Consider the following 72,089-nt stretch of genomic DNA (forward strand, 5'->3'; position numbering starts at 1 on the left):
CAGAGTCTCTACCAATGAGTTAGCACTTCACATCATGTGGCCAAAGTATTGGAGCTTCAGCTTCAGCATCAGTCCTTCCAATGAATATTCAGGGTTGCTGCTGCTGCTGCTAAGTTGCTTCGGTCGTATCCAACTCTGTGCGACCCCATAGACAGCAGCCCACCAGGTTCCCCCATCCCTGGGATTCCGGCAGCCCACCAGGCTCCCCCATCCCTGGGATTCTCCAGGCAAGAACACTGGAGTGGGTTGCCATTTCCTTCTCCAATGCAGGAAAGTGAAAAGTGAATTTAGGATTGACTGGTTGGATCTCCTTGATGTCCAAGAGACTCTCAAGAGTCTTCTCCAGCACCACAGTTCAAAAGCATCAGTTCTTCTGTGCTCAGCCTTCTTTATGGTCCAACTTGCACCAACTCTGAGTTTAGACATCCCCAGTCCTGTTATCCTTGCTGTAGACCTGCTGCGATAGGTCTGCAGTGAGCCTGCCCACAGGCCTCCACCTGGAAGGAATGGTGGTGGTGGTCCCTGCCAAGCGCTGCAGACCCGTCTGCAAGGTGCTGCTTCCGGGACGTCACCTCTTGGCCGCTGCACGCAGGTGACTTACATGCGTCCTTTTGGGCTGCCTGGCTCGAGTCCTCCACACTTTTGTTCTTGCTGAGGTGACCGATTCCTCCAACCACCTGCCATGCGGGGGCACCGGCCTCACACGTGGTGCCTCTTTCCTACTGATGCTCAGGATTTCCTAAATTAGCTGAATCAGGATGCCTCGTATCTATTATCTGGTAACCAATACATTCAGCTACGTATTTCAAACATACACCATGCTATCAGAGGATCCCTTGGCTCACCTTGGACTCCTGGGACCTTGACAAGGCTGTGGTGTTGAGTCATAAGAAGACTGTCACCCTCTAAAAGATAGATCACGCCTCAAGGCTTGTGACCTCCAGACTCTCACAACCCCTATTCCTGTAGGCTCTTCCCTCCCCTCAGTGTTCAGATACAAAAATGGCTTCACTTAACGTCTTCTTTAATATGCTAAGCTTTTCTGAATGTGTAATCTTAGGATACAGGTTTTTAATCAAGTCTCCGGCTCCCTATTTCTAAGAAGAGGAAAATAAAAATCTGGCATTATCTTGGTTATCAGATAAGAGACTATGAAAAAAAGCTTTGTAATCTGCAGCATCCACAGATGCTCCCCCGGCCTCTTTGCTTGTGCATCTCAGGGGTTATTTTTGTCCAGAATTCCTGCTCTAAGAAGAGCCACAGGATCTGATCTGTCCACCTTGCCGCTGTTACCTGGCCCAGGAGTAGGTCTGTGGACCTTCCTCGGTCTGTTGTAAAGCCTCAGCCTTCCTCCACTCCTTTGTCCCTGCCTATTTTTTTCATCCAGGTTTGATTCCCAAACAGGCAGCAGCAAGACAGTGCTCCCTGGGGATGTTTGAATATTGGGGAGAGGAGCACCCACCAGCTCACTCCATCACGAGCTGGCTGAAGGCCGGTGCACTCTCCGGGGCAGCCACGTTCATAAGACCTAAATCCCAAGGTGGAAAAACACAGGACAGCTTTCAAGTCCGCCCCCGCCCCCAAAGGCCAATTCCATCTGTGCCCTTCTAAGCAGCCCTGGGGTTCTGGAGCCAGTGTCTCCTTTGACATAAGTTGTTTGAGTTGGATAAACCCCACTTGCAAAGCAAACCTAGTGAATATAAAAATGATGAGTAAAAAAAATAAATAAATAAAGTCACAGCCCCACCCTGCCTGACAGGGGAACCAAGTGCCAACCGCATAGACTTACTCTTTCCTAAGAACCAAGAATTTGTAATCGAGTTATAGACTCTGTGGTGGTATCATTATTTTCTGTTCACACAGCTTAAGGGTGACATCACTGTCATTCCTGGACTTACACTCTTTCTGTGTGATTGCATATGTTGCAGTTCCGAGCCAAGGGAGGTGGGATTCCAAGCAGCCTTCCAGATCTTGATAACAGGGTCACTCCCTAGGTCAGGGGGGGGCTCTCTAGGCCTGAGGATTCTGTGTCAAGGGAGCATCCATCTTGGTCAGTAAGGGAATCCGTTCCTCCTAGGGGATTTTTCCCTCCCATCCTTGATTTGGGCCACCTGCCTGGGGCTTCCCAGACCATCCACTAAGGAGAAGCTAGAGAGGGTATAAAATCCACATAGTCATTGTGCTAATAAGGAATTCACAGACAATGTATTCCAGGAGAAGCAAACAGCAGAGGGCTTCGACTTATGAAGAAAAAGGCAGCTCAGCAATTCATCATAAGCCTACACAGCATTTATAAGTGACTAAATTGAGTCTTTGACTTACTCCCTGCAAATGGAACTGTCTCACAAAGCGGCACCTCTTTCATGCCAAACACGTTATCCTTCGTGACCGAACGCTTATGTTTTCAACAGCAGAACTTGGTGTCTATGGTGCTGACCATCCTGGCTCATTCCCAACCATCGCATGCAACTGAGGCTTGTGATGCTCAAACGCAACTTGTCATTTCTGTATCAAGTAGATGAAAATCATTTCTGCGTGCGTTCTGGAGCCACTCCTTGTTATTTATTCCTTTCTGGTAAGTAGATGAGCCTGCAGATTGAGACTCGGGAATGTGATCAGAAAAGCACTGTTCTGGCTCTTGGCCTTTCAGAAGTCAGAATATAAACAGTAAAATGGAGAGGATCAAATTGTTCCTTGAGAAAAAAAATATTGGATCTTAAATCAGATTATACAGAGCCAAAAGAAATAAATCATGTTGCTAGTGAGAAATAAAGGAATCTTGGGGTGGAAGTATAGGTCGGGAGTTTGGAAGACTCAAGTTGCAGCTGAGGGTGGGGTCCCTGAGATTTCTGCCACCTGGAGCTGAGGACCAGTTGGGGTCTTGTGGTCAAAGGACGCCTGGGTGACTCATGTCCTGGGGGAGCAGGCGACCCTCTCTCCTCAACGAGTGCCTGGACCCTTGGGAGTAGAAAGAGGGTTACCTTCTTAGGTCGGGCATGGAAAATTATCCTTGACAAGGTACAGAACTGTGTCCTAGAAGGAAAGAGTCCCTCCTCGCTCCTGAGCCTCGGATACTGCCTGGGTCAGGACACTGAGATCAAAAAATTCTTCCCCTGGCAGAATGGGTGCCAGGGTGGGGTCCTGAGACATTCCCATCCTAGAAGAGGGTGGAGCCCCATCTCTGCTGTTGTTCTTATTGTTCAGTCTCTCAGTCATGTCTGACTCTTTGCAACCCCATGGACTGCAGCCTGCCAGGCTTCCGTGTCCTTCACCATCTCCTGGAGCTTGCTCAGACTCATGCCCACTGAGTTGATGATGACATGCAACCATCTCATCCTCTGTCGCCCCCTTCTCCTCCTGCCCTCCGTCTTCCCCAGCAATCCTCAGAATAAAGAAATGGGGGAAGACTCAGGGACTCGGGGGAGGAATTAGGAAAGAAAAGATGGGAGAGAGGGCTGAAGGGAGAGGCGTGGGCAAGGGAGCCACTTGCATCATCCATCAGGACCTGGGAACATTCCCAGGACAACCTAGATGGGAGCTGAGCAGTGAGGGCTCCTCTGATCCAGGGAAGGAGCCCAGGAAACCATATGTTTGGGACCCGATAGGCCTCCAGGAGATTTGCCTCCAGAAAGCCATGTGGTGTGATAAGATGGAGAATTTTGGACAAGATGGAGAATTTATGCCATCTCCTTCTGACCAGGCAGAAGCAGATATTCCAATTGTCCAGCTGGAGAAACCCCAGCCTCTGTGCCCCCACTCCCTGGATATAAGGAATGAAGCCTCTGAGACCAGTCACCAGAATATACTGGGGGAACTGGACCTTACCAGTCGGACTTTTACCACCAACTAGAAACCTCAGAGGAATGTGATAACATGGACAGATCTTGGGGGAGAAGCAAATCGTAACAAAAGAACAAATTAAAACCCATCAGATAAACACACAAACACAGGCTGATTTAATGTCTCCAGAGGCCACCCAAACAGGTCCATGAAAGTGTACACAGGTAACACAGCTTTCTGCATCTAGAGTTTCACGAGCGATGGGACTGGCAGAAACAAAGAAACCAGTGTTCAACTTCTATTTCCTCTTCATCATAACTGCTTTGTGCCATTAGCCAAATTATTTTTCAGTATCCTTCCCAGTTGACTGGGAACAATAACGCGGCCTCCTGCAGACATAAAAGGCACTGTGTAAGCTACAGTTTTTTATGCTTATGATACGGTGCATTAGAACCTGAGGTTCGTTAAACCTGCCTGTGTGTTAAGTTGCTTCAGGTGTATCCAAGTCTGTGACCCCATGGACTGTCGCCCACCAGCTTCCTCTGTCCATGGGGATTCTCCAGGCAGGAATACTGGAGTGGGTTGCCGTGCCCTCCTCCAGGGGCTCTTCCCGACCCAGGGATGGAACCTGCATCTCTAATGTCTCCTGCGCTGGCAGGCAGTTCTTTACCACTAGGGTCACCTGGGAAGCCTCCATGAAATCCATTCGTACTTAACGAGCATTTACCACATAGCATGTGCTTTGCCAAACTTTTAAACGTATTTACTCACTTAATCCTTACAAAACGCCCTAGAGAAGGTTCTACCACTGTCTCTGTTTTACGGAAGATGGAACAGGCGCAGAGAGGCAGAGAACCTTAAACGAAGTCAAGCAGCACACGGAAGACATGTCCAACTTTTCAGCAAAAATAAAACTATGCTCATTTTATAGATTAGACATTCTCGACATGATTTCCGAAGGAGGAGAAGCAGCTTATGTTTCTATTAAATAATTTGTGTAAAAGGTCAGTGTACAGCATGGCTTCTCTCCTGACACAGGCAGATGGACCAATAAGACAGGGGTCCCTCAGAGTTCCACGTGTATCTCAGCATCTGTAGGTGAACAGGGGTCCCTCAGAGTTCCACGTGTATCTCAGCATCTGTAGGTGAACAAAGTGCAAACTAGGTAAATGTGAAAAGAACAGACTGCTCAGTAACCAGCCGGAGAACAGTCTGGAATAAATAAGTCCGTTTAGATCAGGGGTCCCCAAGCCCTGGGCCACAGACCGGTACTGCAGCGTTAGGGGCCAGGCCACACAGCGGCAGGTGAGTGGCGGGCTAGTGAGCAAGCGAAACTCCATCCGCCTTTCCCTGTCCCTCCCCACTGCTCGGCTCACATTACCTCCTGAGTCATCCCTCCCTCATCCCCATCTGTGGAAAAATTATCTTCCATGAAACCAGTCCCTGGGGTCAAAAAGGCTGGGGACCACTGGTTTAGATGCCTGCCTCATACCACCTGGAGAAACAAATTCCACGTGGTTTAAAGATCTAAATACAAGAAAACAAAACTACAAACTAGAAAATGTTGTTCTTAGTTGATAATCTTAGAGCAAAGTTGGCTTCTCTCGGGCACAAATAAAACAAAGAAGCCATCAAGAAGACAACTAAAATAAAGGTTAAAAATTTCAAGCCGTAGCCTAGACAAAATCATTTGCTATGATATTTTAGCAAAATCATTTGCGAAAATAAAAAGAGAGCTTGCAAACCAGAAATAGAAGATCAAAGCCCAGTAGAAAAGTAAGCCAAAGCCTGAAACTTCAAGCCACAAAGAAATGAAAGGAGCAGAGCCAGTTCACAGATAAAAAGATGCTCCTTCCTTGATATTCAGGAAGATGAAGGAGTAACAAAGAGCTGCCATTGCCCACATCCTGAACTTTTACAAGTCTGCATGCTAAACATATCCAGAGATACAAGGAAAGGCAAAACTTTTGCATAAGACTAAGTGAAAGAAAGTGAAAGTGAAAGAAAGTGAAAGTCTCACATTCCTGTCCCACTCTCTGCAACCCCATGAACTGTAAAGGCTGCCAGGCTCCTGTGTCCATGGGGTTCTCTGGGCAGGAACACTGGAGTGGGCTGCCATTTCCTTCTCTAGGGCATCTTCCCAACCCGAGATTCAAACCTAGGTCTCCTGCATTGCAGGCAGATTCTTTACCGACTGAGCCACTTGGTAGAAGTGATCACAGTCTTGGGAGAGGATTATTTGCTGTTAACTCTCAAACTTTAAATGCACTCATGGTTTTGCTAACAATTCCCCTTCAAGGAATATTTCTGAGAGTCTCATAGACAAAAGGCAATCGTATATATCATGTATTTTATCCCGATGTGTAATCACAAATAAAGGGAAGCAGTCACATGGCCATTGCAAGGCAAAGGAAGAACTGTAGCTGTTCTTGTTTAGTCTCTCAGGCATGTCTGACCTTTTGTGACCCCATGACCTAGCATGCTGGGTTTCCCTGTCCTTCACTCTCTCCCAGAGTTTGCTTAAATTCACGTCCCTTGAGTCAATGGTGCCATCCAGCCATCTCATCCTCTGTCGTCCCCTTCTCCTCCTGCCCTCAATCTCTCCCAGCATCAGGGTCCTTTCCTGTGAATCTGCTCTTCTCATCAGGTGGAACTTCAGCTTCAGCATCAGTAGAAGACGCTTGCTGTGTCCACCCTCTGAAACACTGCGACAAAGGAAAACCCGGGGAGCTGGATCCGTGGTGAGCGGTTGAGGCCACTGCCACTCAGACTGTTTTTAAACGTCTGCCAGGTGCATTTTATGCATCTGCCTGTGCAGGCTCAGAAGAAGAAATAAATATCACCAGGTGAAATGGTTGGCAACGTGCTCCATGTATGCCTCCATCAGCAAAGACAAGAGGGAGATGCAAAATCCAGCTGCTCTTGCTCTTGTTTGTATCGTTTGGACCGACCTCATGTCTCCACCGGAGAGGTCAATGGCACCCCACTCCAGTACTCTTGCCTGGAAAATCCCATGGACGCAGGAGCCTGGAAGGCTGCAGTCCATGGGGTCACTGAGGGTCGGACACGACTGAGCGACTTCACTTTCATTTTTCACTTTCATGCATTGGAGAGGAAAATGGCAACCCACTCGAGTATTCTTGCCTGGAGAATCCCAGGGACAGGGGAGCCTGGTGGGCTGCCATCCATTGGGTCACACAGAGTCGGACACGACTGAAGCAACTTAGCAGCAGCAGCAGCAGCATATCTCCACAGCTGAATCATAAGCACAATAGAGGTGGAAATCACCTTCCTTCTTCTGTCACGTTTCCATGCCTTTAGTACAGAGACTACCATTATAGCCCATAACCAACCCAAACTGTCCCCACCCTGATTCTAACAAGATACGGAGCTGCTTTTCAGAGACTGCAGATCAAAACTACAAGTCTTGCAGCTGAAGCATGCCAAGGAGGAGATTTTTACCTCAACAGTAGAACCAAAGTGTCCCCCCAGGTCACGGAACCAAGATTGCAGGTGAAGGGTCCCTTGTCCAGGAAGATCTGGTGGTTATCTTTTCCGCCTTTTCACACCTTTCAGTAAACGGACCAGTTTAAAGCCCACCAATCAGAAGCTGTCCCACCAGAGCATCTGCGTACCAACCCGTCTTCCCCAAGTCATAATCGTGTGACCACACCCCATCTGGGGAGACGGATCTGAGCCCTGCCTCCTGTCTCCTTGCTGGTCAGCTTCTCAATCAGTTCAGTTCAGTTCAGTCGCTCAGTTGTGTCCAACTCTTTGTGACCCCATGGACTGCAACATACCAGGCCTCCCTGTCCATCACCAACTCCCGGAGTCCACCCAAACCCATGTCCATCGAGTCAGTGATGCCATCCAACCATCTCTTCCTCTGTCGTCCCCTTCGCCTCCCACCGTCAATCTTTCCCAGCATCAGGGTCTTTTCAAATGAGTCAGCTCTTTGCATCAGGTGGCCAAAGTATTGGAGTTTCAGCTTCAAGATCAGTCCTTGCAATGAAAATTCAGGACTGATTTCCTTTAGGAAACCTCTCAATAAAGCTCTCTCTTTTCTCAAGTCAATGCTGTAGTATTGGCTTCTTGGTGTCAGACAACAAGCCTTTTCTTGACAGTACTTGGAGGTATTTTTGGCCGATTCCTTTATTCACAGTGACTCTTATTTGGGGGTGCACTTTCGTCATCTTGGTGAGTGAACACTTCTCCCCTCTTAGGTAGAACCTCTGAAAGGACACGGGTATACTTTGACCCCAGGGGGTCAGTTGTGTCCTGCAATTGGTCCTTAGAGCACGGAAGCCGAGTCCCCCCTACTTGGAAACAGACTCTATGAACGTTGCTGCCAGGGGCTTGGCCAGGAGCTTGGCCATGTGGTTGGCAGCCAGCCTCCAGTCGGGGTTTCTGCTCACCACTGCCATGCAGCAGTTATCTTGGATTTTCCGAATTTGGAAGCTTTGACATCTTGGGGCCCTTGATGATCCTGGGGGAATTTCTCCTCCCAGAGTTAGCCGGAGCTAGGGCTTCCCAGGTGGTGCTAGCAGTAATGAGTCCTCTTTCGTCTCCTCTTGCATGGGCAGGCGGGTTCCTTACCCTTAGCGCCGCCTGGGAAACCCCATGTGAGCTTGAGCACCAGGCCCATTGCGTTTAGAGACTGTGGACAAAGCTAACCTGCAGTGTGCCAAGAGATCCCCTAGGTGGCAGCATCTCACCAGTTGGCCAGACGGACAAACCTCATCCTTCCAGCCCGGAGTGCCCATCGTGGCCATGGCAGGAAGGTTCTCAGAACATCCCCAGGTCCATCAGGCAGGGTGGCCATCCAGGCAGCATCTCCAAAAGGGAAAGGACCCAAGGTTCCAAGGTTGACAGAAAGCTCTTCCCAAGTAAGTGTTAGTCAGTCATGCCCGACTCTGTGCGACCCCATGGACGGCAGTCCACCAGGCTCCTGTGTCCATGAGATTTTCCAGGCAAGGGTGCTGGCATGGGTTGCCATTTCCTTCTCCAGCTCTTCCTAAGAAGGATCCCTAGTCAAGGAGAGGCCGTGGTGGGGGGCGGCATTGCAGATGGATGTGGGGCTAGACGAGAGGCGTTCAGAGAGGCTGTCCTGGGAGGCCAGAGGCCAGTGATGGAGGAGGAGACATCGGGCAGGAGTCAGAGCATCCTGGTGTGGCAGCCTGGGCTCAGCTGGAGATGTGTGAGCCTGGGGGTCACAGGCCAGGGGACCAGCTGGACTGGAAAGTCTGTGAGAGATCAGAGGAAGTCAGGGTGTCACCGAGTTGCTCTGCCCATTGCAGGGTGTCTGAATCTTCCCGAAGGCAATGTCCAGACAGGCACTGGGGGCCGTTACTCACACCACGAGTCAGAAGAAGGTGTTTGAGCATGCTGGGTTTGACTCAAACTGTGATGTTGCTTTAGAAATTACTACTACTACTAAGTCCCTTCAGTCATGTCCGACTCTGTGCGACCCCATAGACGGCAGCCCACGAGGCTCCCCCATCCCTGGGATTCTCCAGGCAAGAACACTGGAGTGGGTTGCCATTTCCTTCTCCAATGTGTGAAAGTGAAAAGTGAAAGGGAAGTTGCTCAGTCGTGTCCGACTCTTACTACCGTGTGTAAAATAGATATCTATCGGGAAGACGCTCTATGACACAAGGACCCCAGAGTGCGGCTCTGTGATGACTGAGAAGTGGTGGGATGAGGGGCTTGGGGGCAGGCTCAGGAGGGAGGGAATATATACGCCTTCATATATACTCATGGCCGATTCTGTTGTACGGCAGACACCAAAACAACATTGTAAAGCAATTATCCTCCAGTTGTAAAGAAATTTAAAAGGCGCACACAACTCCATCTGTAAAGGGGCCTCACAGTTCCCCAAAGGGAACACCATTATTTGTGTTTAAACAAGTCAACCTCGACGTGTAAGGTGTGTGCCTGGTGACGTGACTGTTCAGGTCACTCCAGAGCAGAGTGGGTTTTAAAGAGAAGTGAGACAGAACGTGCTACTGCCGCCAGCTCGGGGAGACCCTGGAGTCTTTATCTCATTGGCGACGTCACCCAGAGCAGAAGACTCGCCATGGTAAGGGGTTGTGTGGGGTCTGTCCTGCCCCAGTTCAGCCGCTGTGTCCCAGGACCCACACCAGTTACACGCAGAGTGAAGTCGGTATACGCTTCTTAAATTGAGTCCAAACCGAGTATAGAAATCAATTGCTTTTCAAATACCCACGGTGACTATCAATCCAACATCTTATGGCTGAGCTTCCCTTGCCGTTCCCAGCTCTGTCTTCAGCCATTAAACAGAGGAAATTGTTGTGAGGACAGGAAGGGACCAGAGGCTGAGGGAGGTGGGAGAGGATGAGTAATCCGGGGAAGGAGGGTGGTGCGGTGAAGTTGCAGAATCAGCAGGCCCAGAGAACACGGTTTTGCAGACACCCTGTGGCTCAGGGAGCCTGGCCCCGCAGGCCGGTCACATCGCCGAGCCGCAGTTTCTGCATTTGCACAGGTCTCTTCTGTGCCAAATGGTGGGAAATTCTGCCTCAGGAGGTTCATGGTTCTTTCCCTTGATTTACATGTAACAGTATTCTTCCTTCCTCAGCTTATACCCTCCATCCGTGACCTCAAGGAGGATCGCAAGGAAATCCCACTGCTCAGTCCTAGGAAACCACGCACAGGACCCACGTGTTGTCCATTCACAGGTCTCTTCCCGGTGAGCCTGTGGACGACTAGCTTTGGAAGAGTGGAGACAAGCTTCAAGACTTTAGTCTACCAGATCCATAACTTTTAAACTATTTTTTCATTTCCCCTGTCAGCTTTTCATCGATTGAAAGACTGTTTTCTATTATAGACTCGTTAACTCTACTGTGATAAAAAGTTTAGGCTGATTTTTTCCCCATAAATATTGTACATGTATTAGAATAAGCAGTAGGAACAATAATGTAAAGGTTAGAAAAATAAAGTTACAACGTGGGTCTCGTATGCACATTCCCAAGGAGTCTATAGACATATTGATTATGTCATACAGTGTCTCTGTAATGGGTGTAATCACAGCATAAGGTAGACATACTCAATACACACTGAGGGCTGCAGCTGAAGTTCCAGGGTGATTAATGTTTCCCCTCGCCAACATGTCTGGAGGGACCTAAAAGAATTTAATAATCCTCAATAAACATATAGACAGGAATTAATGTGGCTAGATTTGACAGGGAGGCCTGACGTGCATGACGTCCATGGGGTCCCAAAGAGTCAGACACGACTGAGCAACTGAACTGAACTGAGATTTCATTTGGATGAAATGTGTAGGAATCCAACCTTGTGATTCACCTGCTGCTACTATTCACCAAAGGAAGACTTTCTCTTGCTTGATAAGACGTCCTGCCTTCTGCTTGGAGGGAGACTCATCCTCTTCCACTAAAAGGCGATCCCTGTACAAACATCCCTGAAAAGCTGGAACAAATGCAGTCAGCGCCTCAGCTCACAAGAGAGCTTGGAAGCAGGAGAGCCCCGCAGAGAACTGCCTCCAACTCCTGCTCCATTTGAGATGCCTGAGAGGCTTGGGCATGTAGTACTGTAGACACGTGTTCCAGGAAACAAACTCACTCAAAAGGACAACGCAGAGTGGAGTGCAGTTTATTACACTGGCGGGCCCAAGGCAGAGTCTCTTCTTAGCCAAGGAGTCCAACCAGTTTTTGTGAAAACCTTGTATACCCTAAGTGTATGTGCCCAAACCCATCTCCCCAAATTCCCTGAAAATAGTCTGAACAAAGGAAAAGAAAGACACAGTCAAAGTTAACCCGTGATTCACATGCCTTAAGCCTCCGTGGTTAACAGTGGGCAGTTATCAGCAGGCCTGTGGTCATACCCCAATAAGCACAATAGAATGTATGATTCTATTCTGTTACACAGATAATTAGGGTATTCTTTTAGGATGGAGCGTCTAGGTATAAGCCCTGGGGCTTTTCCATCCAGGGCCTGGTTTTCCAGGTGGCACGTCGTTTCCACAGATACTGGGCACAGAGCTCACAGTGCACAGTCCGGCCCGAGCTGGAGTGCTGCTTTCAGGACGCAGCCTGTTCTGTCTCTTTCCTTCTTCAGCGGGAGTCGTGTACTCAACACTTCCGAGCGTGTGCAGGAGTGAATGAGAGGCCAGCAATGGAAGAGATGCAGGGCGGCGGTCTGGTAGGTAGGCAGTTGGGTGGTTCCCCGCCCCTTCCTGCCTCTGCGTTGCTGCTGATGGAGCCTGTCTGAGTCTGACGGTGGGGCGGCTGTTTGGACGGCTGACTGATTCTGTGCACGGGATGTTTACAGGTTTGGTGTGCAACATGCAGGGAGTCCCCAGGCATGGATGCCCGACATATTTTTAGCCACAGTTGGTAGCATGACCTCAGCCCCTAGGCAATACCAGCTGCAGAGGGTTTTGCCACTCAGATCTTGAACCACATGCTTTAATTCTCTGCCCTTGATAGTATGAAATGCTAGTTTATTCTTTTTATTTGTTTTTAAAATTTTGGCTGCCCTAGGTCTTCGTTGCAGCGTGTAGGCTTTCTCTAGTTGTGATGTGCAAGGGATTTCTCTGAGATCTTGTTTCGCAGACCAGGGATTGCACCTCTGTCCCCTGCGTTGGAAGGCAGATTCTTAACCACTGGACCACCAGGGAAGTTGCACGTGCTAGCTCCAAAGGCCAGTCTAGATCATCAAGAAGGAGGAGGAGCTGTTCGCGTGTGTTTGGAAGCCAACGGATTCGTATCTAGCCTGTCCCATCCTTGGCATGTTCATTTTCCCCTGCTTTAGGTAATGAAGACTGAGATAGAAGCTCCTCCCTGGGGTGATTTTCTCAATAGTACAGGTGCCCCTGAGGCTTCTCTGATAGCTCAGCTGGTAACGAATCCTCCTGCAATGTGGGAGACCTGGGTTCGATCCCTGGGCTGGGAAGATCCCCTGGAAAAGGAAAGGTTACCCACTCTAGTATTCTGGCCTGGAGAATTCCACGGACTTGAGCTCACAAAGAGTCAGACACGGCTGAGTGACTTTCACTTCACTTTCAGAGGTGCCCCTGAAAGATCAGATCTGCCAGGTTTCTACTGCTGTTGCCGTGGCAACCTGTTGTTATGCAGAGAAAGCCTTGGTCTTCAAGGGACCATTGTGTGCGTAAAGTGGCAAATGCTTGGGGGGTTGTGTCTTGTTTAAAATGACAGAGACCACTTCTCAGTGCATTTATGTTTTGAGATTGTGCTGATTACCAGAAGAATCTCTAGAGGCAGCTTAGACACCCTTGAGTATCTGAAGAGTGCTCAAAGTGCTTTTTTGAGAAAATTTCCTCTGTTTTGCTCTGAAATCCCATTCTGGAACCTTTTTTATGCAGGAAGGATTCATTAGAAGGACTGATGCTGAAACCGAAACTCCAATACTTTGGTGGGAAGAATTGACTCATTTGAAAAGACCCTGATGCTGGGAAGGATTGAAGGCAGGAGGAGAAGGGGACGACAGAGGATGAGATGGTTGGATGGCATCACTGACTCAATGGACATGAGTTTAAGTCAACTCTGGGAGTTGGTGAAGGACAGGGAGGCCAACATGCTGCAATCCATGGAGTCGCAAAGAGTGGGACACGACTGAGCAATTGAACTGAACTGAACTGAAGTGTTCAGATATAAACAATTTCCCCATAGATCTCTATGATTATGTATGTGTGAAATGAAAATGTCCCCTGCCGTATCAGGAAATAAGGAATGTCATAGCCAGCAGTGCTTTCCGGCCTCCAAATGTGAATGAGGGCTCCCCAAACTGGGATCCAGCTGATGCTGCCACTCCCAAGGTGATTGCTGAGGAGCTGGGCGTTTTCTCAGTTACTGAGACTGTCTCCTGGGCGGATTCCTGAAGAGTCCCACCAAATAAAATAGCTCTCCACTTTCAGGCTGTGACTGGATTTCTTTGTCGACATACACGCTGTTCTGAAAACAGTGACCTCACTAGTGGACTACTAGCACGTACAAGGACGAGCAGCGTAGTTTGAACACAAGAGCAAGACACCTGGCCAGACGGTTCTTTCTGGACTTTCAGGAGGTGTAATGGTGTGACGTCACGCCGTGACATCACACCCTGACATTATACCATGGAGTAATCACGACATAGGGCTTCCCAGGTGGTGCTGAAAATGAAAGTGTTAGCTGCTCAGTCGTTTCCAACTCTCTGCGACCCCCATGGACTGTAGCCCCCCAGGCTCCTCTGTCCATGGGATTCTCCAGGCAAGAATACTGGAGTGGGTTGCCGTTCCCTTCTCCAGGGGATCGTCCTGAATCAGGAATAGAACCCAGTTCTCCTGCATTGTAGGCAGATTCTTTACCATCTCAGCCAGCAGGGAAGCTCCGGTGTGGTGCTAGAGGTAAAGAACATGCCTGCCAGTGCAGGAGACACAAGATACATGGGTTCGATCCCTGGGTTGGGAAGATCCCCTGGAGGAAGGCATGGCTACCCACCCCAGTATTCTTGCCTGGAGAATCCCATGGACAGAGGACCCTGGCGGCTACAGTCCATGGGGTCCCAAGGAGTGGGGAGTGACTGAAGTGACTCAGCATAGCACAGCACATGCTATGTTTACAGAAAAGAACAGCAAAGTCTCTGCTACTTCTAAGCAGTTCTAACATATGCACCCTTTAGCTAGTGGCTAAAATGGTTTAGAATCAGGATGTTGACAATTTGGCTGTGTTCAGAGAGGTACATTAGAATATTCCATGGCATGCATTTGAAGCAGTCATGGAGACACACCTAATGTGATTTTTTTTTTTTTTAAATTCAAGCTTGTTCAAGCTTTCTTGCACTTACCCTAGAGAGACGGTGCTGGGGCAAAATGGCCATGTGGGGTTTTATCTGAGGGTAAAATCAGCGGAAGTGAAGTTGCTCAGTCATGTGCGACTCTTTGCAACTCCAGGGACTATATAGCCTACCAGGCTCCTCCGTCCATGGAATTTTCCAGGCAAGAGTACTGGAGTGGGTTGCCATTTCCTTCTCCAGGGGAACTTCCTGACCTGAGGATCAAACCCAGGTCTCCCACATGGCGGGTGGATGCTTTACCCACTGAGCCACAAAGGAAGCCCCAGAATCAATGGAAACAGTCATAAAAACCAATGGATGATTACAATACAGGGTGATAAGTAAAAGCAAGGGAAAGAGAAGACAGTTGTTAGAGCAGATGGTTCAAGGACTCTGGTATTCAAGCTGAGACTTGAAGGTACAGGAAACAGAACAAGAAAGCCTGTCATCAGGAAGGAAGTACATGCGTGTGTGTGTGTTGCAACTCTGAAATGCCCTAAAATATGAAAAATGATTAAAATATAAAAGCCGCACTGTTGACATTTTTGGTCTTGATTTCAGGAAACTAACTTTCCCTAACACTGGAAGTAAAAGATAATAGAGGAAAAAAGAAGAAAGATGCATTTTGTGTATACCAATAAGAGTACTTCATATGTACTATCACAGTGAATTCTCCTGACATATCTACCGCAATAAAACTAGTATTTCCACAACTGTACTTACAGTCAGAACTTGAGCCACCTTCCCGTGACCCCCACCTGGTGAGCTGTCATGTCTAGATCCAAACACACACCTGCTTGATGCCAAAGTTGGAGGATTTCCACTCTTTCATGCAGCTCTATCTGAAGCTTTAAAAACTACATCTAGACCTTATTTATAAATAGTATGCATGTTATGATAATGGTAGTGATAAAGTTTGCTATTGTTCAGTTGCTAAGTTGTGTCCGACTCTTTGCAACCCCATAGAGTGCAGCACACCAGGCTTCCCTGTCCTTCACCATCTCACGGAGTTTGCTCAAATTCACGTTCATTGAGTCAGTGACGCCATCCAACCATCTCATCCTCTGTCGTCCCCTTCTCCTCCTGCCCTCAATCTTTCCCAGAATCAGGGTCTTTTCCAATGAGTCGGCTTTTCACAGCAGGTGGCGAAAGGATTGGAGCTTCTGCTTCAGTGTCAGTCCTTCCAGTGAATATTCAGGACTGATTTCCTTTAGAATTGACTGGTTTGATCTCTTTGCAGTCTAAGGGACTCTCAAGAGCCTTCTCCAGCATTGCAGTTTGAAAGCATCAGTTCTGTGGTGCTCCCTTAGGAATATTCTAAACTCTCCGTGATTTCTACATCATTGAGTTTCTTTATCACTCCCTCCCTTGTGTGCAGGGTGCTGGGCAGAGTCCTTCCTGTGCTGAGTCAGGAGCCTGCGTTCCTGCTCCCTTGAGGGTTGGCCATCTTCAGATGTTAAGAGCTTCCAAGGTCATCAGAGAAAGGGATTGTGTGCAAACGGCCTGTGAGATACATTTACACATCTACCCTGCTTGTGGAGAGAATGCTCAACACCCGTTGTTTAGGACTCAGCCACAGTGTCTGGACCACACCTGACCAAGTAGGGCTGAGCACACGTTCTCCCTGCATGAGGGTTTGATGCACGAGCTTGTCACACATGCTTTTTTACACACAGGTTACACAAATAGAGGGTTTTTTTTTTTTTTTCTCTTTTTACAATGCTACTGCTGCTGCTGCTAAGTAGCTTCAGTCATGTCCGACTCTGTGCGACCCCATAGATGGCGGCCCACCAGGCTCCCCCGTCCCTGGGATTCTCCAGGTAAGAACACTGGAGTGGGTTGCCATTTAATAGCACCATAAAAATAAAATAAAACAAAAGAAGACTGTTACTTATACTCATAAAAATTCAAAGACCTGTTGTCTGAATCCCATAATCAAAGAAAGATGTCTAAAGCTGGTTACTTGCTTTAAGCTTGGTCTCTTTGATGACTGCCAGTCACGTGCCTGAAATGTGAGTTAGAGCGGCAGCTATCAGGGAAAATAAGGAGTCCAGGCATCGGTTATTTGACAGAGTATTAAGGCCACACCTTTTATGTTACATTTTTACTGGGGAAAAGGAAAAGGTGCGAGGAATGAGTTTCCAATGCTCCTGAGACTGTCTGTTTGCAAGAAAGGCTCATGCTGAGGCTGGCACTCCCAGGGACATGTCCTTGTCCAGCTGGGGTGCAGTGATGGGACCCCCCGGGGTGCTGGCTCTGCTGGTGTGGGCAACGTTGTCTCAAGGGCAAGGCTAGGGACATGCACTCTGGACTCACATGGATGCTGCATTGCTCAAAAGTGGCCTCCGGAAGCTTAGGGGTTGCCTTGCAATGAAAGGTATTAAGAGAAATTCCCCAGAGGTGAGGGAGGGGAAAGTTCCATTGGGCCACCGTGGGCTTGGAGCTTGAGGAGGTCACAGCTTCTCCAGTGACAGGCCCTCCATGGAGATCCTCTTCTTCTTCCTAGGCCCACAGAGCCCTGCAGGCATTCCTGGGGTGCTCCGTGATCTTCAGAGGCCACAGAGCTTCCTGGAGCACGTCTCCAACCCCGGGATGAATAGCACATTTGCTTCCTCAGCACCCAGGTCCCTCCTGATCACTGACCCTTATGTTCCCTCCTACGTGGATCTGAGCCCACTTGGGGAGAGGGAGCCATGACCGACGCCTGTCGCTGCCTCCTGTTGCTGACCCCTCCTGCAGTGAGGAAGCTCACACACAGAACGCCCTGATGCTCTCGCAGATGTGACGTTCTGGGTTGCAGACTGCCATGATGTAGGACACTGAAGCTGAGAGCCGTGCGTCAGAGTCCTGTCACTGTCTATGCGTCGATTCTGAAGGACAGCAGTGTACCGCTGTGTGTGCCAAGCATGCGCACGGAGCGCACCCCTGGACCCAGCCATACGCATGGTGCACACCCCTGGACCCGGCCCCGCACACGGTGCACACCCCTGGACCCAGCCCCACCCTGAATGTCACCCTGAGCTGACCTAACTTCTGTCTTTATTTTTAATATGTCGTGTTCACCACTGCTTTGCCAGGCAGAGTTCCAAGAGTTTCTCCTTACATGCCTTGCTTAACTCTCAGAACAAACCCACGTGACAGATACTGTGACTTCTATTTTATGGATCCAAATATGGGAGCATCTCCATGTGCAAAATTTTAGCCAAGGACCAATGTGCTCATTTGCAAAGAGAAAAGCATGTAACCCAGGGGGTTCCTTTACACTTCCCTGCAAAATCATTTAATTTCAATCTCTTCTAAATTGAAGTCTTTGTTCCCTTCTAAGAAACCAAAGCAAAAAAAATTCACGTACACATCCTTTATAGAAAGCATCAAATTAATTGATGAACTTGGCAAAATTCAACATTTTTATAGAAATTTGTATAATATTCATATATTTTGCCCTAAAATATAAATTTCTGTAAAAATACTCAATTTTGCCATTGTTGTTCAGCAGTTAATTGCTCAGCTGCCAAGTTGTCATGGGGAGTTGGACACAATTTGGTGACTGAACAATAGCAATGGCAAAATGAAACATTATTACAGAAATATACATTTTAGGAAAAGTTATATGAATATTATTTCTGTTGAGATTATGAAAAGTCCTTTCAATTCATTTACAAGTCAGCACTTTGAACTACATGTTGCAAATCTGGGTGACCCAAGCAATTCTAGCTAGATATAATTTAATATCAATTCAACAGTTATTTGTTCTTTGTGCACAATATGGAAATAATAGTTAATATAGATTTGCTGAGGGGCATCACACACGGGTGGCGAGGGTACCCGCCACTCAGGAGGGCGGTCTCGCCACGCACACCACATGCTGGGGGCCTCTTCGTGGGCTTCGTACACAGTGAATTGTGGTGTGGTCTGTACTCTTTCCTGTCTGGTCTCCTTCATCTAAATTTTATGTTTGAATCCATCTGGGTTGCTGCATGAATCACTATCACGTGAATTTTCATTTTTATGGTATTTCACTCTATGAATATGCACAGTGTCCGGTTACTCTTGGTTGACACTTGCATCCTTTACAGCCTGGAGCTGTGGAGAATGCTGCTGCTGTGACATGTTTGCACACATGCTTTTGATGTGTGTGCACAGGCATCTCTGGTGAGCATCCTGTGGAGGCGTCGCTGTGTCATACAGCGCATGTGTTCAGTGTTAGCCAGTGACTGACTGCTGCATGATCACTGGGAGTTGTGCCGGTTTGTATCCTGTCAGCTGTGAGAAGCCCAGGTGCTCCACATCCACAGTGTCAATGGCATTGTCGAAATTGTGTGCATGTCCATATGTGTGTGTACACATATACATGCACATGTGTGCAGTTTTAATATAATAGTACATATGGTACGTGAGTCTAATATAATGGTACATGTAGTAAATATTCTGGTATTATATAAAATCCATACAGCATAAACATGCAGATAATGTGTATTAGTTTCTGTGTGTGTGTCTGTTGTTGTATAGTCACTAGGTCATGTCCATCTCTTTACGACCCCATGGACTACAGCACGCCAGGCTTCCCTGTCCTTCACTGTCTCCAGGAGTTTTCACAAACTCATGCCCATTGAGTCAGGAGTGCCATCCAATCATTTCATCCTCTGTTGTCCCCTTCTCCTCATGCCTTCAATCTTTCCCAGCATCAGGGTCTTTTCCAATGAGTGAGTTCTTTGCATCAGGTGGTCAAAGTATTGGAGCTTCGGCTTCAGCATCAGTCCTTCCAGTGAATATTCAGGGTTGATTTCCTTTAGGATTGACTGGTTTGATCTCCTATTTGTCCAAGGGACTCTCAAGAATCTTCTTCAGCACCACAGTTCTAAAGCATTAATTCCTCAGCATTCAGCTTTCTGAAGTGCTGACTCACTGGAAACCACTTTGATGCTGGACGATTGAGGGCAGGAGGAGAAGGGGCAGTGTAGCACATGATGGTTGGATGGCATCATCGACCCAACAGACAAGAGTTTGAGCAAACTCTGGAGACAGTGAAGGACAGGGGAGCCTGGTGGGCTGTAGTGACTGAGTGACTGAACTACAGCAACAATCTAAGCACACAGACCTGCCTTCTCCTTTGAAGTCATCCCTCCCCACTCTGGAAGTGTCTGGAAGAGGTCTCCTCTGCTTTCCCCGAACCCCTGTGAATGCCCCTCTGATCAGGCTTGCAGCTGTGTATAGGAATGGTTTGGTCTTGGAGACGGGCATTGCTTGTTCCTGGCATCAAAGCCAAGTGAGATCAGACCACATTTCCACGGCTGGTGCTGAAATCAAGCGCCTCACTCCAGGAACAATTAGGGCCTGGTCAGAGACAGGACTCGCCCCGTGTCCCTGGTTTCCTTTTACTGCTGGGCTGGCCCCTGATTGCAGTCGATGCTTCCCAGATGTTTCCGCTTGCACGAGTGCCTCCCCCAGCTCGGCACCACGCCCCGTCCCCATTCAGAGGGAAGACTGGCTCTCAGGGCAGAGCAGCTGTCCTTAGGGCAAACAGGAGCTTGCATCCTGCAGGAACCTGGCTGCATGTGGACGTCAGTCAGCAAGTTCACCCTTAGAGCTGTACAGGAAATGCTGCTGTAGAGTTCCATGGTTCCTGTGCCCCAAGGGGAGACAGACAATCAATGAGGAAAATGCTGTGAACTGCTGGGCACCCAGTGGGCAGGGAAAGATAGGAGCATCTGGGACTGAGAGGACTGGCAAGTCCCCAAATGATGCTCAGTTAGCAGTTTAGTAGCAGAGGCAGGAAGACCCTACCGCCTTGAGCAGCATATGGGCATCAGGGCTTTGCCCCAGGAAGGCATCTCCTTTTCTTACAAAGTAAGTTAAATGCTAGCTACAGTTTCAACTACAGTCTATGAACTGCGTCTTTAATAGACTTTCCTACTGAAAGCTCTCTCTTTCGTGATGTCTGTGAAGCTCTCACATAACCTCACCATCCTGTGTGACAGCCCGTGTGTGTGTAGCTGTGATCCCTGTAGCACGGGAGGGTCTGTGTGGAGCGGTGTTGCTCTCTCTGAATCCCACCCTCAGTTCACCTGAGCAACTTAACTTTGCTGTGCTTCAGTTTCTCCCTGTGTGAAGGAGGAAGAGAGATAGCATCAACTGGTATGAGTTGTTTTAAAGCTTGAAAAAACTACACTTAGTCAAATACTAGTGACTATAATGACCATCACTGACACTGACCTATTTTTCACTATATTGTTACTCTAGAGAAGAGATTCTCATCTGGGGGCAATTTTCCCCCAGGGGACATTTGACAAGGCATGGAGATATTTTTCATTTTCACAGTTGGTGAGAGTGCTTCTTTCATTTCTTAGGGAGGACAGTAAAGCCGCTAAGTGTCCTGGAATGCACAGGAAACCCTCTCCCACTACTCCCCTCCTCAACAGCCAGTTATTCAGCTTAAACTGTTAGTAGTGCTGAGGTCAAGAAACCTGCTCCAGGGAGAGAAAGAAGGTGGGGGGAGGGGGGAACGAAGGTGAGAAATCTGCAGTCTTGGAGGGTATGGTTTCTAGAACGTTCTTTCATCCCTCTCCCCTGAGTAGAAATGCATCTTCTCCACTCGCTCCCTGAGATTCTGGAATTCTGGTTTTCTACTTATCCATCAGTGAAGGTGGCAAAGCTTAGCTGTTAGGGAGGCATCCATGTTTCCTCATGGTCTGGCAGAGACCATGGGCATCAAGGGGCAGGAAAGGATTCAAAATACTTTCTGGAGACCTCTCCACCATGTCAGTGAATACCTCCTCCCTGAGCCCACTTTAATAACTAGAGCTACTTAATCTTCCCAATTTATGCCTCCAAGCTCTGAGCAGCACAGAGTCAGTTTGGTACCTACATTTCTCAGGCAATATGCTAACACTCTACACAGAGAAGCATCAGATGAACATGGTGCTTTCCATTCAAAAACCAGCATGTGAAATTCACAGATACATCATCAGTGTCATCTCCATGACTGTAGTTGATTTCAGCACTCAAGGTTAATGGTTGGAAATACTCAAAAATGACAGAATTGGCCACTGGACTCCTGGGCTCTTGCCATAGGCAAAGCCAATTGCCGATGTATTTCTATATCCCCAGTGGTCTAGTTCCAAGAATAACTCAATGCCTTAAGCAGCAAAGTCCATAAAACAGAGCTGGAAAGAATTACTCCTGGTGATGCCATAGCAAATAATGAGTTGCCTCAGAAATGGAAGCTCATATACCAGCCCTGCCCCATGGGCACCCAAGTGGTTCCCACATGGAGCAGAAGAGCCGAAGCGGGGCCCAGAGCACAATAGAAATCTGGCTCCTTGGCTGCTTGTTTAAGGGGGGTGTTACATCATGTTAATACACGACCCCGCCAGTCTGTAAAATTGACACCTCAATGCCAGCTGCCTTGACATCACGGAGGAAGGAGAGTGGAGAGGGCACAGTAGCCTTGCTGGAGGTACAGGTCCTTACATGGTGAGGTCTGCACCTTGCAACTCAGTCCTGCTTGTCCTTCATGCTCCGCGTTTTTGGCATTGCCAAGGCATCAGCCACCAGCGCACAATGGCAGGTGTCGCATGCACGGAGTCTTCTTCTCCAGGGTTGTCCTGTGTGGTCCTCTCTGCTCTGGAACCCTGCCCAGATGGGGACTGGCCAGTGAGACTCTCTTACAAGGAGCTGCAGAGCAGCTGTTTCTACACCGAGGGCTGCATCCCTGCTGTACGCTGCTAGCAGGAATATTTAAACACAGGAGGCAGCCTGGCCTTGAACAGTATGAAGCTTTGATTCAAGCCAGGACCTCAGAAAGTGCAACGGCCCTTCCTAGCAGCTTTGGAGAGTATCTTCCAGAAAGATTTGAGAACTCTGTCATCTCTCCTTTTTCCATTGCAAGACTCAATGAGGAGTCTTATGCTAAATATCACAGCAGAAATGTAGATGGGAAAAAACCTATGGTTTCATTTATCTTTCCATGTTGTTGTTATTTAGTTGCTCAGTCATGTCTGACTCTTTGTGACCGTATGGACTGTAGCCCACCAGGCTCCTCTGTCCAGGAGATTCCCCAGGTGTGAATACTTGAGTGGGTTGCCATGCCCCCCTCCAGGAGATCTTCCAGGCCCAAGGATCGAACCTGCATCTCCTGCATTGCAGGCAGATCCTGTGCTGCTGGGCCGCCGGGGAAGCCCCATAAGAGGTGCCTGCTGCTGCTGCTGCTGCTGCTAAGTTGCTTCAGTTGTGTCCGACTCTGTGTGACCCCATAGACAGTAGCCCAACAGGCTCCCCTGTCCCTGGGATTCTCCAGGCAAGAACACTGGAGTGGGTTGCCATTTCCTTCTCCAATGCGTGAAAGTGGAAAGTGAAAGTGAAGTCGCTCAGTTGTGTCTGACTCTTAGTGACCCCATGGACTGCAGCCTACCAGGCTCCTCCATCCATGGGATTTTCCAGGCAAGAGTACTGGAGTGGGGTGCCATTGCCTTCTCCGATGCCTAGAAGAGTCAAATCCATGGAGTCAGAAAGTACGCTGGTAGGTGCCAGAGGCTGGGGGCTGCAGGTAAGGAGGGGAGATGGGGTGTTAGTGTTTAATGGGGACAGGGTTTCAGTTTAGGAAAGGGAAAAATTCAGGAGATGGATGTGAGAGTTCTTCAGAAGACGGTGTGAGTTGCACAGCAGTGTGAGTGTGCTCACTGCCAGGGAGCTGCACAGTTAAACACGGTTGAGATATTATGTTTTATATTAAGTGACTTTTACCACAATAAAAATGTTAAACATTTTTTAAATGCAAAATAAGTTAGACATCATTATCAAAGCTAAGCTAAACTTTCTGATGATGGATGCATCTGCTTATCTAATAACTTGAAGGTTTCTCAGAGATCCTGGCACTGTCTTATCAGAATGAATCACAGATGACATGGTCAATTTATGTTGGTATCCTGTCTCCAGCAGTTTTTAATGCGTTACTGAACACTTTGGAGCGAGGCTGGGTGTCTTGGTTTCAGAGCTCATAACGTTTTACTCAGCAGGGGATGTTCCCACGTCCCAGCTGGGCAGGGGTTGAGAGCCTGATTGTGGCAGTTAGTGGGCTTTGAGATTTCACCTTATTTAGAGCATCTGTGGATGCTATTCTGACTCCAGGGATGCTTGGATCCGTAAGTTCTGTTTCTGGGGTATTTGGGTTAATACTTGATTTCAACATAAATGGCTGCCTGTGTGCATGCTAAGTCACTTCAGTTTTGTCTGACTCTTTGCGACCCCCTGGACTTAGCCTGCCAGCCTCCTCTGTCCATGGGATTCTCTAGGCAAGAATCCTGGAGTGGGTTGTCATGCCCTCCTGCAGGGAATCTTCCTGACTCAGGAATCGAATCATGTCTCCTGTGTCTCCTGCATTGGCAGGTGGGTTCTTTACCACTAGGGCCATCTGGGAAGCTTGACATTAATGGCTATAGTAGATCATTTCAAAGAGGGCTGGGGGGACCCAACCCAGGAGCCTTCAACATTGTGACCAAAGATTGACTTCTCTATTAGCTGTACTAATCACTTGAGAGTGCTACATTTTCCTGATGGAGACATAAGCCACTTATGTCTGTGATGGGTGATGTGGGGAAGTAAAAATAAATGTAAATATCTTCCAAGTATTTTTTTTTAATGGCTGCAGCAATCATATTTTATATACTCTAAGCAACCCCTGGAGGCAGGGGGATATTCTTTTTCACTCTCTCTGATCTTTCAAAATACAGGTTTTAAAGTTGAAGGGAGAACTATTATCCCTTCCTGGCAGGTTTATCTCCCCATGCATGCGTGCTAAGTCACTTCAGTCATGTCCAGCTCTTTGTGACCCTATGGACTGTACCCTGCCAGACTATTCTGTCCATGGGACGTTTCAGGCAAGAATCCTGCAGTGGGTTGCCATTTCCTCCTCCTGGGGATCTTCCCAACCCAGGGATCCAGCCTGCATCTCTTGATTCTTTACCAGTAGTGCGACCTGGGAAGCCAGCCCCCTTATGTCCCCACTGGCTGACAATCTCATAGCTGTCTGTCACTTTTAAACAGTTTGAGAAACCTGGTGTTCTCCCCTTTGGATAGAGTGTTATATTGGCTGAGATATCAGGAATTTAGTGATGATGTATAGATGCTCACTCATAGCCCACCATCCTGTAGTATATACCAGATTATATGTTCATTTTAAAGTCCTATTTTGGAGTTCCTGACACATTCCCCTCTCAGGATATAACCAGTAAGTTTCTTCTCAGTTCACCTTGACTGCTCTGCAGTTTACTATGTTGCAGCTGGTGGCGTTTCCAAAACTCGACAGTCTAAACGGGCACTGTAGCTTCCAAGGTTCTTTCAAGGATAGTTTAAGATTTTATACATATAAATAAAATATCCCAACTATTTGAATTTCTCCACCTGAAGGGAATGCTTTCTTCTTTTAAAGGTGAGTTTCTAGCAAGAAACTTGAACATTTATAGTTTTTTTTTTACACTTCCACCACCACCTCTGATTCCAGGAAACCACTGGTGTGCTTTCTATTGCTATAGATTACTTTGTTTTCCACAGAATTTTTACATAGATGGAATAATATGTTATGTACTCTTTTTTGTCTGGTTTCTTTTACTCAGCATAACTTTTTGAGATCCATCAAGGTCATTGCATGTATCAATATTCCACTCTTTCTTACTGCTGCGTGTTATAGGTGTACAAAAGTTTGTTTATACATTAAAAAAATCTACTTCTGCTTCATTGACTAGCTAAAGCCTTTGACTGTATGGATCAGAACAAACTGTGGAATACTCTTGAAGAGATGGAAATATGAGACCCCTTTATCTGCCTCCTAAGAAACCTATATGCAGGACAAGAAAGAACAGAACTGGACATGAAATAAGAGCCTGGTTCAAAATTGGGAAAGAAGTATGTCAAGGCTGTATATTGTCACCCTGCTTATTTAACTTATACTCAGAGTACATCATATGAAATGCTGGGCTTGATGACTCATAAGCTGGAATCAAGATTGCTGAGAGAAATATCAACAACCTCAGATATGCAGATGATACCACTTTAATGGCAGAAAATAAAGAGGACTAAAAAGCCTCTTGATGAGGATGAAAGAGAGGAGTGAAAAAGCTGGCTTAAAACCCAATATTCAAAAAGCTAAAATCATTGCATTCAATCCCATCACTTTATGGCAAATAGATGGGGAAAAAGTGGAAACAGGGTCAGATTTCATGTTCTTGGGCTCCAAAATTGCTGTGGACTGTTACTGCAACCACAAAATTAAAAGACACTTGCTCTTTGGAAGAAAAGCTATGACAGACCTAGATGGCATATTAAAAAGCAGAGACTTCACTTTGCTGACAAAGGTCCATATATTCGAAGCTATGTTTTTTCCAGTAGTCATGTATGGATGTGAGAGCTGGACCATAAATGAGGCTGAGTGCCTAAGAATTGATGCTTTTGAATCATGGTGATGAAGACTCTTGAGTGTCGCTTGAACAGCAAGGAGATCAAACCAGTCAATCCTAAAGGAAATCAACCCTGAATATTCACTGGAAGGACTGATGCTGAAGCTGAAGCTCTGATACTTTGGGCATGTGATGTGAAGAGCAGACTCACTGGAAAAGACCCTGATGCTGGGAAAGATTGAGGGCAGGAGGAGAAGGGGACGACAGAGGATGAGATAGTTGGATAGCATCACTGACTCAATGGACATGAGTTTGAGCAAACTGAGGGAGATAGTTAAGGAAGCCTGGTGTGCCGCAGTTCATGGGATCACAAAGAGTTGGGCATGACTTACTTAATGACTGAACAACAACAACAAATCTGTTGATGGAAAATTGGGTTGTTTCTTAGCTATTACAAATAAAGAAGCTGTGAACATCTGTGTTCAAGGGTTTGTATGGGCGCGGACTTTTTTTTTTTTACTTTTGGATAAACGCCTATGGCTAGATCATAAGGTAGGTGTAACTTTAACTTTTTAAGAAAGACATTCATTTTCAGAGTGATTGCACCGTTTTGTGTTTCCATCGGCTGTCTCATGCATCCACAGCTTGTTTCACATCTTAACAGAGAAACACTGATTCTTCTGCCTTAGGTATGATATAATCTGTACCATGGCTTTTTCACAGACACCCATTTTCAGGTTAAGAATGTAGCCTTCTATTCTTTGTTTCCTGAAAGATTTTATAATAATCTGATGTTGAGTTTTGTGAAGTGCCTTTTCTGCTTTTATTCAGATGTTCATTGCATTCTCACTTTTGTTAATGTTATAAATCATATTGATTGATTTTGAATGTTAAACTCATTTTGCATTTCTGGGAATAATCTCACTTCGTTATATTTCATATACTGTTGAAACAGATTTGGTGACACTTTTGGCTTAGAATTTTCACTCTTCTATGTTCATAAAATCTATAGTCCTCTTTCCTTGCAATAGCTGACTTTTAAAAAGTGATGGCCTCATAAAATGAGGAAGTATAGCCTCCTTTCCATTTTCTAGTTGAGCTTCTGTGGAATTATAATTTTGTCTTTATCCCATATTGGTGGAATTCAGTAGTGAAACCATCTTTTCCTAATATTTCTTGGAGGGGAGATGTTTAACTATAAATTCAGCTACCTTAATAGACATGGGGCTGGTTTAGGTTATCTCTTTCTTCACTGTGTTTTGATAGTTTTTTGTTTTTCAGGGGATTTGTCCATTTCCTTCCAGCTGTCAAATTTACTGACATAAAATTGTTCATAGTAGCCCCCTATTATCTTTAAAAATGTTTATTTGTGGTAAAAATATATATAACATAAAATTTACAGTCTTAACTATTTTTAAGTGTGTAATTCAATAGTGTTAAATATATTTATATTGCTGTGCAATCTCCAGAGTTCTTTTCATCTTGCAAAACTGAAATGATATCCTTTAAAGAACTCTTCTTTTCCACCTTACCCTAGCCCCTGGCATCCATCATTCTACTTTCTGTCTCCAGATAACTCATATGGGGGGAATTATACAGTATTTGTCTTTTTGTGACTGGCTTATTTTTATGACTTATTGGGCTTTTATGACTTATTGGATTCAGACAGTAAAGAATCTGCCTGCAACGCAAGAGACCTGGGTTCAATGTCTGGTTGGGAAGATCCCCTGGAGAAGGAAATGACAACCCACTGCAGTATTCTTGCCTGGAGAATTCCATGGACAGAGGGGCCTGGCGGGCTACAGTCCACGGGGTCGCAAAGAGTCGGGCATGACTGAGCAACTTCCACTTTCACTTATTTCTCTTGTTAGAATGTCCTTAAGTTCCAACCATGTGTGCAGCATGAGCCAAGATTCCCTCCTTTTTAAACAGCTGTTTATCCATTCTCTTTATCCACTCCTCCACTGATGGACACTCGGGTGCTTCCTCCTTTTGGCCACGGTGAATAAGGCTGCCATGAACAGATAACGCTTGGAGACCCTGCTGTCATTTCTTTAGATATATATGCAGAACTGGAATTTCTGGAGCAAATGGTAGCTCTACATTTAATTTTTTGAGGAACCTCCATCCCGTCCTCTATACAGTAATGCACCATTTTACATTCCCACAAACAGTGCACAAGGGTTTCAATTACTCCACATTCTCACCAAAACTTGATACATTTTTTTTTTTTTTACAGTAGTCATCCCAGTGTGCGTGAGGTGATAGCTCACTGCGGTTTGATTTACATTTCCCTAATGATTAGTGATGCTGAATATTTCTTTAATATACTTATCGGCCATTTTTATATCTTCTTTGGCAAAATGTCAAGTGTCTTAATGTGATTGTCTTCATGCATTTTGTTCTTATGTCTCATGGTGTTTCTTGAATCTATGGGGTTGTAATTTTTACCATATTAGAAAAAAAATTTTTTAACCATTAAATCTTCTTTCTTTTGCCCTCACTCCCTTTTCCTTTTTCTTTCTTCTTTCCCTTCTCTGTTCCTTCTTTTCGTCTTCTGTCCATTTTCTTTCAATGACTTTAATTACTTGTGTAATATTCTACATGTATTTGTCTTCGAGCTCAAAGATAAATCAGTTTTCGTTCTGTTTCCTCTTTCATTTATGAGTTACTGTGGTGTCTGTGATTCTTTCTATCATGTCTTATCTGTCATCATTCCTCTCCAGTGTATTTTAAAATCTAACATATATTTTTCATCTCTAGAAACCTGATTTGGGTGTTTTTAAAATAGTCTATGTCTTTATTTACCATTTCAAGCACGTGAAGTATAGTTACAATAATTGTTTCGAGACATTGTCTGTTTAAATATACCACCTGTATTAGTACTGGATCATTTTCAATTGACTAGCTTTTCTCCTTATAGAGCATGTTTTATTTTTTATTTGAAAACTTTGTAAATTTTATGTAATCCAAGATACTGTGATTTGATCTTATGTACTGGATAATTTTGTTTCCTTTTAAATATGTTGACTTTGTCCTGAGATACTATTAATTTACTTATAAATGTTTTCATACTTCTGTGTCTTGCCCAGAAGATCTATTATACAGGACTGGTAAAGTCAGTCTAAGACTATTTATGTAAGACTGGTCAGTCTAAGGCAGTGGTGTTCAGTGAGGAATGATTTTATCTTCAAGGAATTTGGCAATGTGTGTGGGATTTATGGAATTTGTATCTAACAGGCTGATAATCAGGGAGGGTGTTAAACCGTCTACAATGCCCAGGACAAACACTCCTTAATAAATAATTATTCAGGCCCAAATGCCAGTGATGTGAATACTGAAAACCCTTGGTCTGGGGCTTAGACAAGACTCTTCTGTGTACTCTGGCCAGCAGTCCATAAATGGTGAATTTTCCTGCTTCCCTGGTGGGTACAGGTTCTGTTCTCAGCCCCATGTGAGCTCCTGATGCTGCTCCTCTCATGCTTCCCTGGGGGTCTTGCCCCAACCTTCAGTAGCTTCCCCACTAGCCATCGCACTCAGCTCGATTGTTCCCGGGGACCCTCTACAGGTCTCTCTGGAGGTCTCTCTTGGTGCTGACTCCTCTTTGGTGCTCTCTGCAGGGAATTCTACCTACTGCAGGCTCTGTGGCCCACCCTGCCTTGCCTGGGCCTGGAAACCCAAGGCAGGAACTTGGGGCAATTGTAGGGCACATCACTGGCTTTTCATCACTCAGGGATCGTTGTTTGATAATGTGGGTTTCATTCATTTATTTTATTTCATTTTTTTATTGCTTCAGGTGAGAGAGCAAATATAGTCCCTTTCTTGGCAGGAAGTAAAAGTTGCTCTCATATATGTATCTATTATAACAATCTCATAAAGGAGTCATGCATGCATGCATGCTAAGTTACTTCCCTTGTGTCCGACTCTTTGCTATCCTGTGAGCTGTAGCCTGCCGTGCTCCTCTTTCCAGGGAATTCTCCAGGTAAGAAAGATGGAGAGTGTTGCCAAGTCTTCCTCCAGGGGAATCTTCCTGACCCAAGGATCAAACCTGCATCTCTTATGTGTCCTATTTAGGCAGGAGGATTCTTTACCACTAGTGCTATCTGAGAAGCCCATAAAGGATGCATATGTATGTATATATTCTATTTCTCATGAAACAATGTTATTAGTTTGCTTATATATCTTCAGTTCAGTTCAGTTCAGTCGCTCAGTTGTGTCCCACTCTTTGCGACCCCATGAGCCACAGCATGCCAAGCCTCCCTGTCCATCACCAACTCCTGGAGTCCACCCAAACCCATGTCCATCGAGTCGGTGATGCCATCCAACCATCTCATCCTCTGTCATCCCCTTCTCCACCTGCCCTCAATCTTTCCCAGCATCAGGGTCTTTTCCAGTAAGTCAGCTCTTCGCATGAGGTGGCCAAAAGTATTGGAGTTTCAGCTTCAGCATCAGTCCCTCCAATGAACACCCAGGACTGATGTCCTTTAGGATGGACTGGTTGGATCTCCTTGCAGTCCAAGGGACTCTCAAGAGTCTTCTCTAACATTACAGTTCAAAAGCATCACTTATAAGGAAATGTTATTTTATGATCTACCAATGCAACTCTATAGGAATTAGACAGTATTCAAAGAATTAAATAAATGTGGTATAATACTTTCAAAGTTCCACTCAAAATGCTTTTATCAGACTAGCAAATATGTTTTTTATCTTTAATATCTTAGTTGTTCATCTGGATTGAATTTAAATTTTACTAAATAAAGTGCAATAAATGAGAAAACTTGATCTTTTGAAATTCTGAAGTTAAATTACTAAGAAAAGATGACAAAGGTTGATTTTTTTAAAAAGTTAATGTGGTACATACCAGGAACGGACAGAAAATAGTACATTTCCTTGGCATTAGGACACTTGAGCCTGTGGGGCTCCTTGCCTCGACCAGCACTTTGGTTTTTAGTTTCTCAGAGAATGACCCACAGGGGATTAATTTTACACTTATGTTCATGAAACCATAAAGTGCCATTGACATCAAAACAAGGTGGAGGAACCTGTCCCTCTTGCCCTGCCTATGTTCCATCCCCAAATTCCTCTTGTGAAATGCATTGCTTAGTGACTGTGCTTTCAATTTTTCAATCATCTTTTTTTTCTCCTTTTGAGCTTTTTATTTTTATTGCAGTATAGCCGATTAGCAAACAATGTTGTACTAGGTGAACAGCAAAGGGACTCAGCCAGACGCACACATGTGTCCATTCTCCGTCAGATCGCCCTCACATCCGGGCTGGCACATGGCACTGAGTAGAGCTCCCTGTGCTGTACAGTAGGGCCTTGTTGGTTACCCATTTAAAGATAGCTCTGTGTACGTTCCATACCAAACTCCCCACCTATCCCTTTCCCCTCTCCTTCCCTCTGGCAACTGTAAGCTTGGTTCTTGAAGTCCGTGTGTCTGTTTCTGTTGAGCAAGTTCATGGTGTATCATTCCTCTTTTTAGATTCCACATACAAGGGATGTCATGCGACGTTTCTCCTTCTCTGTCTGACTTACTTCACTCAGAATGACATTCTCTGGGTCCGTCTATGTTGCTGCAAATGGCATCATTTTTAACAGCCGAGTAATATTCCACTGTATATATGTAATGTTTAATCTTCTTTTGATGTATGTGGTGAGGGGGGAGTATGTTGGTCTCAGTCTAGAAAATATGCAGTTAAGGACCAAGATGTCAGACTCCTGAGATTTCATGGGGACTTGGAGCCAAAGAGAAGAGCTTAGACAGTGTGATGGTGGGCAATTGTGCAACCAAGTCCTTCACGGAAACAGACTTCAAACCTTGTCCTGTTTACATCTTTTCCCAAGACTAGTCACAGCTTCCTTATCGATTTACACAGAAAACTCAGGCAAAGACTGAAAGCCTCACGAATCAGTGCTTCTTTTTTTAATCTTTACTTTGTGTTGAGCTTTAAGGAGACTTGAGCAGGGGCACAGTATTTCCTTGCACGTAAATTCACATATATTTACCTTTGTTTTATACCAGACTTAGGTCTGTATTATTACAAAAGAGTTTACCCATCTTGATAATTAAGCTTAGGTGTAATAGAAAATAGAAAAGGGTACGATTTTAAGAACTTGAAGATTGGAAACGTGATGAGATGCCACATCTACGATTCTGGACTAAATCTTGCTTTCTTTGCTGCCCAGGGCTACCAGGCCGAGACTGAGCACCTCTGAGCCTCGCTCCTCATTCTCTGGCTCCTCTGAGAGGTTAGAAGGCTCCGTTTCCGTGATTTCAGTGTTTCCTGTGCTTTGGCAGTTTCTGGTTGTTCAGTGAGCTGAGGAAATTACTATGACACTAATAAAACCACAGATGTTAATTAGTTCTAATCATTGAACTGCTCTGCCTTGATATATTAGAAAGACTTGGACAAGATACCCTGCGGGGTGCATGTCTTCAAGCGCAGTTGCTAAGCCCCGTCCAACTATTTGTGACTCCATAGACTGTAGCATGCCAAGCTCTTCTGTCCACGGGATTCCTGGGGCAAGAATACTTCAGTGGGTTGCCATTTCCTTCTCCAGGGGATCTTCCCAACCCAGGGATCGAACCCATGTCTCCTGCACTGGCAGGTGGATTCTTTACCACTGAGCCACCAGGGAAGTCCATATTGTTGGTGGGGGACCAGGGTTGGAGAGTTTGGTGTTCACTTGTGTGCATTATTAAAAAAAAAATCTGAGAAATCTTCAGGTGGAGGTGCTAAGGAGAAAGCATTCCCATCCAGGCTGGTGAGGTTTCAAATGCTTTGTAGCCAGTTTGCTTCACCCCAGCTTCCTCCCACTCCACATAAAGCCTCCCTTCTCGCCGAAACAGTATCCAGATACAGAGGTGAATGCTGGTGTTTCTACTCTTGTGAGGAGTGAGCAGTAGGAATATGAACGGTTTTCTGGATCTAAGGACAACTCCTCAGCAAAGAAGAGCTAACTGCAGGCTCAGACTCTCTGCCTCTCCCAACTGCTTCGAACCTTCCCCGGGTTGGACCTGAATCTCAGGCTCACGGCCCATAGAAAGGCAGGCATTTTTTTGTGTGGGCGGCTTTGCGGAGACAGCCACACAGCATGAAATGTGCAGGCCTGAGCCCCGTGATGCTCCCCGGGAGGCTGTTTGTCTGTTGGCATGAAGGAGAAGGAGTCCAGGGCAACCAGCTGCAGCTCCCACCAGGGAGGGCGTGTTCGAGTGAGAACAGGAAACAAATAAGCCCAGAGCTCCTCTCCATGACAAATCCCCAAACATAGCCTCCCGTTAGGAGGAAAATGCCGAATAATAACTCTGACGCTCCCCACGGAGCAGTGTCACAGGTCTTAAGCCTCTGCAACTGACAACACGGGATGGTGACTTCATGCTAAGCTTGGACTTTGTAACGTTAAGTAACAACACGATATTGAAAGTGACAAGCAGACGCTGCCTGGTCCCCACCGGATACTAATCGCTGTGGTAGGAGGAAGCGTCCGGGCCATAAAAACTGTCATCTGTTGGCGTGCGTTCCTGTTGCAACCAAGTCGGCCACATTCCTTGTCCACACATGTTTCAAATCAAGCAAGGGATATAAATGAAAAAAAATCTAACTCTGATTCTCTTTCAGTTTGGCAGAGTGACAGGGACAGTCAGCTGTCCCTGACAGTCCAATACCAGCTCCCTTCAGATTGGTGGGCGTTCTGGGTAGAAGGAGGCTGCAGTTGGTGCGAGTTTACTTTGCTGAAACCTAGGGGAGGAGGGTGGAGACGTTGCCGAGACGTGCTTTCCTCTCCCACCTGGTCCACACCTGGCTCCTTTCTCTGGCCCAGGAATGTGATGTCCCAGGAACTCCCACAAACACTCTTTCCCTCTTTCCCCTGCAGGGATCAGCCTCCCGTCCACCACGAGTCTCTTGGGCCATTGTACCCCCACTAGAATGAGTGCATCTGCTCAGGGGATGGTTTTCTTGCATTTCCTCTGGGAGATAGCCTTTCTTTCCACACCCTAAAGCAGAAATGAGCTGTCTTCTCAAGTTGGTTCAACGTCAAGAGGAACGTGCCACAGCGAAAATTACTTCAGAGCAAAACCTGTCTGATTCTCCTCCCCCCCTTTTTTTTCTCTTCTTCTTTTGCCAAAATCTTGTTGGCTTTCAGTTTTTATGTTTGTGGATACAGGTGTTGGGAAGAGGGATCTTGAGAATGCTGGGCATCCCTGGTAGCCTGGAAAATGATGCTGCTGCTCAGAAGTAACACACTTCAGAGCCTGGAAAGTGGGCAGGCTCATCAGCATCTTGTCCCCATGCCAGGTCTCCTAGGAGAGCAAAGTGCACATTCTGATGGAGAAACAGGTCAGCTCCAAGGGCACCATGTGTGGTGTGGAGCCCAGGCAGCCTTCACCGGAGTACAGGTGAGGTCCCCCCGCCCTGGGGAGCCACAGCCTTCACCAGAGTACAGGTGGGGTCCCCCCGCCCTGGGGAGCCACAGCCTTCACCGGAGTACAGGTGAGGTCCCCCCGCCCTGGGGAGCCACAGCCTTCACCGGAGTACAGGTGGGTTCCCCCCGCCCTGGGGAGCCACAGCCTTCACCGGAGTACAGGTGGGGTCCCCCCGCCCTGGGGAGCCACAGCCTTCACCGGAGTACAGGTGGGTTCCCCCCGCCCTGGGGAGCCACAGCCTTCACCGGAGTACAGGTGGGTTCCCCCCGCCCTGGGGAGCCACAGCCTTCACCGGAGTACAGGTGGGGTCCCCCCGCCCTGGGGAGCCACAGCCTTCACCGGAGTACAGGTGGGTTCCCCCCGCCCTGGGGAGCCACAGCCTTCACCGGAGTACAGGTGGGTTCCCCCCGCCCTGGGGAGCCACAGCCTTCACCGGAGTACAGGTGGGGTCCCCCCGCCCTGGGGAGCCACAGCCTTCACTGGAGTACAGGTGGGTTCCCTCCGCCCTGGGGAGCCACAGCCCTGCAGCACATGTGTTCAGTGTGCAGTCTCCTCACCTTCTGAATGAACCTCTAAGAAAATGGTTTTGTGATTTTTAGTATTTATTTCATATATATGACCTGTGCTTTCACCTCCCAATTTTACCCATTTGCTCTTATATGAAGGAAGTGTGTCTTATTTTTTCATAACTCGTTTCTTGGGATTTTTCTGATTCTAACTGGGTACTCTGCAATGCCAGCCCCATCACCCAGATCTGTGTCAGGGGAACACTCTATGTCTTAAGATGATGCATACGTGAAACCTTCTTTGCACTCCAGAACTCAAGACATTCTCATGCTGTGATTTATAAAGTGAAAATGAAAGCTGCTCAGTCATGTCCGACTCTTTGTGACCACATGGACTATACAGTCCATGGAATTCTCTAGGCCAGAATACGGGCATGGGTAGCCTTTCCCTTCTCCAGAGGATCTTCCCAACCCAGGAATCGAACCAGGGTCTCTTGCATTGCAGGTAGATTCTTTACCAACTGAGCTATCAGAGAAGCCCTAAGTTTGATGTTGTTATTGAAAACTGTCAAATGTCCAGAACACAAAGAAAGTAGCCCCTTCCTTGCCCCGTAGGAGGGCACGTGCTGTAGTATCTTGGAAATATGAACACACGACAGGTTAATAGACTACTTGGTCTTCTGCCCCGCTTAGGTGGACCTCCCTACTGATGTCCCCAAGGGCAGTCCCTCCACCCAAGGAAGCCCTGGCCTTTCGCTGGGCACCAGGCATCCCTCAAGAAGCAGGACTGGCCCATCTTCCACTCATTTGTCTCAGCCACCAGAGTAAGGGTCAGCAAATGTTTGCTGGTAAAAAGCCAATTAATATGTTCAGCTGTGTGAGCAATATGGTCTCTGTTGCAGCTCTTCAACTGTGTATGTAGTTCAGCAAAGTTGCAATGGCCAATAAACCATGAGTGAGTGGGCATGGCTGTGTTTCAATAAAACTTTATTTATACCCTCTGAAATTTGAATTTCAGATCATTTCCATGTGCCACCAAATAGTATTTTTCTTTTATTATTTTTTAAAAAAATTAAAAATGTAAGACCCATTCTCAGCTTGTGGACCAGGCAAAAACAAGACATTTTGTCAACTCCTGCAAGAGACTAGTGTGAAAACAACACAGTAGTGTGTGTTGGGCTCAGCTTTTTAAACTCATCTTTCCTGAGTTGGGTTGTCAGGCACCAGTGAGAATTCTGCTCATGGGCGTGGTCAGAGAGGCTGAGACACCATCATGTGGTGACTAAAATTTCAATTAATGGAGCTAAATGAAACTCCTGTGAGTATATTTAGCCAAATGAGCCATCTAAATGTTTCTATCGAGAATTAACTAGATGACATGTGTACACAGCTTTCTAAAACCTTGTGAAACTGCAGATAGGTTTATCAACACAACTTTTCAAAATTATTGCTGTTTTTGATGATGAAGCTGTTTTAGATTGAGTCAAATTACATTAAGACATGCTGTTGATGCAGGGCCTTACATTTGAAAATCCTGTAAGGCATGGGAGAATATTGTTCATTTGGGAGCTGTTGTCTTATTTTCCTACATACGATACTGATTACATTTTCTAGTTTGTTGTTTCTAAATCTTGTCCTTGGCAGGCCATTCCTTGTTTGGCAATTTTCCATTACTTTTACTTAGGAATGCATATTCATAAGATACTTCACTATTTTGAAGACATTCCAGTGTAAAGAAGGAGAGGAAAGATTTCTTCCTTTAGTTTTATATAAAATATTATTGACACTTTTAAGTCCCTGTGACATTTGTAGTCATCCACTCCCCATCCCTGAAATTTTCAATTTTTCAGAAATGTTCAGGAAATATCAAGCTTTAAAAAAATATTTTTTTGCTTAACATAGAGAATTAAGAGAATTACACTTTATGCAGATTCTAAATTCAACTTGGTTGGAAGTTTTTTATCGAGTCATTTTTTTTTTAAATCAAATCCCTTTAAGAGAAGGACATAACCTTATTTTATTTTGGGATGCTGCTGCTGCTGCTAAGTCGCTTCAATCGTGTCCAACTCTGTGACCCCATAGATGCCAGCCCACCAGGCTCCTCTGTCCCTGGGATTCTCCAGGCAAGAACACTGGAGTGGGTTGCCATTTCCTTCTCCAATGCATGAAAGTGAAAAGTGAAAGTGAAGTCGCTCAGTCGTGTCCGACTCTTAGCGACCCCATGGACTGCAGCCCACCAGGCTCCTCCGTCCATGGGATTTTCCAGGCAAGAGTACTGGAGTGGGGTGCCATTGCCTTCTCCGTATTTTGGGATAGGGTTTATTTAAATCAAAGATTTTGATCTTGTGCTGTTTTTGTAGAATAATTAGGAAACTATAAGAGTAGGTTAAGCTTCCAAGAAGAATGTTTAGGATACATTTTAATACGGGCAATATTCTGGATGCTGCTTCAGAGGAAGACTGGGGTTTCTTGCTCACTGCTGCTGTGATTCTTACTTAAGGTTGTATCTTGGTTTAAGGTTGTCTCTGTGTAGCTGAGGACTGAAGAATTGATGCTTTTGAACTGTGGTGTTGGAGAGGACTCTTGAGAGTGCCTTGGACAGCAAGGAGATCCAACCAGTCCTTCCTAAAGGAGATTAATCCTGGGTGTTCATTGGAAGGACTGATGCTGAAGCTGAAACTCCATTACTCTGGCCATCCGATGCAAAGAGCCGACTCATTAGAAAAGACCCTGATGCTGGGAAAGATTGAAGGCAGGAGGAGAAGGAGACGACAGAGGATGAGATGGTTGGATGGCATCACCAATTCAATGGACATGAGTTGAGCAATCTCTGGGAGCTGGTGATGGACAGGGAAGCCTGGCATGCTGCAATCCATGGGGTTTCGAAGAGTTGGACACTACTGAGCGACTGAACTGAACTGTGTAGCAATATCAGGCCTTTCTGGCCAAGGCTGTCATGGTGCCAGAGGTCCCTGGCGAGTCCTCTTTCTCAAGCTACAGGCGAGAGTCTGTTTGCTTAGCTGGTCAGAAGAGGTTGTGGACAGGCCAGAGGCTGGGGACTCATGGCTCTGCTGGCCATTTTCCTTTTTGACTCTGTTTCTTCATCATCCATCTCACCCCTGAAAACAGCGAGCTTTCTCACAAACACATGCCTCTGGTCACAAGGGGGACTGGGTGGGAGACTGTGGCTGGACCAGTTCAAATCCATCTCCTCCAGTGGGAAACTTCTCAAACCACATGGCTTGGTGGCCCTGAGCCACCCAAGTCATCCGTGTGCATAGAGGCAGCAGGTCAACATTACTAACCAAGTGGGGCTGCCAGGACGCTCCATGTCCAACATGTTAATTTCTTGCCACTGCTCCCACGTTGTTTTCTGCATCATTTTAAGCATCATTAAAAAACCGACAGAATCCCTTTATCATTTTAAATTGCACAATACTGACACTATCAGCCAGCATTCTGGAGAAAGTAAAATGCCATTATTCCAATAAGGAATCATTCCAATCCATGTTTACACGCATTTCTTCAACCCATGTCTGTGAGTGCTCACTTGTAAATAGCTATAGTTTATTACTATTGGCTCCAATTAATTATTGATTAAATACGATCATTTGTGAAACATAGTTTCACTTGGTGAGCAGAGTACAACTTTACTTTTTAAAAAAAGATCTATTGGTTTGAATCTAGCTTGAGACATTCAACTTTCTTTTTCATCTGTTTATTCCATTCTCTGTTCATTCAGACTGTTAATTGTTATTTTTTTCTTTCAGTTACTTACACTATATACATTTCTCTATTATTTTCCATTTTCACTTTTTAGGGTCATGTCGATTCAAAATGATGAGAGAGGGAGCTTCCCCATCACCGATGCCAACTTGAAACTTGAACCTCAACTAATACAGACGTTGTAAAGCTGGTGATTCAGGCAGAGAAACCACATGAGGCATACAGGGCACAGTGCAGGATGGAAGGAGGCTTCAAAAATGGGAAAGGTAGGAAGTGAAGCCCCAGGGGCAGGTGGACTCTTGTCTAGGTGTGACAGGCCAGGCATGGGAACCTTGTTCTAAACCCCCAAATGAGCCACTGCGTCTATGACCAGTCTGTGATCTGATTTCAGATTTCATCTATAGGTGTCCCATTGGGTTTTCACAGGGAGAATGCACAGGGTGTGTGTGTGTGTGTGTGTGTGTGTATGTGTGTGTGTGTTACTGCCCATGTGTTCTTGAACGTGTATGTTTGTGAGTGGGGGCATGTGCATTGTTACTGAACCAAACTTGGGTACTTACCTATGCAAAGTGAAGCCAGTCTCCTGACACCAGCTTGTGATGAAGGAAAGTGCAGTTTATTGCAGGTGCCTACCAGCAGTCCAGGCAGCTTGTGTGCAGAAAGCCGGAACTCCCTGATGGGTTTCAGAAGACCATTTTTAAAGTCCAGGTGAGGGAGGGGGTCAGAGCATATATAATCAGCTTGTGCACAATTCTCTGGTTGTTGGTGGTGAGGTAACCAGGCTAACCTTATCAGTTGCCAGGCAACAGTATGTCTGAGTTCTACATGCTCCTGGTCATCAAGTGCTTCATTTCTTCCATTCAGTTGGGGTTTCCACAACTGTAAAACAACTCAGGAAAAGTGCATCATATTCTATTATCTGGTTATGATAGGAGCTAAAGCAGAGGACATGAGGGGAAACAAGCTAAAGCTGAAGACATGGGGGAGGGGTCCATACCAGGAAGTCCTCATAGGGTCCTACTCCTTGCTTACATTTGCATGTATGTGTTTGGGAGTGGGGAGAATAGTCATAGTTTTTAATTAAAAGTATCTAGTTTGAAAAGTATCTAGTTATCTAGTAACTATGGCAACAAAATCATGACAAACAGCACATTAAACGACAGAGACATCACTTTGCTGACAAAGGTCCGTCTAGTCAAGGCTATGGTTTTATAGTAGTCACGTATGGATGTGAGAGTTGGACTGTAAGGAAGGATGAGCACCAAAGAATTGACCCTTTGAACTGTGGTTTTGGAGAAGACTCTTGAGAGTCCCTTGAACTGGAAGGAGATCCAACCAGTCCATCCTAAAGGAAATCAGTCCTGAAAATTCTTTGGAAGGACTGACGCTGAAGCTGAAACTCCAATACTTTGGCTACCTGATGCGAAGAGCCAACTCATTGGAAAAGACCCTGACGCTGGGAAAGATTGAAGGCGGGAGAAGGGGACGACAGAAGATGAGATGGTTGAATAGTATCATTGACTCCATGGAGATGAGTTTGAGCAAGCTCTGGGAGTTGGTGAAGGACAGCAAAGCCTGGTGTGCTGCAGTCCACGGGGTCACAAGGAGTCAGACATGAACGAGCAACTGAACAACAACAAAGAGGGAAAGTTATGAAGAAAAGTTTTGACAAGTATCAAGTGTGATGTCATGAGAGATGCGCATGAACGAGGAGAGGGGAGCTAAAATAGCCAAAACTTGGTTGCTGCCAAGAAATAGCCACATAACCAGTCTCCAGAGTCATCATCATTTCTATTATGTGATAGACAATTGATACACAGATATTGAGCACATGAAACAATAAATCAATTTTAAGTCAGACTAAGGCTTTAATTCAAGTTTCTAATTTTCTAACATCTGGAGAAGGATATAAATTCTTATATATGTATAAATATAAATTTCTATATACATATAAATATACATGGGCCTTCCCCGGTGGCTGAGATGGTAAAGAACCTGCCTGCAATGCAGGAGACCTAGGTTCAATCCCTGAATCAGGAAGATCCCCTGGAGAAGGGAATGGCTACCCAGTCCAGTATTCTTGCCTGGAGAATCCCATGGACAGAAGAGGCTGGTAGGCTACAATCCACAGGATAACAAAGAGTTGGACAAAACTGAGCAACAATTCTTTTACACTTCCATAAGTGTATATATGTATTGTTTTTATATGTATGTGTGTGTGTGTATGTATGTGTGTGCTACTTGCTCAGTCATGTCTGACTCTTTGTTACCCTGTGGACTGTAGCCTTCCAGCTCCTCCTCTGTCCATGAGATTCTCCAGGCAAGAATACTGGAGTGGGTTGCCATTCCCTTCTCTCTCTCTCTCTCTCTCTCTCTCTCTCTCTGTATATATATATATATATATATATATATATATATATATATATATATGCAGACATAGATGGGGCTTCCCTAGTGACTGAGTGGTAAAGATTCCACCTGCAATGCAGGAGTCACATGTTCAATCCCTGGGCTGGGAAGATCCCATGGAGGAGGGCATGGAGAATCCTGGGCCTCCTATCCTAGGCTGGAGAATCCATGGACAGAGGAACCTGGTAGGCTACAGTCCATAAGGTCGCACAGAGTCAGATATATATATATATATACACACACACATACACACATATGTATATACACACATACATATATGTATATATACACATACATACACAGGCCATTTAACCTGCAGAACACAGTTTGTAAAATAAATATGAACTTAAACATCACTGAAATTCAGGAAATGCTAATTTAGGCAAATCCATTTCTTTTTTTAATCATGATCACAGCTGGTGTCCAGATTAGGCTTTGGAGCCTGTTCATTCTGTGAACACCACAGAACATATATGTGTCCTTTGTCTTGGTATGTGCTTGGGGAACACATTCGAGTCTAGGGTCTACCACTGTGTACATAAAATAAAAAAGTAGGTGACTCTCATTAATCATTTTACTGTGAGAAGTAATATGTTCCAGCCAAAAGGGTGTTTTACTGTAACATTCAAGATAACAAACAATTCACCAAACTTTGCTCCATAAGAGTAACTTACAGGGTCACTCTTTGTGTTTTCCTTATTGTGTATTTCCTAATTTCTCCTGTTAGTGAAATGAAGATGTAATATCAGAACCAGTGTGCTCGTTGTAGTAGTGTTAAAAAGGGCTATGCAAGCCGGACTGTTCCAGGTTATATCTATGTCTATATAGATTATAACATCTATGTTATAAAGAATTGAAGACAGCCATCGTTCATTTCCGTAGCGAAAGACGGAAAAATTCAACTGAGTGCTATTGGAAGGGTCTACATTTCCATGGGCGGAGCAAGATCACAAGGTCTTAGCATGTAGCTGAAGCACCAGGCTCATGCATCGTCCACAGTCTTTCTTCTATGCATTGCCTTGTCACTACTTAATAATCGCCAAGTCAGTGTCCATATCTTCCCACGCCCAGGGTGTCTAAATCCTCGCTGAGATCACACTTGATCGCAGAACCATCCTCTTCCTCTGTGCAGGCCCTGCTACTGTGTCTTTCAGGAGGAAATAGCAGTTCTTAAGCTCATGGAGGTTTGCTCTGGAGGGTTGTGGAAGCAGTGAATTAGCAGTTGATGCATGCAAATGCAAAAATGGTGACATAAAGGCCATGACATAAGACAAAGGGGACCTCCAAGGTCTGGCTAGAGAGTGACTTTATCACTCTGCTGTGAATTGGGGCTCCCTGAGGGGGAGGAGTGGTTCTTTTTTGCAGCCTGGGATTGGACTCTAGCGATGCCAGGTGGAATGATTTAGGTCTGTGTTGTAGAATTACAAGGACTACATTTATAGAGACAGGAAATTGAGGAGCCTGGAAGAGCAGATCCAATGCCGGGAACACAAAGGGCCTGGAAGGAGATATAAGACAGGAGCAGACCTGAGCACATGGAAGACCAGTCACCGAGGTCTGGGGTTATGATCCCAGAGGCATGGGCTGAGTCTGTGAAACAGCGTGCAGCCCTGACCTGAGTAACACTGTGCTGTGCACATTCAGTTGCCCAGTCATGTCTGACTCTTTGCGACCCCATGGACTGGAGTCTGCCAGGCTCCTCTGTTCCAGGAATTCTCCAGGCAAGACTACAGGAATGGGTTACCATTTCCTCCTCCAGGGGATCTTCCCAACCCAGGGATCAAACCTGAGTCTCCTGTATCTCCTGTGTTGCAGGCAGGTTCATTACCCTGAGCTCCCTGGGAAGCCCAGGTCATCCTCTGACCTCTCAGCAATTGTCAGATTTTGGGGTAAACATAGACAAAGACACTTAGAAATCAGTGAGGCAGTAATTATCCACTCCATGGCCTTGGTGCTGGGTCAGGACACAGAAAAAACAGTCTTAGTATCAGATTTACAAATTACACTGTCATTTCACATGCTTGCACAAATTACTGAGTAAAAAGTCCCAATCCCAGTCGTCAGGTGCTCCAATCAACGCCTTGTGTGAAAATACTGCTGGGCGGTGGCCCCAGGGACTCCGTGTGGCAGGACCAGCTATGCTTGGAGTTGCAGCAGAGAGCAGAGAGCTGATAAGATGGAGGGATGTAGGGGCCAGCCTGGCTTTAGACAATAGCGTCAAGCAACTACCGTGTCAAAGCTGCATGTGGAGAACATCATCAGGGTGCAAGGATTCAGCGGGAAGGAGGGCATAAATGAGTTCTGCCAGGTCCAGGACAAGGCACTGAAGAGAAACCCAATAGAAGGTTGGGCTAGTCCTCTAAGACCCCCAGAGGCCCCAGTCAGGGAGCCAGAGAAAAAGCAGGTACTTTTCTACTCAGCAATGAGGGGCCTGAAACCAATAAAAGAGTGGAGGCAACAAGGAGCCAGAAAATCCACACAGAGGGAGGGGGTGAAGACACATTATGTAACCCCTGGCATCCAGGTCTCAGGGCGCATGAATCCTGAGACCGGAATAGGGGAGTGCCCTCAAACGTACCCAAGCAGGGAGCTGCAGGAATGCTGTCTTTCTCACTCAGGTGTGTAGGGTCTGAAATTTGTTTTAAGATCACAATGCACAGTACACATGAGAACGCTTGTTTTAAATGAGAAAATAAATCACAACAAATCATTAGTTAAGTCGAAATATTAGCTTAAATGGAAACACAGATAGATAAAAGGGTGAAATGCTACAGATCTATTTTATTTTCCTGTCATTTTGGAGGGTGTAGTACTCATCTTTTCAAGTGACTGTGATTTCCATAAAAAAAAAAAAAAACTTACTTGCCTAAATTTTATTGTTGTTGTTCAGTCACTAAGTTGTATTCCACTCTTTGTGACCCCATGGACTGCAGCACACCAGGCTCCTCTGTCCTTCACTATCTCCTGGAGCTTGCTCAAACTCTTGTCCGTTGAGTTGGTGATGACATTCAACAATCTCATCCTCTGTCGTCCCCTTCTTCTTCTACCTTCAATCTTTGCCAGCATCAGGGTCTTTTCTAATGAGTCTGCTCTTTGCATCAGGTGGCCAATATACTGGCGCTTTAACATCAGTCCTTCCATTGAATATTCAGGGTTGATTTCCTTTAGGATTGGCTGGTTTGATCTCCTTGCGGTCCAAGGGACTCTCAAGTCTCTTCTCCAACACCATTTTTCTGGCTGAATATAAAACATGCAGCTTCATCTGGAACAGTCTCTGCCATTTGTAGTGTTGAAGTGGGTGTGTGTTCTGCAAACACAAGGATCCTAATAAATTCTGTTTCAGGAAATTTCCATCAAAAGTGGAAAAAAAGATTATGAATGTATTTCTAAATATTATTGCTGCTTTTCTGACAACATCCCTGATGAGGGGGAACATCCACTGTGATAAGGAAATCTGCTTACAACTTTACACATCTGGCGATTGGAAGACGTTCCCATGGACGACCTTCTAAGGCCATGAGATTTGAAACTTTTCTCCTCTGTTACCGCAGTCTCTGGTGCCAACACTTATGGGAACTTTTCCTCTCACAAGACCTTGGCCTGTATCTTTGCTCATGAGCTGATGGCAGGGACAGCTTCCAGTGACTAAATTATTCAAAGAAATGACCACAAAGTCATCATGGATTTGCTGTTGTCGACTTGACGTACTTAGTTGCTCAGATGCCTGCAACTCTTTGGACTGTACGGACTGTCTACAGACTCTACAGACTGTAGCCCACCGCGTTCCTCTGTCCTTGAGATTTCCCAGGCAAGAACACTAGAGTGGGTTGCCATTTCCTTCTCCAGGCCACCTCCCTGACCCAGGGATCGAACTCTGAACTGCAGCTGGCAGACAGATTTTTCTTTTTACCACTGAAGATCAGATTAAACTTCTGGCTAAATGTGTCTTTAGAGCAGTTCCATAGACTAGATAAGGAAATTGTGGCCAATAAACACCCCCAGACACTAGGGGAAGGTGTAAGCCCTGGTGGGCTGCAGCCATGGGATCCCAAAAAGTCAGCTATGACTTAGCGACTGAGCGCACATGTTGAGAAATGCAGACGCGTTGATGATAGACTGGGCCCTTCCCAGGAGGCTCAGATGGTAAAGAATCTGCCTGCAATGCAGGAGGCCCAGGTTTGATCCCTGGGTGGGGAAGATTCCCTGGAGAAGGGAATGGCTACCCACTTCAGTGTTCTTGCCTGGAGAACCCCATGGACAAGAGAGCCTGGCAGGCTATCGTCCATGGGGTCACAAAGAGTCAGACATGGCTGAGTGACTGACACGTTAGCATTTTATGATATGTCACTCAAAGCAGAGACACAGAAAGAATCTTAAGTCAAGCAAAGTCTTATTTTTGACCAACAGTGACCCAAAATAGGCATCCATGGGTGTGCATCATGGAGACAGAGCCAAGGGTCAGTGACCAGATTGAGCTGGAAAATGTAGATAAAAATGGATGCATGCATAGCATAGTGAAGGACAGGGCAGCTTGGAGTCCTGCAGCCCAAGGAATCGCAGAGTCAGACGTGATTGACTGACTGAGTAACAATAACAGCAGCTACAGCACCACACACTTTGTGGACGTTGATTTCTATTTCTATTTTGCAAGAGATGTGGGAAACATCCTGGCTGGCCACGTGGGTCCAGGTGGGTGAACGGGAGGTTGCTCCGTGCTTGAGATTGGGACCTGACCTGCTTTCTGACTCTGTTCAGACCATACACCTTCTCCGAGTCTGCTTTGTCAATACCTAGAGACAATATTCCAGTACTCTTGCCTGGAAAAGCCCATGGACGGAGGAGCCTGGTGGGCTGCAGTCCATGGGGTCGCGAAGAGACGGACACGACTGAGCGACTTCACTTTCACTTTCCACTTTCATGCATTGGAGAAGGAAATGGCACCCCACTCCAGCGTTCTTGCCTGGAGAGTCCCAGGGACAGGGGAGCCTGGTGGGCTGCCGTCTATGGGGTCGCACAGAGTCGGACAGGACTGGAGCAGCTTAGCAGCAGCAGCAGCAGCAGAGACAATATTCCATGTATTTCACCTTCTGTGCTGTGCTGGCTGAGGAATTCCAGCCGTGAAGCGGTGGCTAAAAGATGATATTTCTCCCAGCTGAAACCAGGTGCAAACACGTGACCTGGACTACTTCCTCAAAGATCACCCGGGTAGGCTCACACCACCAGCGGACAAGAAACTCAGCACCAGGAGGCAATGACGTGAGGCCTAGTTCACCAGCAAAGCAGCGCTCAGCCTGGCAAAAGGCCGGATGCCATGGAAATGATCTGTGGTCAGCGACTGGACTTCCCAAATAAACGAATCACTGCCTGCACAGGCATGCCTCATCTCCAGCTCTGCATCACCAGACCTAGGACAGCCATACTCGTTGAGGGGGAACTAATCCTTTTCTGATGAGGAAACTAAAAGAAATTATTTACAACAGATTTATAAGACTCAGAAGGATGTGCAGTATTATTACTCAGTGCACTAAATCACATTTCTTCCAACCTACAAATCACCCCCTGGACAGTGTGGTATTCTAGTAAAAGCCTTCTTCCCAAGGGGACTTGGGAGAAAGAGACAACTTCTGGGAAGATGAGAGTTGCAATAAAAGTACTGTAGAGGAGACAGAACTGAGTCAGTGGAAAAATAGCTTGTTGTTATTTCCCTGGAGTAACTTAACAGAGATAATTGCATACATATATAATATTTGTAGGAGCTCTCAGCCTGACACTGGTAAACACTGCCTCCGAAAACGTTAATCATAGTCATCATCGTAATATGATTAATGCAATGATATTTTAATGGGGTTGGGGATTTGAGAATATTCACATGACAGGAATGAAAACAATCAAATGCTTAGAAAGTAGATCTAACGAGCAAAGGCCAACTGGATTGTGATGGCTGAGCTAAGAAGGGAGATAGGAAACCGAGTGAGCCTGGTAGACACACTGGATGAGCAAAGAGGAAATGAGTGAGAGATGATGACAAAAAAGGAGCAGTTAAAGCTAGAAAATACCTCAGAAACTATATTTGGAGGCCTGCCTGATTTGCCAATGAGAATACATGAGGCTAAGGCCCAAAATCTGTAAAAAAAAAAAACCCAATTTTTAAAGTGTATCGATTGCCAAAGTGGAAGACCCTGAATCACTCCTCTATCACAAACAGACCAATGACATAGTTGGAAGGGGAAAACGGGCCTTTTGATTTCATGATTAATTAGAAATTAAGGAACTCTATTGTATAGATTGCATATATATGGGAATGATGCTGAAGCTCCAATACTTTGGTCACCTGATGCCAAGAACCGACTCTTTGAAAAACACCCGGATGCTGGGAAAGATTGAGGGCAGGAGAAGAGGGAGACAGAGGATGAGATGGTCAGATGGCATCACCGACTCAGTGAGCATGAGTTTGAGCAAGCTCTGGGATATGGTGAAGGGCAGGGAAGCCTGGCATGGTTCAGTCCATGGGGTTGCAAAGAATTGGACATGACTGAGAGATTGAACAGCAATAACAATTATACCGATGCTATAATTGAGTTCCCAAACATCTCAACGAATGCCTTTCCTATCTTTTGCATGATGAGAACCAGGGCTCCATGGTCGGTTTGGGATGGACACAAATCAGAGAAGCTGAGCAGTCCCTTCCAGTCCTGGTCGTGGAAGGTTAGCCAGGCCTAGCATTTTATTGCAATCAGGAAGACTCTGTACTTTCATTTCCCTCTGGACTTGGATGTGTGCTTGTATTATTTTCCTTAGATACTTGTCAGCTCAGCAAGAAGAGCCTCCCTAACGCAGGACACTTGACTTGGCCAAACCTGCACTGTTTTCCTTATCAAGCAGAGCGCTTGGGAAGCACCCACTTTGCATAATGGAGTGCTTGGCACTGAGATCCCACACGCAGCCGCTGGATGGGTCAGCGCGCTTGTTGTTCTTCAAGGGGATGCATGCTGAGTTTTGAAATTGCACCCTGAGCAGTTTATACACGAATCATTCTTGTCTTAATACACATCGGTTTCAATTGCTAACACATTAAAGATGCTCTAAGTTCAGCCCCGCGGGTTGAAAAGGTGGAAAGCCTTGGGAAACAGTTGGACACCATCCTGCTCACTCAAGTTGATAATAACTGGATGATAAACATGTACAGATGACGCTGTGCTCCCAGGGAAATGAGAAAGCACCAAAGAAGCAGCTTAAATTGGCTCCATTTTGCAGTTTGATGGTTCTATTAAAGAGTGACATAATTATGTCCTCATATTTGTTAGCAAATCACTGTTTACCTACCGGCTGTTCTTGCCTTTTGGGCTTCAGGCTGTTAGTCCCAAATCTGCTTCGGATCTGTCTCTGCCTCTTGGCTGCTAAGAAGTCACTCACCTTGCTGGTTCTTGGTTCTCTCACCTTAAAACGAGAAGAGTAACATCTACCATGTAGTGTGGTTGCTGTTCTTGTTCCGTTGCTAAGCTGTGTCTGACTCTTCGCAACACCATGGACTGCAGCACGCCAGGCCTCCCTGTCCATCACCAGCTCCTGGAGTTTACTCAAACTCATGTCCATTGAGTTGGTGATGCCATCCAACCATCTCATTCTTGGTCGTCCCTTTCTCCTCCTGCCTTCAATCTTTCCCAGAATCAGGGTCTTTTCTAACGAGTCAGCTCTTTGCATTGGCTAGCCAATGTATTGGAGCTTTAGCTTGAGTCCTTCCAGTGAATATTCAGGTATGGGGTGATTGGATTCATTGGAGGACTGCACATATACAGCAGTAATGGGACCAGCCTCTTTCCTGGGTTGTGGGAGCAACTGCAGCCTTGTGTATTAGTGCTCTGGGGATATTCCTGTTCTCTCTCTCACCCTTTTAACCACATCTAATATTTAAATTCTGGAAAAGTATCAACATGTGACGGTAAATGCAGTGGAAAGAAGATTGTTTGAAACTGTCAGAGAGAAAATTCTTCCGCTCTCATGACCAAATCTTCTAAGAGTCACCGGGGGCATTAGGAAACACAACCTTGCATTCCATCCATCTCTCCTTGCTGCTTGCACCACTTATACATGAAGGCGCGAGAGAACCCCGGGGAAACAGAGATCATCCGAGGCTCCCCCGTCAGCAGTGTGGTCCACCAGACTGTATTTCAAGGTGGATCTTGTCCCACAAAGCTCCTTCTGCTTCAGAACCTTCTGGCTGAGTCCTCTTTGACCCACCTGCCACCTCTTTTTCTGTGGGATTGTTTTCTGCACTGAAGGAAATCTCACTTTACCAGTATTCTAAATCATCCTGGGATGCCTCGGGAAATGACCCTGCTCAGCCTGGTGGTCAGGAGTGGCCCCTTTGGACACCACAGTGTGACCATCGTGGGAATCCTGCCCTAGATGTTTCTCTGCATTTCATGTGTGATGTTTATCTTGCTGAAGCCTAAGGACCATTTTCATCCATAACCTAAGGGGACCCCTTTAGAGAGAATAACACCTGGCTTTTGGGACACTCCATTTTCCTAGCTCTCCTGGAACTCACCCTGTGTCTCATTAAGGAACTCTTCCACCTCCGATGACCCCTTAGACAGCGGGACCCCGAGGGCTCCATCCCTGGTCCACTGAGTAAAGTCTCTGCCTGGGAGAACCCATCCTTCTCCAGATATGATTTCTCGTGTCTCCAGCACACACACATGTGCATCTTTCATGCTCTCCCCGAGGACCTGATGGTTGCAGCATTTGTGGGCTCTAGGAGATCTTCTGGCAGCAAGGCTCAGCCCCTCCTGGGCCCACTGAGGCAGACCTCCCTTTACACACCACTCCTCACCTTTCTGGGCCTCTTCTCTCCCTCCTGATTGGTGAGCTTGGGCGGAAATAATAGACAATGTGGGGCTGCAGACCTTCTGGGTCTTCTTTCGGGTTGACGTGTCTTCAGAGTGTGTGGGACTGACAGCGGAAGGACTGTTAATGCAAAGTTAAGACACAACATAGCCATTACTTATGGTTCAATGGGAACACGCATTTTAAAATGTCTGTCAATTAAAGGGAAGACATCATCCTTTACAGGAATCAGTAAATATCTAAAGGCTGTACTGAAAGTGTTTTGAGGAGCTGAAAATGCATACACAAAAAATTCTTACAGGCCAGTTTTGTTGTTCAGTTGCCAAGTTGTGTCTGACTCTTTGCAACCCCGTGGACTACAGCACACCAGGCTTCCCTGTCCTTCACTGTCTCCCGTAGCTTGCTCAGATTCATGTCCATTGAACTGGTGAGGCTTTCTAACCATCTCATCCTCTGCCGCCCTCTTCTCCCTTTGCTTTCAATCTTCCCCAGCATCAGGGTCTTTTCCAGTGCTTCAGCTCTTCACATAAGGTAGCCAAAGTGTTGGAGCTTCAGCTTTAGCATCAGCCCTTCCGATGAATATTCAGGGTTGATTTCCTTTAGGATGGATTCGTTGGATCTCCTTGCAGTCCAAGGAAATCTCAAGAGCCTTCTCCAACACTGCCGTTCAAAGGCACCAATTCTTTGGCCCTCAGCCTTATTTATGGTCCAGCTCTCACATCTGTACATGACTACTGGTAAAACCATAGCTTTGACTATATGGACCTTTGTTGGCAAAGTGATGTTTCTGCTTTTTAATACACTAAGTTTGTCATATCTTTTTTTCCAAGGAGTAATAAAAAAGCATGAATCAAGGAAACAAAACAGTGCAGCCCAGAAAACATGGAGAACCACAATGAGGACACAGAGGATTTGAATCTGGAAGACTGGACCGCTAGAGAACTCTGAGAGCCCACACCAGTCTATGGAACCGCATGATCAGAACTCAAGGCCCAGGTCACTTTGGCCCTAACAATGGCAGTGCCATCTTGGCTGAGGTTGCCTGTGACCAGGGACATTCAGTTTGCACGGTAAACTGGGCTTGGTTATTATCAAGAATGTCAGCCTTTTCATACATAACTGAGTTTAAAAAAAAAAGAAACTTACTTAGATATTGATATCTGACAGATGGATCCTGCAGAAAGTCAACAGTCCAATGTTCAGAAAGTTGGTACCAGTTTCAACAAATGACTGGTTGTACTAGTGAAGTCTTAGTTGCTCAGTCATGTCCAGCTCTTTGCAATGCCATGGGCTGTAGCCTGCCAGGGGATTTCCCAGGCAAGAATACTAGAGTGGGTAGCCATTCCCTTCTCCAGAGGGTCTTCCTGATCTTCAAACTGGGTCTCCTGCAGTGCAGGCAGTCTTTCCATGTGATGTTCCACACCTTATAGGGCCACCTCATTCTTTCTTCTCTTCCAACTTTTCTTACCCATTTACTTAAGGTTACAAATCTTGGGTGGTGTTAGGAACATGTTGTTTCTAATCCTGACCAGCTGCCTTTCTTTAACTAGTGAGGAAAAAGAATTCACATTATTCCCTCTTCATTGTGTGTAGGTCCCCATTGATACTGATTAGCAGAAAAAAAGAAAATATTGGAAAGTGAAGTCGCTCAGTCATGTCCAATTCTTTACGACCCCATGGACTGTGGCCCACCAGGTTCCTCCATCCATGGGATTTCCCAGGCAACAAAACGGGAGTGGGTTGCCATTTCCTTCTCCAGGAGATCTTCCTGACCCAGGGATCGAACCCAGGTCTCCCGCATTGTAGGCAAACAGCTTTACCGTCTGAGCCACCAGGGAAGTTCATTAATTAGCAGAGTTAATATCAATTCCTCTTCAATAGTAACCACTCAATATTCCTTCATTATTAATTCCTCTTCCTATCTGGGATTAGAAATAACCTAGTAACTCTCTTAGCTGTTTTCTCTTTTGTAAAAGAATTCTCAATCAGAGGATTGTCCTTGTCATGCCTAATTTCAATGCTGTGTATGAGTCATTTTGGTTTTTAGCCTTAGATGCAAGTGACCTGTATACTTGCTTTCTGTGCTCAGCGTTTCTCTCCACGCCATGGGAATGCCCCCAAGCACACCAAAAACCATGTTCATAGAGTCTTGAGGGTGACATTTGGGCCATGCAGCCGGCATGACCTGAGGAGGTACCCAGTGCCCCATGAGAAGGGTCCGCATAGGCAGCAAGTACAGCACAGAACGTCCCATGGATGCTGAGGGAGGAGCCAGCCGGGGAGCTGGACTCTCCATGGCCTGAGGGAGGAGGCCGCTGCAGCTGTAACATATCCGAGTGGCCCCTGACACATGGGCTTATTAAATTAAAATTATTGGCACTGAAACATGGGCAAATGTCATGCGTTGAATATGAATCAAGGATTCATATCCTGACTCACTCATGAATCAAGTGCTGCCTTTTGGGGGTGACAGTTATACGATCCCCTTGAACTCTGGCTCTATTGTGATATTAACAGGATGCCCTTTAGCTTGTATGCTTGAGATTTATTGAGCTCTCTGTGCTCTGTGCCTCCTGACAGTATTCTCCCTGGCTTGCATTTCCATTTGTTTTAAACAAATAATTGCCAGATTGCAATCGCCTCACCCTCTTCAGGGTAGTGTCCATCTCACATGGGATTTTTAAAGTTACTTCTGTCAAAAATGAATCCATGCAACCGAAGTCCCCAAGTAGTTACTGGGAAGCCAATGAATAAATCATACCATCCACATAAAGTGCTTGGAGGCAGTATTTCAGGTAAACCCCTGCTTAGCCACTGAGTCATGTCTGACTCTTTAGGACCCCGTGGACTGTAGCCCACCAGGCTCCTCTGTCCATGGGATTCTCCAGCAGGAATACTGGAGTGGGTTGCCATTTCCTCCTCCAGGGGATCTTCCTGTCCAGGGATCAAATCTATGTCCACTGTGTCCTGCATTATAGGCAGACTTTACCCACTGGACTTCCCTGGTGGCTCAGACAGGAAAACATTTGCCTATAATGCGGGAGACCCAGGTTCAATCCCTGAGTTGGGAAGATCCTCTGGAGGAGAAAATGGCAACCCACTCCAGTGCTCTTGCCTGGAAAATCCCGTGGACAGAGGAATTAGGTAGATCATAGTCCATGGGGTTGCAAAGAGCTGGACATGACTGAGCAACTTCATTTTCTTTTCTTTCTTTCTTTACCGACTGAGCCACCTGGGAAGCCTGGTAAATTCATACCTGGTAGAATTTCTTGATTACAGGTAAGGCCAGGGCATCCGAAAGCTGGCAAGAGGCAGATGGTTCTCCTCTACCAGACCCTGGGAGTCTCTTTAAACATCTCCATCCACTACAGTGGCCTCAGTAGCTTGTGTTCGGAGGGTGTCCACACTATGTCCACCAAGCAATCATGCTTGAATCTGGATTCAAGCATTGAGGCATGAGATGGGGTATCCCTAGCTGCCTCCTCCTTGTCATGCCCATGACGACCTTGTCCCATGACCCAAATATCTTTCCAGCCCTGCGTCTGCCCAGGGTCCGCCTCTTTTGAGCTTCCGTGTCCATTTCCATTGGCATCATCCCTAAACTCTGCTCCAGGGAAAACCATTCTCTGCTTTCCTTCAGCTTCACAAACTTGGCACGTGTCTCATGCTTTCACATCATGTTGGAGATGTTCATTCCTATGACTGTCTCCCCAGGGGCAGGGATAGGGTGAGCCCCCCGTTACAGGACTTGGGAAGAGGTGTTCTAATCACCTGCTCTTGAGCCCCTCAGGGAAGGAAGGCTTCCTGCCCCAGGTTATGGGGATGGCCAAACGTCCTCCACCTAACACTTGGACAGACAAGACCAGTGTTGGCTTGTGAGTCACATGCTCTCACATCTCAGGGGTGGAAGACACCCTGTGTCACAGGCCACCCGGGGCCACCTGGAGGTGGTGCTCAGAACAGAGGGAATAACTGGGGGCGGTGGTGGGGGCAAGCTTTGTAGTACCAAGAGGGTAAGGCCACCTCTGTTTCCTGAGGGAAGACATGACTGGCTTATCTGATGATGTCATGGGCTGGCAGGAGCAGGCGCCTGCTCCTTGGGGAGATGCAGGCATGGTGCCTGGTCCCTTAGGTGGGGGCGGGGGTGCTGACGGAGGGCACTTTGTCCAGGGAGCGGAGTGTGGAGAGGGTTTGTGTTGAGGACACCCCAGTTTCACCAGATGTTAAGGCAGCCCTTCTACATGCTTGCATGCTAAGTCGCTCCAGTCATGTCCAACTCTATGTGACCCCATGGACTACCTACAGCCCACGAGGCTCCTCTGCCCATGGGATTATCCAGGCAAGGATACTGGAGTGGGTTGCCATGCCCTCCTCCAGGGGATCTTCCCGACCAAGGGATCGAATTCACCTCTGTTCTGTCTCCTGCATTGGCAGGCCACAGGCAGGTTCTTTACCACTAGTGCCACCTGGGAAGCAGCCCCGAGGTTGGATCTTAATTTTGGGTCTGAGGCTGCAGAGCCTGTGGACCGGTGGTAGTCTGCAGGGCCACATGCACCACCTAAGGGGCTGTGGTCACCAGCTAGGAGGTCTGTGAGGACCTCCATTCCTGCATCACTTGTTTGTGCTCCCTGGTGCCCCGCATGGCTGTAGCCTGGAAGGTTGTGAAGATCTCATCTTTGGCACGCCAAGGCATCTAAGATTAGTGAGAACTCCCTCTGGTGTGTGGCAGGCCAAAAATTTTAGAGGGGGGATGGACATCTGGATGTCAGCAGCTGGTTTTGTTCTTTTCCCATATTCATTTTCTGGACATTCCAGCCTTTCCAAAGTAGTCACATCACTAAAATTTCAGTTAGTTCTATTATTCATTAAAGGTGTCTTAGGTATTTCTCAGCAGACCCAAGTGATGGAGAATTATCCAAGACAGGGCATCACCTGGGGGTCTTCACCTGCTGCTCTGAAAGGTCCATGTCTTATGCCCACCTGGATCCTACCCTGGGTTGACCCTGTTAGCTCTGAGACCTTGGACAAGTGATGTAACCCATCTCAGGTTTTCCACCTGTAAAATGAAAGTGAAGTGAAAGTGTGAATTGCTCAGTTGTGTCCGACTCTTTGTGACCTCATGGACTGTAGCCCTCTAGGCTCCTCTGTCCATTGGTCTCTCCAGGCAAGAATACTGGAATATTCAGTAATAATAATGGAGGGAATACTGCCATTCCCTTTTCCAGAAGATCTTCCTGACCCAGGGATCAAACCCAGGTCTCCTGCATTGCAGGCAGATTCTTTACCACCTGAGCCACCAGGGAAGACCCTGTCTATAAAATGGGAGTGTTCATAATAGCACGTGTCTCTTGGGGTGGTGCTGAGAATAAAAAGTGAAAAAAAAAAAAAAGTAGGCAGCATAGACCTGATGCCAGGCCAGCACAAAAGCTGTAATCACGATGTGTGCAGGGCATTGAACCATGTGCCCCTCCCTGCCCCGAAATTCACACCCCCTGGAACCTCAGAATGCACCTTACTTGGAAATAGGCTCTTTGCAGATGTAATTAGGGCAGGATGGAGTTGAGGTCATATTGGATCTGAGTGGGATTAATCCAATGACAGCAGTCTTACAAGAGGCAGGTTTGGTCATAGAGAGACATAGGAAAGAAGACAGCGGCTCATGAAAATGGGAGACGAGTGATGTGGCCACAAGCCAAGGAGTGCCGGGGACTGCCAATGGCACTAGAGCTGGAAGAGGCCAGGAGGGACCGTCCCCTAGAGACTTTGGGGAGAGGGTGGCCCTGCCAACACCTTGGTTTTGGACGTCTGGCCTCCAGAACTGTGAAGGAACACATTTCTCTTGTTTAAGCCACACAGATTATGGCAATTTGCTATGGCAACACTTACTACAGTATTATACCACTGAAACTGAATTGTAGTGCTGGAGAAGACCCTTGAGAGTTCCTGGGACAGCAAGGTGATCAATCCAGTCAATCCTAAAGGAAACCAACCATGACTATTCATTGGAAGGACTGATGCTGAAGCTCCAATACTTTGGCCACCTGATGGGAAGAGCCAACTCATTGGAAAAGACCCTGGCGCTTGGAAGGATTGAAGGCAGGGGAGCAGGGGATGATAGAGGATGAAATGGTTGGATGGCATCACTGACTCAATGGACATGAGTTTGAGTAAACTCCGGGAGATAGTGAAGGACAGAGAAGCCTGGTGTGCTGCCATCCATGGGGTCACAAAGAGCTGGACACATCTTAGCTACTGAACAACAGCAATAAATTCAATTGGAAGTGCATAGGGAAGAAAACAAAGACTAAGCTCTCCCTGAGACCCTGTTCTTGAGAACCAGCCTGTTGGGATAATTGCTCATCCTACAAAGTGTCCTAAGTGCCTACTACGTGTCAGGGACCACTGGAAATGATGAGTGAAATTATAGGCACCCCTGTCCTTCAGAGCTCGTGGACCTAATTCCCAGCTTTCAGCTGGTTTGCATTGCTCTCTGATACTGAGGGGGTAGGGGACAAGCCCACCCAGAGCTGTCTCTTTGGGCATAAGGGCTGATTTCCTGAAACTGGCCTTGCTGAGTATGTGCTGAGTGATGGGGTATTCTCAGAGGGCTGGGTGAGCACACAGCAGGGGCAGAGAAGAAGCCCAGGACAGACACCCATTCCTGGTGTTGCCCTGAGCTCGGCTTCTCTCCTGTAGCCTGGAGCTGGTGGCACGTGCCTCCCTGTAGGTCTCAGGACAGGAGACAGGCCCTGTGTAAGTGCCCAGGATGGTGCCAAGGTCAAGGTGGCCCCAGCTGAAGGCCTGCTGTCCAGCCCTGGTGGTCATCTCCTGCTGACGAGACTTCTCCACCCCAGAGAGTGGAGCAGCCTGATTAAATAACCTCGGGCCTCATCCAGCTGTGAAGCAGCCCAAGATTTTTAAGGGCCTGCCTTCTTCCCCACATTCCAGATGAAAATATGTCATGTACTTTTATCTTTTCCAAAATCGTAGGATGACATTTCTGCTGAACTACCAGAAATCTTCACCCTTCAAATATCATACAATAAAAAACAATCTTGCTGAAGACTTTACTTTGAAAAATATCAGGAGATTTGACTTTGTAGACATCTCACAGACACAGATGTGGCATCCTGCCTTTTCCCCAAGAATCACAAGTTTTACCAATAGATGGGTGTGTTCAGTTGCTCAGTTGGGTCCAACCCTTTCGTGGCCCCATGGACTGTAGCCCATCAGGCTCCTCTGTCCATGAGATTTCCTGGGCAAGAATACTGGAGTGTGTGGCTATTTCCTTCTCCAGGAGCTCTTCCCCACCCAGGGATCAAACCCATGTCTCTTACATCTCTTGCATCGGCAGGCAGATTCCTTACCACTGCCCAACATGGGAAGTCATCTTATTGATATATACTAGTGTATAAAATCAGGACATAAACAAGACTTGATAAATTAAGTAGACTTATATGTCAAGGGACATGAGTTTGGGTAAACTCCAGAAGTTGGTGATGGACAGGAAGACCTGGCGTGCTGTGGTCCATGGGGTCGCAAAGAGTCGGACATGACTGAGCCACTGAACCAAACTGAAATGTCATTGCTAGAATGAGAGTTGTTAAAATTGTTAAAATGGTGATTGTTAAAATCAAGTTGTCACCATCAGTGTACACCCACAAAATACCTCAAGGACATTAATGGTCTCTCAAAATTCAGCAGTTTTGTGCCCATAAACCATGTTTTGTTTTCCTTCAGTTCAATTCAGTTCAGTCGCTCAGTCATGTCCAACTATTTGCGACCCCATGAATCGCAGCACGCCAGGCCCCCCTGTCCATCACCAACTCCTGGAGTTCACCCAGACTCACATCCATCGAGTCAGTGATGCCATCCAGCCATCTCATCCTCTGTCGTCCCTTTCTCCTCCTGCCGCCAATCCCTCCCAGCGTCAGAGTCTTTTCCAATGAGTCAGCTCTTCGCATGAGGTGGCCAAAGTACTGGAGTTTCAGCTTTAGCATCATTCCTTCCAAAGAAATCCCAGGGCTGATCTCCTTCTGAATGGACTGGTTGGATCTCCTTGCAGTCCAAGGGACTCTCAAGAGTCTTCTCCAACACCACAGTTAAAAAGTATCCATTCTTCGGCACTCAGCCTTCTTCACAGTCCAACTGTCACATCCATACATGACCACAGGAAAAGCCATAGCCTTGACTAGCCGGACCTTTGTTGGCAAAGTAATGTCTCTGCTTTTCAATATGCTATCTGGGTTGGTCATAACTTTCCTTCCAAGGAGTAAGCGTCTTTAAATTTCATGGCTGCAGTCACCATCTGCAGTGATTTTAGAGCCCCAAATAATAAAGTCTGACACTGTTTCCACTGTTTCGCCATCTATTTGCCATGAAGTGATGGGACCAAATGCCATGATCTTCGTTTTCTGAATGTTGAGCTTTAAGCCAACTTTTTCACTCTCCTCTTTCACTTTCATCAAGAGGCGTTTGAGTTCCTCTTCACTTTCTGCCATAAGGGTGGTGTCATCTGCATATCTGAGGTTATTGATATTTCTCCTGGCAATCTTGATTCCAGCTTGTGCTTCTTCCGGACCAGCATTTCTCATGATGTACTCTGCATAGAAGTTAAATAAGCAGGGTGACAGTATACAGCCTTGACGAACTCCTTTTCCTATTTGGAACCAGTCTGTTGTTCCATGTCTATTTCTAACTGTTGCTTCCTGACCTGCATATAGATTTCTCAAGAGGCAGGTCAGGTGGTCTGGTATTGCCATCTCTTGAAGAATTTTCCACAGTTTATTGTGATCCACACAGTCAAAGGCTTTGGCATAGTCAATAAAGCAGAAGTAGATGTTTTTCTGGAACTCTCTTGCTTTTTCCATGATCCAGTGGATGTTGGCAATTTGATCTCTGGTTCCTCTGCCTTTTCTAAAACCGGCTTGAACATCAGGAAGTTCACGGTTCACATATTGCCGAAGCCTGGCTTGGAGAATTTTGAGCATTACTTTACTAGCGTGTGAGATGAGTGCAATTGTGCGGTAGTTTGAGCATTCTTTGGCATTGCCTTTCTTTGGGATTGGAATGAAAACAGACCTTTTCCAGTCCTGCGGCCACTGCTGAGTTTTCCAAATTTGCTGGCATATTGAGTGCAGCACTTTCACAGCATCATCTTTAAGGATTTGAAATAGCTCAACTGGAATTCCATCACCTCCACTAGCTTTGTTCGTAGTGATGCTTTCTAAGGCCCACTTGACTTCACATTCCAGGATGTCTGGCTCTAGGTCAGTGATCAGACCATCGTGATTATCTGGGTCGTGAAGATCTTTTTTGTACAGTTCTTCTGTGTATTCTTGCCACCTCTTCTTAATATCTTCTGCTTCTGTTAGATCCATATCATTTCTGTCCTTTATTGAGCCCATCTTTGCATGAAATGTTCCCTTAGTATCTCTAATTTTCTTGAAGAGATCTCTAGTCTTTCCCATTCTATTGCTTTCCTCTATTTCTTTGCATTGATTGCTGAAGAAGGCTTTCTAATCTCTTCTTGCTATTCTTTGGAATGCTGCATTCAGATGCTTATATCTTTCCTTTTCTCCTTTGCTTTTCACTTCTCTTCTTTTCACAGCTATTTGTAAGGCCTCCCCAGACAGCCATTTTGCTTTTTTGCATTCCTTGCTGCTGCTGCTGCTGCTAAGTTGCTTCAGTTGTGTCCAACTCTTTGTGACCCCATGGACTGCAGCATGCCAGGCTCCTCTGTCTTCCATTATCTCTTGGACTTTGCTCAAACTCCTGTCCATTGAGTCGGTGATGCCATCCAACCATCTCATCCTCTGTCGTCCCCTTCTCCCCCTGCCTTCAATTTTTCCCAGCATCAGGGTCTTTTCCAATGAGTCAGCTTTTTGCATCAGATGACCAAAGGATTGGAGCTTCAGCTTCAGCATCAGTTCTTCCAATGAATATTTATTTATAGTTGTTATAAAATATTGGCTATACTCCCTTTGCTTTGCAGTGTGTCCTGGTCGTTTATTTTATATATACTATTGTGTATTTCTTAATTCCCTACCGCCGCCTTGTCCCTCTTCCTTTCCATCTCCCCACTGGTAACTGCTAGTCTGTTCTCTGTATCTGTGAGTCTATTTCTTTTTTGTTATAGTCACTGGTTTCTTTCTTTCTCTCCTTCAAATTAATTTTTTTAGAGTATAGTTGCTTTACAATGCTGTGCTGGTTTCTGCTGTACAGCAAAGTGTATACATATACATATACAGCAAAGTGTATACGTATGTGTATACATCTATGTATATGTATTACATCTTTTTTATCTTTCTGTTGATGGACACTGAGCTTGCTTCCATGTCCTGGCTATGGTATATAGTGCTGCAATGAACACTGGGGTGCATGTATGTTTTTGAATTATGATTTTCTCCAGGTATGTGCCCAAGCGTGGGCTTCCTGAGCCACACAGTAGTTCTAGTTTTGCTTTTTTAAGGAACCTCCATACTGCTTTCCATAGTGGCTGTATCGATTCACATTTCCAATGACAATGTAAGAGGTTCCCTTTTCATCACACCCTCTCTAGGATTTATTATTTGTAAATTTTTTAATGATGGCCATTCTGACTAGTGTGAGGTGATACCTTATTGTAGTTTTGATTGCATTTCTCTGCTAATTAGTGATGTCGAGCATCTTTTATATGTTTCTTGGCCATCTCTATGTCTTCTTTGGGTGAAATTCTATTTAAGGTTTTCTGCCTCTTTTTTGATTTTTTTTTTGGGGGGGTGGATATTGAGCTGAATGAGCTGTTTGTATAGTTTGAAGACTAACCTCTTTTCTGTGAAAATACTTTCTCCCACTCTGAGGATTATCTTTTTGTCATGTTTATGGTTTTCTTTGCTGTGCAAAAGAGTTTAAGTTTAATAAGGTTCCATTTGTCTATTTTTGTTTTTATTTTCATTACTCTAGGGGGTAGAGTAATGAAAAAAAAGCTCTTGCTTTTTGACACAAAAGAGGGTTTTGCCCATGTTTTCCTCTGAGAGTTTTGTAGCATCCTGCCTTACATTTAGGTCTTTACTCCATTTTGAGTTTATTTTTGTGTATGGTGTTAGGGAGTGTTCTAGCTTCATTCTTTTGCATGGAGCTGTCTAGTCTTCCCAGCACCACTTATTGAAGAGACTGTCTTTTCTCCATTGTATATCCTTGCCTTCTTTGTCATAGATTAGGTGACTATATGTGCATTGCTTTATCTCTGGCCTTTCTATCTTGTTCCACTGATCTATATTCCTGTTTTTGTTCCAGTACCACATTTCTTTATTACTGCAGCTTTGTAGTATAGTCTGAAGTCAGGGAGAATGATTCTTTAACCTCTGTTTCCTCACCCCACCCCCCACCAAGATTGCTGTGGTTCTTCATGGTCTTTTGTGTTTTCATAAAAATTGTAAAATGTTTTGTTCCAATTACATGAAAATTGTCCTTGGCAATTCGATAGGAGTCACATGAAATCTGTAGATTGCTTTAGGTAGTGTAGTCATTTTCACAGTATTGATTCTTCCGATTCAAGAACAGAATATATCTTTCAATCTGTTTGTGTCATCTTTGATTTGTTTCACCAGCATCTTTTTATTTTTCACCAGTCTCTTGTAGTTTTATGAGTATAGGACTTTTGTCTCCTTAGGTAAATTTATTTCTAGGCATTTTGTTCTTTTTGTTGCAATGGCAAATGATATTATTTAATTAATTTCTCTTTCTGACCTTTCATTGTTAGTGTATAGAAATGCTGAGATTTCTGAGTATTAATCTTCTATCCTGCAACTTGACCAGATTCATTGGTGAGCTCTATTAGTCTTCTGGTGGCATCTTTAGCTGAAGCTCCAATCCTTTGATCACCTGATGCAAAGAGCTGACTCATTGGAAAAGACCCTGATGCTGGGAAAGATTGAAGGCAGGAAGAGAAGGAGATGATAGAGGAAGAGATGGTTGGATGGCATCACTGACTTAAGGGACATGAGTCTGAGCAGACTCCAGGAGATGGTGAAGAACAGGGAAGACTGGTGTGCTGCAGACCACTGGGTCACAAAGAGGCAGACGTTTAACTAAGTGACTGAACAATGGCATCTCTAGGATTTTTTACGTGTGGTGTCATGTCATCTGCAAAGAGCGAAGAGTTTACTTCTTTTCCATGTTGTATTTGTTTTATTTCTTTTTCTTTTCTGACTGTCATATCTAGGACTTCTAAAATTATATGGAATAATAATAATGGGTAGAGTTGTCTTCTTCCTGATCTTAAAGGACATGCTTCCATTTTCACCATTGAGAATGGTGTTTGCTGTGGGTTTATTATATATGACCTTTATTATGCTGAGGTAGTTTCCTTCTATGTCCATTTTCTGAAGGGCTTTGTTTTTTTTTTTAATCATAAATGAGTGTTGAATTTTGTCAAAAAATTTTTTCTGCAACTACTGAGATGATCATATGGCTTTTCTTCAGTTTGTTAATATGGTGTATCCCATTAATTGATTTGTGTATGTTGAAGAATCCTTGCATCTTTGGGATAAAACTGACTTGATTGTGATACATGATCTTTTAAATGTGTTGTTGGATTCTGTTTGCTGGAATTTTGCTGAGGGTTTTTGTGTCTGTGCTCATCCATGATATTGGCTTGCAGTTTTCTTTTTTTGTGCTATCTTTATCAGATTTTGGTATCAGGTTGCTGGTAGTCTCATAGAATGAAATTGGGAGTATTCCTCCCTCTGCAAGTTTTTGGAGTCTATTTCTCTTTTGTTTATTCTTTTCTAGTTCATTTTATTTTTTAGATTCCATATATATGTGATATAAAACAATATTTGCCTTTCTCTGTCTGAATTATTTCACTTAGCATAATACTTTCCAAGTGTATCTATGTTGCTGTAAATGGCAAATTTCATTATTTTTTGACTGAGTAGTAGTTCATGGTGCACAATTACCACACCTTTGTCCATTCACCTGACGGTGGACACTTCAGTTGCTTCTTGGTTATTGTAAATAACTTTGCTATGAAAGCTGGAGTGAATGTGTTGCCTCAATGTGCTTGAATTAGGTGATTTTTTTTTTTTCAGTAATATACCCAGGAGTGGAATTACTGGGTCATATGACTGCTTTATTTTTAGTTTTTTGGGACTCCCCATGCTGTTTTCTATAGTGGTTGCACCAATTTACAATCCCACAACAGTGTTTGAGGTTTCCCACTTTTTCACATCTTCCTCAGCATTTGTTATGTGTTGTCTGTTGGATGGTAACCATTCTAAAACGTGTGAGGTGATGCATCTCCCTTATGATTAGCAACACGGAGCTTCTTTTCACTTGCTTGTTATCCATTTGCATTTCCTCTTTGGAAAATGTCTATTCAGTTATTTTGCCCAATTTAATCGAATTGCTTGTTATTGAAGAATCCTTGCATCTTTGTGATAAATTTCACTTGGTCATAGTGTATGATCGTTGTAAACCGTGTTTGTTTTAAAAAGACCGGTGCACTTGCCAAGGTTTCAGGATAGTAAGGTCTGGCACATTAAAGCCCATCACTAGAGGTAGAAACACACGTATATTATTATGGCAACAAGCCATTACTTATAGTTAAGAGTTTTTCTGTAATAGCCAAATGGATAGTCAAATAGTACAGCAACTGGACTGTTCCTGAGCAAAGTGCATTTCTACAATAGTCACTGTTCTGTTTTTCTCTCTTAAAGCAGCCTGTGATAACTGCAGCCAAGAACGCCCTTGCAATCTTGAGTACTTCTGCTTGAGAACTTAGGATATAAGTAGAGCATGCTGCTAACATACTTCCCGGGACTTCCTAGGTGGCACTAGTGGTAAGGACTCCATCTGACAACGCAGGAGATGCAGGAGACACGGGTTCCATCCCTGGCTCGGGAAGATCCCCTGGAGGAGGAAATGGCAACCCACTCCAATATTCTTGCCTGGAGAATCCTAAGGACAGAGGAGTCTGGAGGGCTACAGTCCATGGGGTGGCAAAAGAGTCAGGCACGACTGAGCAACTGAGCTCACGCACATGTATCATAACATACTTCTTAAACAACAAAGATAGTTCTAAAATATCTGATGACAGACTATGATTAAGACATTACACTGAAAAAAAAAAAAAAAAAAAAAGCGTTTGGGAATCCATGATCCTACCCGTAAAAACGCCTGGACTTGAAAGATGGAGTTTTATCATTGGCCGCGCCGTCTGGGTTACAGAGACGATCTTCTGCTCCCACCTGGTGGCCGTGTCCGGAACATCAGGATGAGGCTTTATTCACTCGAGCCCCAGGGTTTCTGTGGGGTTGGTTTTGACGCCCTCTCGCCCTGCATCCAGTGTGAATGGATCTTAACTCCAAGTCTGGGTGGCCAACTGAGCCAGCCAGGTGAGGATGAGATGGAGACTGCCCAGAACGTGGGACTACCAGTTTCTTCCAGTTTCTCGGCCGATTCAGCAGCATCCATAGCAGTACTGACATCACTGGGGTTCTGCCACAGCCTGGACCCAGCCCTGCTGCATGCCTGCAGCCCCTGACAGGGGGCGCCTCTTCATGGGGAACACCCCACCGGCCTCCTCGGCAGGCAAACTCCAGCCCGTCCTCCGAGCCAGGCCATCTCTCCCTGCAGGGGGCTTCCTTCCTCAGCCAGAGCTCTCATCTGTCTGAATTGTCTGAATTCCCTCTTGCTGTCGGGCTGGGCTGATGACCTGCTGATGGACAAGGGTTCACTCAGGTTAGACGTCTCATGAGAGCAGGGCCTGCCGTGCCGTGTCACCTATAGTGACCACCTCCCAGCCCCTACGGCCCCCACAGCAGACAGCAGGCCTCATGCGGTCACGTCAGGGGCATTGACCCTCCCCTGAGGTTGCAGAAGCCCCTGCCACCCTTTCTCGGATCTGGGAGGTGGGGCAGCTGGACATGGCGGGGTCCTGGAGAACGCGAGAGCCAGACCATCACCTGGTTCTGGAAGAAGCTTCTAAGAGGTCCTCTCTCCTTGGTCTCAGCTCCTGTAGAACAGTCCCCTGAGACTGCTGGGGGTCTGTTAGAAAGACGCAGACACCTGGGGAAGTTCAATGAAGCTGCTCAGTGCCAACAGGGTGATCATTGCCCACTGCCGCCCAGGACTGGAGAGTCCGCCTACCTGCAGGGTGGAGAGATTGAATCCCCCACGCCTGCCCTGCTCTTTGGGGTGTGGCCTGAACCTGCAGGCATTACGTGTACCCCGCCACGGGGTGTGCTACTGTGGAAAGACACAGGGCCTGTCTGTAACCTTTCTTTCAATTCTTCTAAAAAAAAATTTCATTTCATGAGAATTTTGAGAAATGAGAGAGGCCCAGCTACCTGTATAGGAATTCAGAGTCTCTGCCAGTCGGCGTGTTTCTGGCACACACCTGATTTATTTCCACTGGCTACCCGTCACCTCCTGTTTGGCATCAAGCAAGGAGTCGAAGGATGAGACTAAAATGCAAATTTCAGTTAGGGGTCGAGTTCTGGGGCAGGGGGGACCTGACCCTCCCTTCCCAGGGAGAAACAGGAATTGGCAGAAAGGCCATCACGGGGTGTCGTGGAAGGCAGAGGGTGCCCCCGTGCTAATGAGGGAACTCACCTGTCCATGCACCTGCCCAGCTGGGTGTGCAGTGTCTTCCGGGGTGGGGGGCGGGGGAAGAAAATAGAAGTCTGTGGGTTTCCTGGTCCAGCACCCTGGTGAGGATGAGCTGAGAGAAAGCTCTTGGTGGGGGACGGGATGGTTGGACATTCTTTGCAGAGAGCAGTGAGAGGCAAGCAGCCAGGCCTTTGTCTGCCACTGCCCTGAGCCCTCCAGAGGCAGAAACCTCCAGCCAGGCATCGTCATGAAGTGCTGCAACAACCCCGGAGAAGACTCGCGGGGCAGATTCAGTGATTGCCTCGGGGCTGCAGAAAAGAGGGTTTCCTGGTCATTTCTTCTAAAGGAAGGCAATGATTTCAAAGCTCCTTTTCCAAATAGAACCTTTTTTTTTTTTTATCATAAAAGAGCACATAAGATTGACAATTGGGAAGTTAACAATAAAAAAATTTTTTTACCGTTGCCTGCAAGTGAGCTGCTGACCTTGGGGAAACAGGTCAAGGCTATGCCCAGTTGCCAGGGAGACTGGTCTCAAGAATGAGCCTCCCGGCTCCCAGCAGCAGGGAGCTCCTGTCTTCAGTCCCACAGGCTACACACCCTCAGAATTCCTAAACGAAAGCAAGAGAGAAAAAGGGCAAAAAGTTCTGAGTCCGTTCATACAAAGAGCCAACATGGCAAACTGTGATGAGGGGTTTGCCTCATCAAAGGGCAGGGGCTGGGGGCATTTTTTGCAAATATCACGGCCTCCCAGCAACAGCCCTTTCTGTCTCCAGTCTCCCCAGCCAAGTCCTAGAGACCAAAGTACAAAGCATCAAAGCTGCTTTTCATGGCAAGATGAATAATTACAGAAAAACAAAGATGCAGATGACAAATTTGACAATGCACAAATGAGCCAGTAGCCGTTTACACTTCCAAGTGGAAATCTCTAAGTGTACAACACACATGTGGCACGACAGGCCACCAAGACAGTCCTCAGAAATGCACATGGCAGATAACAGGTTTATTTTTGCTTCAGGTGGTGGAAGTTTTAGGAACTTTAAGCAAAACATCAAAAGGTAAAAATTAATACATACACAAATAATGTAGCCGATGGAAAAAGCCAAATGAACCCTAACTTATGAAAAAGGAGACATTTTTATTATTTGTACTTTTATTTGTAAATACCTGTTGGACTGCACCCCACAGGCCTGCAAGCCTTGAAGTTGCCGGGCCGGCAGACCTAAGAAAGAGCCAGCAGTCAGTGACAGAGAAATCCATGGTTTATTGGTCGGTGGTGGTGGTGTGGGGGGTCTTACTTGTCTAAAGCAAAAGTCTAGGAGAGAACCCAACCGTGTAGAGCAAACAGCAGGCAGCACACAGCAGTGACTTTCACTGCCCGAGGAGGTGGAGGAGGCCGCCACTCACAGGGAAAAACGGAAGTCGGGATGGCTCATCGGAGACCAGGAAACCAGTGGCAGGGGTGGGGTCAGGCACCCGGTAGTTCCTGATTTCAGTCCTATGGTTAAGAGGACTGGATGCTCAGGTGGTACCAAGATACTGCCTGTAGTACCGAGATACCACTAGACACCCAGTACCTGGATGCTCAGGTGGTAGATACTCACCTAAACCCTCAGGTGCGTAGGGGTAGGTGAAGCGGGGTCTGGCCAGGCAGCCTGACCCTACGCTGGCTTTCATATCCTTCCCAGTTTCCATAAACATCTCATGCCAAGCCTGACCATGTTATCCGAAGATGTGGAGTTGCCATTATGGAACAGGAAGTGTCCTGAAGACGTGGAGTTGCCATTATGGAACAGGAAGAAGTGTCCTGAAGATGCGGAGTTGCCATTATGGAACAGGAAGTGTCCTGCGTCCTGGAGTGTGGGGGTGTCTCCACCGTGAGTGAGCTCTGTGGGCTTTGGGGTCCTCTTGGCCCTGCACTACACCTCCAGCCTCCCCGTGATGACCTGCCCTGGGCAGCCCTTCTTGGTATGGGGAGGGCACACGCTCCGGGTGTAGTGGCCCCGGCCTTACTGACTCCTACCCCAGGGAGTGCTGCAGGGCCCATGCTGAAGCGCTGGCTGCGTGAACTTCAGGGCTGACTTGGGTGAAAGCTGCACCCAGCACCAGCCTTGCTCACCGCTGTCGCCTGCCCCAGGTTAGGCCCTCCAGGAGGCTGAGCCCTGGGGCTGCCGCGACACGCCCCAGGTCAGCCACAGGCTGGTCTCTGGCTGGCCTTGGCCACCACCTATGACCCTCAGACCTCAGCTGCCCACACTTATCACAGAGCGTCTGTGGTTGGGCAGGCTGGTTCACCGCCCAGCAACATCTGCTCGGTCTCTCAGTCATGGCTGACTCCTTGCGACCCCCTGGACTGGGAGCCCACCAGGCTCCTCTGTCCATAGGATTTTTCAGGCATGAATACTGGAGTGGGTTGCCGTGACCTCCTCCAGGGAATCTTCCTGACCCGGGGTTTGAACGCTAACCCCAGGGTTATATCCAGTATCTTTGAAAAGAGGTTAGTGCTTTTTCTCCCTAAAGACAGTTTCTGGGCAAAACTGGTTATCTCCCAATGATGGGGAGGTTCTCTGCACTGTCTTTGCTTGGTCCACCTGGATATGGACTTGGAAGCACCCCTTCTTCTCCCTGAACCCCTGACAGCTCAGAATCGCTCTTCCTGGTAGCTTCAGGAGAGTCAGGAGTCTTCTTAATGTTGCACCCTGGTTTCTGCTTGGGGCCAGGCTCTGAGTGACTTGAGAAGGTGGCTTGAGCCTGTAGGATAAGCAGAGTGTAGAGGACGCTGTGGTCCCAGGGTCGGGGTGGGATGGATACCGGATGTCCAATGACCTGGGAACGCCAGGCATCCCAGCAGGAGCTCTGGGGGAAATCTCAGGGTGGTTTGACCTCCAGTCCTTCTGAAAGCACAGTCCCCCTGCCCACAGAGCCCTAAGTCCTCCCCGTGTCCCCTCCCTCACGCTCTTCACAGGGAAAGGTCTTTGTGGAGCAGATCCTTCCTGGCAGGTCCTGAGGCTGCACCCGGAGGGCACAAATCCAAACACGGGGTGCCATCGCCAGCGGGGAGCTGGCAGTCTCCGGGGAGACAGTCCAGTGGCGGCTCATTTTTATACAATGAGGCATGGTGGTGACTGACTCAGGTGCTGGGGATTGGGGCCAGGGCTCTGAGCTAATAGATATCCATCACTGGCTTGGCCCTGTCATCCAAGCTCATCCATCTTCCCCAGAACTTTAGGAGGAAAGAATGGGGCGACCTGGGATTTTGGCCAATTATCTTCCTGTTTCAATATGACAAATAGAAGTTGGGAAAAAATAAAGAATCGATGAAACTTGGGGAAACTTTTCTATCCCTGCTGGAAAATCATCCTGGTCGAAGCTCAGGGGAACCCTGTGTTCTGATAGGAGGTGGCATTGTTGGCGGAGAGACCTCAGCCCACCCCAGGTCTGTGACAGACCCTGAGTTTGAAGCAGGCACACTCCTGGATACAGCAGGCTGGGAGGAGGGGACAATTCATCACCATCCTAGGGGACAGGCACAGTGATAAACTACTAAAATAAGAGAGAGACAGCCTGAAACATCAGTCTTCAGTCCTCCCACAGAGGGCTGGCGTCCGTGTCCCTCCCCCTGAACCTGGGTGGCCCTCTGTCTCTTTCTACCGAGAGAGTGGCAAGAGATAGTGAGGCAGAATTCCCGGGATGAGATCTTTTTAAAGGCCATGGCTCCCCTGAGGAATGTCTCTGGGCACTCCAGAAGGCAGGTCCCAAGGGCAGCCGCACAGAGACAGAAGGTGCCGATGAGCCCAGCCCTGGAGCAGAGTGGCCAGTTGTGTAGGAGGGGAAACCTGAGAGAATGCCAGCCATTCCCATCTTCCTAGCTAAGGTCTCAGACCTGGGAACTAAAGGTAAGCCGGTCCTCCATGCCGCGTTCAAAATCAAACCAGTCAATCCTAGGGAAATCAACCCTGAATATTCAACACTGGAAGGACTAATGCTGAAGCTGAAGCTCCAATACTTTGGCCATCTGATGTGAAGAGCTGACTGATTGGAAAAAAAACCCTGATGACGGGAAAGATTGAAGGCAGGAGGAGAAGGGGATGACAGAGGATGAGATGGTTGGATGGCATCACCGACTCAATAGACATGAGTTTGAGCAAGCTCTGGGAGATGGTGATGGACAGGGAGGCCTGGCATGCTGCAGTCCTTGGGGTCACAAAGAGTCGGACACGACTGAGCAACTGAACAACAGCAAAATACATTTGCATGTATATATGCCACAACATTTTTATCCATTCATCTGTTGATGGACACTTAGATTGCTTCCATATATTGACAATTATAAATAATGATGCTGCTATGAACATTGGGGTGTGTGTATATTTTTTAATTAATTTTTGTTTTGTTTTGTTTTTTGGGTATACACCCAGGAATGGAATTGCTGGGCTGTAGTTATATTTTTATCAACTGGGAAATTAGTATAATAGCTTGTTCTAAATTTCATAGGATTTTAAGAAATTCTCAAAACAAGTTTGGTGAATTTGTTTTGAAAATTAGAAATTGACATTTAAATATGGTGCTTGTAACTTTTTACTGCATAATAAATTGCCTTATAACTTAGTCATTTAAAGCAACAAAGATGTCTCAGAGTTTATGCAGCTCAGAAATTTGGGGATCAGCTGTCTGGGCAGCCCTGACTCAGTGTCTCTCAGGAGGATGTGGGCACGTGTGAGCAGGACTGGGAGCCGTTTCCAAGATGGCGCCCACGTGGCTGCTCCCACCATCCAAGGCTCCCTCATTGTCCTCATGGAAGATTGTGTATGGACACAACGAAGGCTTTCAGGTGCCATTATATTCAGATGCAAAACAACCCAATGGTATGAATACTAAAGTTAGCATCACCTCACAGACAAGGAGGGGCTTCCCTGGTAGCTCAGCTGGTAAAGAATCTGCCTGCATGCAGGAGACCCCATTCAAGAGATAGGCTACCCACTCCAGTATTCTTGCCTGGAGAATTCCATGGACAGAGAAGCCTGGTGTGCTGCAGTCCACAGGGTGGCAAAGAGTCAGACACAACTGAGCGGCTAAGCACAGCACAACACCTCACAGTCAAGGGAACTGGGGTACAGAAACATCGAGCAAGCTGCCAGCGGCCACCCTGGGAAGGCTGGGGTGGGGGGTCCGGAAACTCATATCCGGAACCTGCAGGTGACCCTCAGCCCCTCTACAGTACCTTCCTTTCATAAACAGATTTATAAAAGTTTCCGTTCTCTTCCCTTTTCTTTTGAGCATCCTTATTCTTTTTAAATTCTGGGTGTTTTTTCCAAAGTAAGCCAGACAGGTTTCTCCTTGGACATGTTAGAGAATCAGCCCTTCCATCAGCCATTCACCGCACACTTACTGCAGAGGCCTGATTAGGCTGGCTCAGTGGGGGCTTCCCAGGTGGTCCTAGCGGTAAAGAACCTGCCTGCCAAGGCAGGAGACAAAGAGACCTGGGTTCAGTCCCTGGTGGGGGAAGATCCCCTGGAAGAGGGCATGGCAGTCCACTCCAGTATTCTTGCCTGGGGAGTCCCACGGACAGAGGAGCCTGGTGGGCCACAGTCCGTGGGGTTTCAAAGAGTCGGACATGACTGAAGGGACTTAGTGGTATTATGATACTAAAAAGAAGCCAGAGACATAGGTACTTATTTGGGGATCCAAGTTTAGCTGTAAAAGCCAACAGCTTCCCCAGGGCAGACCTTGGGGCCAGCTTTTGACTTGTTCATTTTTCCAGACTTTGTTCTCCCTGAGTTCCCGGGCTCACCCCTTCCCTGGCCACAGTTCCTGGGAAGTTTCTTCCTCAACCACAGATGGCAGCTCCCTGGAGTCAGCACCTGAGGATGTGCAGTGGGGGAACACTTAAGTGTGTGTAGATGTGACCCTGTATGTCCCAGCCCAAAGAGGACGATAAGAATCTTCAATAAAAAGTAATGAATTAGGGAGTGGAAGAGAGTAACTCGCTGATGATTTTGAAAAACAAAAGGGGGGGGGGAGGGGAACCTCTCTAGAAATCTTATTTTAAAAATGTTAGACTGGTTTATGAAACACTATCCCTCTGTCTCCAAATGTCGGTATAAGGTCTGACCAAGTCCCTGCCCGCCTCTCCCGTTTATCCCTGAAGCTGGGTGAGGATGGCCTTCCCAGCTCAGCAGCGCCCCCTGGTGGCACAAGGGCCAGAGGCAACAAGTAACACCCCTGAAATGTTTTAAATGCAGGTGACAAGACTTTGTCAGAAATCCTACATTTTTTCCCCTTGTGATTTAGGTAGACCTTTTCATATACTTTGATGATAATCTTTATCAGTAGATTGTACCAAGTTAATAGCAATATCAAAGCTATGATTTTCCCAGCAGTCATGTATGGATGTGAGAGTTGGACCATAGAGAAGGCTGAGTGCTGAAGAATTGATGCTTTTGAACTGTGGTGTTGGAGAAGACTCTTGAGAGTCCCTTGGACTGCAAGGAGATCAAACCAGTCCATCCTAAAGGTAATCAGTCCTGAATATTCATTGGAAGGACTGATGCTGAAGCTGAAGCTCCAGTCCTTTGACCACCTGATGTATAGAGCCAATTCATTGGAAAA

The 72,089-nt window shown here is 46.4% G+C and overlaps 2 long non-coding RNA genes across 2 annotated transcripts; one reads left to right on the top strand and one right to left on the bottom strand.

Moving 5' to 3' along the window:
- Window positions 1-4,673: 4,673 nt before the first annotated feature.
- LOC112443017 (uncharacterized) lies at window positions 4,674-39,505 on the bottom strand. The gene is made up of 2 exons (XR_003031290.2): window positions 39,194-39,505; window positions 4,674-4,919 (listed from the first exon to the last, which is right to left on the bottom strand). It is a non-coding gene; the product is annotated as an uncharacterized lncRNA (long non-coding RNA).
- LOC132343254 (uncharacterized) lies at window positions 33,324-51,901 on the top strand. Its single transcript, XR_009492004.1, has 3 exons — window positions 33,324-34,374; window positions 37,426-38,899; window positions 50,720-51,901. It is a non-coding gene; the product is annotated as an uncharacterized lncRNA (long non-coding RNA).
- The last annotated feature ends 20,188 nt before the right edge of the window (window positions 51,902-72,089 follow it).

Source organism: Bos taurus, chromosome 20 (assembly GCF_002263795.3).
Source record: "Bos taurus isolate L1 Dominette 01449 registration number 42190680 breed Hereford chromosome 20, ARS-UCD2.0, whole genome shotgun sequence".
In the NCBI taxonomy this organism is placed as follows: domain Eukaryota; kingdom Metazoa; phylum Chordata; class Mammalia; order Artiodactyla; family Bovidae; genus Bos; species Bos taurus.